Source organism: Prunus avium, chromosome 4, assembly GCF_965620075.1.
Source record: "Prunus avium chromosome 4, drPruAviu1.hap1.1, whole genome shotgun sequence".
In the NCBI taxonomy this organism is placed as follows: domain Eukaryota; kingdom Viridiplantae; phylum Streptophyta; class Magnoliopsida; order Rosales; family Rosaceae; genus Prunus; species Prunus avium.
The window spans coordinates 19,442,183-19,514,271 of NC_142287.1; the positions used below are offsets into that span (position 1 = coordinate 19,442,183).

General features: G+C 36.4%; 3 protein-coding genes and 3 pseudogenes across 3 annotated transcripts; all 6 read left to right on the top strand.

The window, feature by feature from the left end:
• The first annotated feature begins 14,404 nt into the window (after window positions 1-14,404).
• LOC110767875 (cytochrome P450 71AU50-like) lies at window positions 14,405-16,296 on the top strand. The gene is made up of 2 exons (XM_021971541.2): window positions 14,405-15,376; window positions 15,502-16,296. The coding sequence occupies exons 1-2, from the start codon at window positions 14,510-14,512 to the stop codon at window positions 16,114-16,116; spliced, it is 1,482 nt and encodes a 493-aa protein (XP_021827233.1). The 5' UTR covers window positions 14,405-14,509; the 3' UTR covers window positions 16,117-16,296.
• A 7,410-nt stretch (window positions 16,297-23,706) lies between these two features.
• Window positions 23,707-31,372, top strand: LOC110767878 (cytochrome P450 71AU50 pseudogene; annotated as a pseudogene).
• Window positions 31,373-34,074: 2,702 nt separating this feature from the next.
• On the top strand, window positions 34,075-35,963 carry LOC110767882 (cytochrome P450 71AU50-like). Its single transcript, XM_021971546.2, has 2 exons — window positions 34,075-34,976; window positions 35,279-35,963. Exons 1-2 carry the CDS (start codon window positions 34,101-34,103, stop codon window positions 35,891-35,893), a joined length of 1,491 nt encoding a protein of 496 aa, XP_021827238.1. The 5' UTR covers window positions 34,075-34,100; the 3' UTR covers window positions 35,894-35,963.
• Window positions 35,964-44,771: 8,808 nt separating this feature from the next.
• LOC110767873 (cytochrome P450 71AU50) lies at window positions 44,772-46,754 on the top strand. The gene is made up of 2 exons (XM_021971539.2): window positions 44,772-45,737; window positions 46,047-46,754. Exons 1-2 carry the CDS (start codon window positions 44,871-44,873, stop codon window positions 46,662-46,664), a joined length of 1,485 nt encoding a protein of 494 aa, XP_021827231.2. The 5' UTR covers window positions 44,772-44,870; the 3' UTR covers window positions 46,665-46,754.
• A 1,053-nt stretch (window positions 46,755-47,807) lies between these two features.
• On the top strand, window positions 47,808-48,461 carry LOC110767879 (cytochrome P450 71AU50 pseudogene; annotated as a pseudogene).
• A 9,480-nt stretch (window positions 48,462-57,941) lies between these two features.
• LOC148294979 (cytochrome P450 71AU50 pseudogene) lies at window positions 57,942-58,475 on the top strand (annotated as a pseudogene).
• The last annotated feature ends 13,614 nt before the right edge of the window (window positions 58,476-72,089 follow it).

Consider the following 72,089-nt stretch of genomic DNA (forward strand, 5'->3'; position numbering starts at 1 on the left):
AATTTTAGGTCGCGGTCAAAAATTTTAAAGTACCGCGTTTTTCAACGACAACGGTCAATACTTATATATGGACGTCTAATTCTTACTTAAGACGGCGGTTTCTACACAAGACCGACGTTGTAAACATAACGTACGTCGCTATTTAATAACCGATGTCGTAGACCGAATTCAATTAGTCTTGGTTTACGTAGTTGACCAAAAACAGCAGGAGAAAACCGGCGTCGTTTCAATAAACCCTAAACCCTAAATTTTACAATAATTTTAAAAAAATAGACAAGTATGAGAAAAATGAACCGAAAATTGCTATGGACTCCTTACAACAATGCCTTCTACAATAGTAGGCTAAAATATGGATTTCATAATTTTGAATTTATGGGCACCAATGGATCACATAAACTTTATGGTTATGTTATGTAAAGTATAAGGAGTACCGTGCTTTGTCTCTAAATTTGTTTGAATTTTGTTATCATTTGAACTTTGAAAACTAAAATTACATTTTTCAGGCCTTAACGGGCAAGATATTGTCTCAATGAGTGCATAGAATTTGTCGGTATATTTTTCGGATTTTGTTTTGAATATATTATTAATATTAGAAATTAAATACAATAAAAAAATATTTCTAAAATTATATTTTTTAAAGCTTTAGGGGAGAGACAATATTTCAATGAGTGCTTGGTAGTTTTGAGTTTAATTTTTGGATTTAGTTTTGAATTTAATATGGAATTAAATAAAATATAAAAGTCATTAAAAATTAAATGAAAAATGACCTAGCCGACGTTGTATCCTTTTACAACGACGTTAAACATCACAAATTGACGTCATATAATTTTTAGACGTCGAAACGAATAGAAAACGACATTAATTGTTTGGAGAACCGACGTGGGTTATTGTATTACCACGTCATCTTATTTTAGATCACCGACGTTGTTTATCTATACAACGTCAAATTTTTAATAATCACCGCCTTTGTATATTATTCAGACGTCGATATGGTTATACTAACCGACGTAGTATATTGGTACAAAATTCATCTGTACAAGATGAATTAATTATAAACCGTCGTGTTTATGTCTATTACATGTCGTTTTTAAGAATTACCGTCGATATTATATTTCCAGTTATAGCAAGACGACCATTGTGTACACATATGAGACGTGTAAATTGTAATCAGACGTCGGTTTTTGGGAACTAAACAAGTTTATAAAAAAAAAATTAATTTTTTTGGTGGTTGTTCGATTGATTACAACAAAAATATTTATGTACATTTTAAATAAACTAAAATAAACCTAAACATTGTTCATAAATATTTATGTACATCAATTATCCTTTGGTAATAACTTGTTCACGAATTCTGCCCATTCATGCCTAACTTCGTCAATATCCTCTTGTTTATACTAAACTTTATCTTTTTTCTTTTCAAACTGCAAAATAAACCAAAAAACCGACGTGTTATAAAGATACAAACGACGGTTTTAAACAAAAATTTGACGTAGTAAAATAAAGAAAGTATATCTAAAATTTTGCGTTTTACCTTCTTCTCGAAATTTAGGTCTGGATCATGAATTATATCTCTCATGAATCGCATCACGTAATAGCCACTCTGTACACTTGTTGGTTGTTCAGGAGTGCCGTGTAGATTTTTCCAAATGGCCTATTTACGTGAATTTTTGTTTATATGAATGTTAAACATTTTAATTGACCTGTTACAAGAAAACAAAGGGTGTTAATGACAAAACGAAAAATTTAAATACAAATAGTAACCATCGTGGTAAATCAGTCAAAATGACGGAGTTTTAAAAAAAATGACGTGATATTTTGTTTCAAACGGCGGTACAAAATTACCGTCGTTGTGTAACATTATAACGTCGATAAGAGGAAAACGTCGTATAACAAAAAATTGAACATAAAAAATTAAAACGTTCTTAAATAAAACCCAAACGATGTGGTAGTTAAATTAACATGACGTTTTTAAGACAATAATGATGTAATAAATTATTTAAAACATCGGTAATAACTTACCGTCGTTATATTGTCATTATAATGTCGGTATTATTAAAAGCCGTCGTATATTCAAATACTTTAAAGGAAAAAAAATCTTAGATCAGAAGAAATCAACTTACGTATTCACTATACTTTTCATGTCGTCGTCAACTAAGCGTTTTGGCAGTGAATTCATGTAATAGGCAGTCTCCGTTGCTGGTCTCACAATTACTATCACCCAATGACCCCTACACATAATGATCCATATAGGTTAAATAGTACTACAAAGAAAAATATTACAAGCTTAGGAAAATACTTTAAATGGTACTAACCCTGGATTATAAGGGACCAAGAAAAATTGATTCCCATATGCTGTTTTCAGGCGGTTTGACAGGTTTTTTGTTCGTTCTGATAGAGATCCAGATTGAGAGCTGACTAGCCCAGGGTCCACGAGGCCAACATGGTTTACCATATTTGCCATTTTTAAATAGTCAATAGGAACCTAAATATATGAAAGTCAATTAAATGAGATTTTAATTTAAAAGAAAGGGAAATGTAAAACAAAATGGGATTTCTAGAATTACCTCATGTATATTGATATCACTGTGGTTCCAATCTCAACCATGGAACCAAACTGCAAAATATCATCAAGTAAGAGGAAGGTATCATGCTCAAAGCCAAACACTTCCTCGGGCATGTGAACTGTCAGAGCCTCGTTAGTAGGCAACAACTTGGTCTGGACATGTTGGCATAAGGCTAACAGAGAAGGTGGCATGTCTAGCTTTGAGAGATCCTGCTAAAAGAAATAACTAAAGAAATAAAAGTTAGTTTGGGTGTGAACTATAATTGACGACTCTAACTAAACCTAAAAAACAGACGTGGTATATAATATAAACGACGGTTTCTAGTAAATACCGACGAAGGAAAGGTTATAGACGTCGGTAAATACATAACCATCGTTGTGTAAACTTTATAACGTCGCTACACTAAAGAAAGGTCGTCTAATTAAAATGCAGTTAATGCTATCATGAAATAGACGACAGTTTATAAAAGAATTAGACGACGGCAAAAAGCACAGTCGTTATTTTTAATGTCCAATAATTTGCAAAACAAGTAAAAGCGTCGTGGTATTTAACTCAACACGACGGTTCTTGGAAGAAACAGACGTATTTTTGTTTTCCAACGTCCGTACATATATACCATCGTTGTTTTAAATTTTAACGTCGGATATTAAAAAGAGCGACGTCTATTTAACATTCAAAAGGCAGAAATAGAAAATATCAGAGATTTTACCGTGTCCTCTTGCTGTTTTGCAGCAGTATCAACTTCAGGCTTTGGATCTTCTAATCCCAAAGCTAGGGGTCTGATACCAGTGGCCCCAGAGCAGCTAGCCTTATTAGACATTGGATTTTGGGCTTTGATCTTGAGGGGGTAAAGTAATTGGAGTAATTGGGGTTTTGAGCATCAGGTTGGGATCAAAATTAGGAACTAGTTGACGGAAATGTGCCAACATAGCCTCCCTCTCTGCTCTAACTGCTTCCATTATAGTTTCCCTTTACCTTGCCTCAATCCTCAAGGTCTCTTCTCTGACTGCCTCCCTTACACTTTCCTTCAATTTGTCACCAAATTTCACTCTCTGCTGTTTCGGCAAATTAAAGAACTGAGTTGGGGAAACGCCAGCACCAACTCCTCTGACTCTCCCACCATGCTCGGGGGTTCCCAAAGCAAGAGTCAAGACATTATTGGTCCCGGAGACAGTTAGAGTGCCTTCGGAGACTTGCTTTTGCAAATCATCCTAAAAGAGAGAAAGAGAGATTGTTACAAACTGAGCAGGGTGTAAAACAGATAAATAAACCGACGTTGTAAATTATAAACAACGACGGTTTTCTTAAATTACTGACGTAGTATTAATTTAACACGTCGTTGTTTATAATTACAACGTCAGGAGATAAAAACCCGTCGTATATTCAAAATAAAACATATTAAAACATAAATCAAAGACCGTCGTAGTATTTAAAGTAAGACGGTGGACTATTGAACAAACAGACGTAGGACTTAATTTCATACGGCAGCACAAAATTACCGTCGTTGTATAAACATTCTAACGTCTAGATGAGATAAAATCGTCGTAAATTTTAATGAAGAAGTGAAAAAACTCGATTGAAATATGCATTTTTTTCCAGAAATTGTGCACCACAAATTTCAGTGAAATAGACAGAGAGAGGGAGAGTGTGTGCGTGAGTAAACTTAAAACAAAAATGCAGTTCATAGAGGAATTTAAGCCGTCGTATTAATTCTATCTAGACGTCTACTTTATTTAAAAACCGACGTCCTATTCATTTTTAAACGGCGGTAAATAAAACTCGTAGTGGTGTTTATTTTATAACGTCGCTTATTTAAACGTGCGACGTCTATACCAAAATAAAACACTTTGTTTTTCAAATTTAGAACAGAGTTAGTGAGACTTACGATTATTTTTCCCTTCTCTGCAACCTTTGGATCAGGGATGTTTCCTGTTTTATCTTCTCTTGCCTTCTTCCATAGAAGAGCTTGATCGATTTCTTCATCGGGCATGGTTTCTACCAATTGGTCCTCCAAACCAACATACCCTTTTCTAGACAACCTATGGTTGTATTCCAATTTCTCCCTCCTCTGTTTCTGCTCAGTATGCACAGCCTCAAAATCTGGGGATAACCTTGACGCTACAAAGGCATCCCATTGCAATTTCTCTATGAACTTATAAAGCTCATGGGGTTCTTTTAACTTCTCCTTGTCATGTGCGAATGGAAGGATATACTGCCTAGTTACGTTATACTTGAAATCCTTCCATTTTTTGACGGCAGACGACAAGACCATGTTCTTGCACCCATCCCCAATAACATAGGCCATTTGAACAGCTTCCCAAATATGCTCCTTCACGTCCATGGGCAATTGAGTCCATTTCTTGTCCACAAGAGGGACTCTGGTGGGTGCCAAAACACCAATATAAGACTGCATCTCAATAGCAGCCTTGCCATGTGGTCTGCCACTTTTATTGAACTCAACCACAGGCTTAATCTTCTGAATTTTCCTCTTCACAACACGGCTCATTGTGCTGATACCGCGGCCGGATTTTGGCTCCTCAACAAATATGGCTGTGCTCGAGTCTTTCTCGGAGGTTGAGGAAAATCTCATCCTCTTCGAGGGTTTGCTTTGAATTGATTTTTCTCCTTCCACTTGAGCCTTTGAAACCGATTTGGCTTCATCCCCTTGTGCCTTTGAAACTGATTTGGCTTCAATTAGTTGAGCATTTGAAACAGATTTGGCCTCTGACGCTTGAGCTTTCTTGTTTTGAGATTTCTAAACCATTTTTAATTAATCTGCAAGGAAAACAACGTCAGTTATTAAAAAGAAACGACGTAATAATAAAGAAACAACGTCCTAAAAATACAGTCGTGATATCTCAGTAGGACGACGGTTGTAAAACAACACCGTCGTCGTAAATAAAACACCACGATGGTAATACAAAAACAGCGACGTCCTATTAAACAGTCTCTCAGACCATGTATGGAAATAAGACGACGGTTTTATATCATTCATGACGTAAATGTGTATATACCACGTCGGTTATTCATGCTAAGAACCGATGTGGTTTAAAATTTACAACATCAAAAACAAAACGACTGTTCTTCTCCCACCAGACGACGGTTTAATCTTGTTTCCGATGTATTAATTGTCACACCATGATGGTTATTAACCACCGTCGTGCAGTTTGCATTCGGTCGAATTTAACTACCGTCGTGGTGTGTCCATTCTATCGTCGCAAACAAGATAGAACTGTCGTCTTTTGGCATCGTGAGAGTATGGACTAATGAATTTAATCAAAACCAGTGAAAGATTTCCTCAATTTGATAGAATCTTGTTTCCAGACAACGACGGCTTTCAAATGAAATGTAAAAAAAGGGAAGAGAGTGAGAAAAAACCTTTGGCGTGCAAAGAAAGTTTCCTTCCGACGTAGGAAAATGGTGATTTGGAGATGAAGACGAAGACGATGACGATGACGAGATTCAGACGATGATGCTGCTTTTGGGAAATGAGAGGGAAACTGAGATATTTTATCGGTGAGAGAAAACTGTAGAACATTAGGTCAGGTGACGAAAAGTTTATATATTTTCCCAGAGTTCAATACAACGACGTTTTTATTAAAAACCGCCCTAGTATTTAGTTATAATGACGGTAAATAAGTCAGAACTGACGTGGTTATCACTATGGCCAAACAACTTTTGGAATTCCGATGTGGTTATGACGGCGCTTGTTTATCTAAACTGACGTTGTACTTCGAAATTCAACGACTATGTATTTTAATAAACTGACGTGGTTACTTTGGGTTTCTGAAAACGACGTCGTTCTCTTTTTAATACACGACAAAAGTTTGTAATATACGACGTCGTTCTCTTTGCATAAGTGAAAAGGACGACGTTGATTTGTTAAATATGATGTCGCTATTTGTAATAGAACCGACGTGGATATTTACGATAATTTGTTTAAATATGATTTTTTCACTCGTTTTTGAACTCTTAGTTTTCAACTAGGGTTCCAACTTCTTCTTGCCCTTTGCTCTTTCTGAAAGCAAATGTTTTTAGTTGCATTTTCTGCAGAATGATTCCTCACAAGACCAAGCATGGTGAATTTCTTTGTATAAATTGTCTTTGGTTTGCAGAATGATTCCTCGCAAGACCAAGATGGTCATTCCTATTGATTTTGATTATCAGTAGAGATTTGCCTTTTAAATATTGCTCCTATTAAATATTGATCTGCAGGAGCTTGAAAACAAGAGGAAGGAGAGGGCCCAGCTTGCATATGAGAGGAAGAAACAGTTGAACAAGCTGAGGGTGAAGGCAGAAAAGAAACCACGAAGAGATTTGCCTTTTAAGACGAAAATGTTGTTGAGGATTGAGAATTAAATTTTGTTTTGTGTTAAGAAAGATATTACCAAAATAAAAGAAAAATTAATTAATTTTAAAAAGCAATAAAAATAAGACGGCGGTTTATAGAGAAGGCAGACGTATAAATAGAAAAAATACGACTTTAATTTGAACTTAGGACGTGGTAAATAAATACGACAGTAGTGTTGTATGTACCGTCGTAGTACACTCCAAAATAATAAGTTGATAAATTAGGGAGTTTCACTAAAACATCCAAAATGGGGGCTGAAATTATAAAAAAAACTCAACACCCAAAACACTTTATAAACACACCCAAAACCCATCATTACACACACTCAAAACCCATTTATAAACACACACAAAAAATATACAATTGTTGATTTTGGGTGTGTTTCTATGTTTAAATAGTGTTTGGGTTTTTTTTATAAATACATGTCTAGGATTGGGTTTATTTATAAATTTGTAATAAATTAATCTATCGCGTCATGGTACATTGTTTAACACGTCGTTTTTTGTAATATACCGACGTGGATTCCATTATATTATACGACGTGGATTCCATTCAATTATACGACGTGGATTCCATTAAAGAATAACCGACGTGGTCTTGTACAATTAGACGGCGGTATGTGTATAAGGACCGCCGTGGGTTTTAAAGATTTATTGTATAAATTTGATGCTTTCTTTCAGTTTCAGTTTTCATTTAGGGTTCCAAGTTCTTCTTCTCTCATCACTCTCTCTCACATCTCAAAGACAATAATTTGGATGTTAATGATGTATGCGTTTTGGTGTATCTCAAAGACACAAAAACGCACACATCATTAACTTTTCAAAACATTGTCTTTCTCAAAGTTTGCCGTGGTCAGTTCAGTTCTGGTTTCTTTTTGAATTTTGTGTATTTCTCACTTTGGTGGTTCGATTATGATCAGGATCCAAAGATCTCAATGGTAAGACCTCTTGGGATCTCATTTTAATTTTCGTAGGCTAACAAAATTAAAAAATAATTAAATCTTAAAAAGAAATAAATATTAAGACGACGGTTTACAGAGAAGGCACCGTCGTAGTATACAGACGTGGATTCCATAATATTATACGACGCGGACAAAGAACAGTTGGTCGAGTTTAGTTAGGAGTTAACACGGCAGGTTTTTTGGTGAACTATCGTCTTTATTTTCTACGTCGGTGGATTCATACTTGCTGTCGTTGTTTTTTGGTCATATTTTAACTCTGAAGAAAACCTTTTTAATAAGACGACGCTTTTTTATTTGTGTGCGTTGTTTTTAAAAAATATTCAACAATACCTCCATTTTTTAGTTGTTTAAGGCACTTATACACGACGGTTTTTTTGTTACCGTCGTCTTTTTAAACACAACGACAGTTTTATATTCTGCTGTCGTCTTTTTCTGGTTGTCTTTTTCACTTTTTGTAGTAGTGTCTAAGCATAACTTGTACCATTGGCAACAAACTATCAAAAAATAATCTTCGTCGAAATTTTATTAATCTTAGTAATTCTCTTCTCTTTTAAAAGAATGAAAGTTTTTACTACACAATGGGAAAAACATGATTGAACCCATGAAATAGATTATCAAACATTCATCAATTAATTAAAAAGAAAACTACAAATTCCATTTGAACAAAAACTATAAATTCACATTAAAGCAAGTTTGGATCAAACTAACAAAGATTACACACTCATATTAAAAGTTTTCTCCCTAGCCTTAGCTAGGGAGTTAGTTTCCCATAAAATAAAACTAAAACAGAAATTTAGAACTAGAAGAATTGGAGGAAGGAGAGAGAGCTCAAGAGAAGATTGTGAGCTTGGTATGTTTTGAAGCTTGAAGACTTCTCTATTTATAGAGCTAAGAGGGAGGAACATCATGATGAATTCCAACACCACCTTTCCTATTTTAATACAATCCATAACTGCCACTTCATCTTGTCTATGTTGGTGAGGTTGCCATAATTCCATTGTTGAATTCTTTTCTATTCTTTTCCCTTTTCTTGTGGCTTTCATCATCTTTTTAGTCAAGTGACATTGAATTGGAGCATCTTTGGAGTGGATGACATCTCACAAGCATGTGAATTTAATTGATTCTTTCTTGCTTCCATCCCATTTGCATGTGTTAATTGCTTGGATGCTTCACTTTGTTGGTTGTACTCCATTTCTTCTTCATCTTTATTTATACAATTCATTCTTTTGAAGGGGACATTTCTAGTTATGCATGTGTTTTGAGTTTGGGAGTGAGAATATTAGAGATGGGTGTGAAGATATATGAATTGATTGATTATTGTAATGTATCACATTAGTTATGCATTTAATTGCATGACATTAATTAATAGCTCTGTATATCATTTTAATTCTGATCACATTTTCATTATGCAGGTTCTGGGCACGACAAATCAAAATTTTAAAATAATGGCTTAAAGGTGGGAAATACGATGGTCTAGTTAAAAAACTGGAAAAACAGACATCTAAAATAAAACCAACGTCGTATTTTTACAAACATTGTGGAAAGAAAATGCAATCGTACAGAAATAAACACTGCCATCTAAAAAGGAAAATACATCGGTTTATTAAAATAAATCATATCGGTAATAATAAACATCATCGACGGCCTACTAAACAACGCACGACGTATATTTCCATAAAATCCACAGCCTTTATTTTATATAAACCGACGTTCAAATTATAATCCATGTCGTTTCTTTTCCTGTCCACGACTTCAATATTATTTTTAACGTCATCCATTAAAAAAAGGTGTCGTGGATGGCATTTTTTACGGCAGTATTAAGTAAAATTGTGTCATTTTAAAATATCCAGATGTCTGCTTTTTAGAAAAAGCGACGTCTAACACTGTCAAAGAGACTTCTTTATACAATTTACATGACGAATATCGTAAGAGATGGACGTGGAATATGTTTAACAAGGCGTTTTTCTCTCCAGTCCGACGTGGATAATCATATAATCGACGTTTTTTTACCTATATGTCGTGGTTAATACATTTTACGTCAGTTTGTGTGTGATTAATGACATGTAATATGATTTAAACGGCTGTTCTTTTGTATATACGTTGTTTTTTAAAAGTTATACGTCGGTTTGTTTATTTAGTTAATGTAGTATATGTTAACCACGACAGTTTCTAGTTTATACAAATCTTTATTTCTCCAATTTGCGACGTGGATAATTATCTGTACGGTGGTTTCTTTGTGAATATTGACATTTAATATTCTTGAAACGTCTGTTCTTTTGTGTTTACATCGTCTTTCTTTAGTTACACGTCGGTTTGTTTATTTATTCAACGTAATATAAGTTAACCACGACGGTTTCTAAGTATTTCTTCAATTAGGGACGTGAATAATTATCTTTACGTCCATTCCTGTGTGATTATTGACATGTAATCCGCTTTAAAAGGGCGCTCTATTGTGTATGCGTCGTCGTTTATAATTTAGACGGCGGTTTTTTTTATTTATTTAACGTAGTATACGTTAACCATGACGGTTTCTAGGTTATACAAGTCGTATTCCTTCAATTAGGGATGTGGATAATTAGTTTTACGGCGGTTTGTGTTTTGTTCTTGACATATAATATTCTTTATACGTCTAATTTTTAATAAAACCGTCGTCTAATATTGTACAAGGTTTCATTTTACAATATAAATAATAGGGTTTAGACGTCGGTTGGTTATATTTTGTGATGTTGAAGGATTTAACGACGTTGGTTATTATCCGTCGTTGTTTTATATATCAAAAGATGGCAGTCAATTTCACGATGGTTTGAAAATTTTCTAGACGACGGGAATTTTCTAGACGACGATGAATTCCCGTCGTCTATTTCAATTTTTGTAGTAGTGAAAGACTTTGTTGGATGTCATGGTGGGCTCCATGGGATCCAAAGAATTTGAATATCTCGAATCGAACGCCCTCATATCAAAGCAGTAATAATGGTTAGTATACACAAAAACTTAAACATATTGGCATGGTGGTATTAAACACCAAATCCTTGCATCATTTTAATTATTTGTCCTTTTATTCTAGCATTGCTCGAAGTAAAACGAAACCGTTTCTTGTGAGAAAATTTAACATGTCGAGGTTTAAGATTTGTGAATATGAACCATTAATTAGGTGGAATTTTGTTTCAATTGATATGTTATACATGTCCCTTTTGTTATTTATCGTGCGTATATAGTTTTATCTGTGCCTGTTACACCACTTAATGTAAAAAATTGGCAAATTTCTTTGCAGGACATGTTGGTGGCCTCCATGGACACGTCATCAACAACGGTGGACTGGGCACTGTTCGAGCTCATGAGGCATCCAAAAGCAATGAAAAAAGTCCAAAAGGAGCTAGAAGATGTTGTTGGATTTGGAGAGAATGGTAGAGGAATCAGACTTGGAGAAATTGGACTACTTGAGCATGGTAGTGAAGGAAACCCTGAGGCTACACCCAGTTGAGCCATTGTTGGTTCCTCATGCAGCCACTGAAGACTGCACCGTCAATGGCTACCACATACCCAAAAAATCACGCGTTATCATAAACGCTTGGGCAATAGGGAGAGACCCGAGTGCTTGGACCGATGCAGAGGAGTTCATACCAGAAAGATTTGAGGGTAGCGACGTTGATGTTAGAGGAAATCACTTTCAGCTTATCCCATTTGGCTCTGGCTGAAGACGTTGCCCAGGAATTCAGTTAGGGCTCACTGTGGTCCAGTTAATGTTGGCACAACTTGTCCATTGTTTTGATTTGGAACTTCCAAATAACATGTTGCCAGAAGAATTGGACATGAGTGAGGCATTTGGCATTACGGTGGCAAGGGCCCAACATCTAACCGCTATTTTTTCTTATCGACTTCACAAATGATCATAATATGTCTGCAATGCCTCATTTTGTACTTTTAATATTTTGTTGTATGGTTTCTATTTTTCTACTATATACACTCTTGTAATGCGTTACATTTGTTTTCTTCACCTGAAGAAAATTATAAAACAAAATTGAATAAATTAATAAAATCGCGTTACGTACTTAAGTTGAGGGTCTCTTTCTCCTTTGGTTTACAACTTGGATAGATTTCTTGAAACAAGATACAAATAAGCAGACTATATTTTGTAAACATCAGGCACCCCATGTCCCAATCTTTATCTGTAGATATGACAAATTCCTGCAGTTGCTGTAGGCAAGCTGACTGAAAGAGCAACACAAATCACCATGTCTATTATACCAAGGCTTTATAGTTACTTGTCAAGCGCATGAGTGTTGGTCGAGGGACATGTGTTGATTTTGTAACTAATGTATAGTAAAAATGACTTGATATTAGCCATTTTCAATGCTGGCTTATCAAAGACTTGTTAGTTCCTGTTAGTTGAAGGGAGAAGAGAGGCTTAGAGAATAGTTGATTTATTTAGGACAATATTCTTTATGTGGAATAGAAAGCTTTTTTGAAAGGGTAACAAGATTATTTTATTTTATTGATTGAAATAAGAAGGGTACAAGGCTTTAGAATTGGTTGGATACAAGGGTTGGCTAAAGGGAGGAGTTAGGCAGCTATAGATTTCAAGTTTTCCTTGAATAAATACATATGTGCTGCTAATAGCTATATATAGGAGTGCTATGTCGGCAGCATACTTTGGAAAAGTTGGTTTGACTTTTCCAAAGTTGTTTTTAGCCACAATTTTTCACTAATAGCTATATATAGGAGGGAAAATGCTAGAGGCACCAATTTTGGGCACCAACTTGCTCACCAACTCTCTAATAGAGCGTGGGACCCGTTGTATTGGCGGGCTCCACCTCTATTAGAGAGTTGGTGAGCAAGTTGGTGCCCAAAGTTGGTGCCTCTAGCACCACCCATATAGGAGTGCTATGTCGGCAGCATACTTTGGAAAAGTTAGTTTGACTTTTCCAAAGTTGTTTTTAGCCACAATTTTTCACATGATTCTAGATTTATCTAGTTATAGTTAATAGATATTTCTAACTTCTACTTTCTCTCAATCTTGATTTTTCTAGATTATTCAAGACATTTCTATATTATTCTAGTACAAATGTGTATTACTTTTTAACAATTCCCTTTCTCTGTTTTGTTTTTTCTTTTTCTTTTTATGTTAGCTAGACCAGCTGTAGGTCGGCTGCATTAATGAGGTTGATTGAATTAAGGGGTCGTTTGGTTCATGGGAAAGGAGGCATAGGAATGGGAATTCAATTGCTTTCCCATGTTTAGTAAGTCCGGGAATGGGAAACGGATTCCTGGCACATGGGAAAGTAGGGGGGAAAATGATGCCCCCCTCTTAACTTGGGTTTTGCTTTCCCTCCTCATGGGAAAGTTTGGGAAAATGTGTCAACATTCAATGCACAATTTTCATGACTATTTTGTCCCTATGAACAATTTATAATTACAACGTATAATTAAATGCATTCTTTTTTTTATTTGATTTAATATGGGTATAATTGGAAAATTATACAAATTTTGTTTTTCATTCCTACTCAAAACAAACATGGGAAAGGAAACAAAGTGAAATCTCCCGATTACTTTCCCAACATTACCAAACGTGGGAAATGAATCTTTCATTCCCATTCCTTGGGAAATGACATGGGAATTGATTTCCCCTCAAATCCATTCCGTGAACCAAACGGGGCCTAATGAGTTTGGCTCTACTTTGGGAGGCTGCTGCAATCTCCAGGATTAGGGGCTCAAGGATTTGGAGCTCAAGACCAGCTGCAATCTACCTACTTGTAATTAATATTGAGCTTGGTTAGCAAGCCTACTTCTTGTATAAATTTTTGCTGTAATTAATATTGAGCTTGGTCTAGCAGTATACTGTATTGCTGAATGTAGTTACACAATGAACAAATCAAATGTCTTTATAGCAACTTTCCAGAAGAGAATTGAATTCATGAATAGGACCAGCTGAGGTCTGTGCTAGCTATTGCATGCTGGCATGTACGATTCAATTCTGATGCTTCATTTGAAATGGTGCCTTAGGATACTTTATGAATGGTTGTAGATCAAGAAGCTTGTGATTTTCCTACAAAAAGTATGGCCGATTTGAAGAGCCCACATACAATATTCTAGGTGTTGGATCTTAATTTCTCTATACACAAATCATAATTTAACAAGAAAGATGATTTTCTACACATATATATTTTTGGAAGCCTTCACTTGTAGGGAAGTTCCCCAACAAGAATCTTCACCGGCTAGCTATGGCCAACCCTAACATTTGAGTGGACCATGACCGAAAATTAAAATGAGGTTATTCTAATATAGTCGCTCTCCAATGGCCCACTCTTCGAAACTCAGAGGTGGTGACGTTTTCAATTGGACCTAAAAGGGAGGGAGAGTGATCAACAAGTAAAGAAAAAATAAATAAAAGAATTATACTCACTTCTGTGGAACAATAAATGCCGCTTACTCTTGCTGACATGAAAGAACGAAGAAAATCGTCTTACTTGCGCACCAAGAGACATGTGTCCATTCAGAGGATTAAGCTTTTACTATAAAGGGGAGAAAAGTAAGGAACACAAAGACACAAAAGTAAGACCTTTTCCAAAAGTTATAGAAGAGATCTCTCTCTCTCTCCTAGCTCAACCATTTGAGATCATCCCCAAGGAGCTAGCAATGGTTTGGATTTGGGCAACAATTGGGTTGCTTGCCCTTGTTCATATCCTGCAAGCATGGTGGAAGAACAAGAGGTTACCTCCTGGTCCAAGAGGGTTCCCCATTTTTGGAAGCCTTCACTTGCTAGGGGAGTTTCCTAACAAGGATCTTCATCGGCTAGCCCGAAAGTACGGCGACATCATGTACATGCGCTTAGGCCTTATGCCTACCATTGTTGTCTCATCTCCGAAAGCTGCCGAGCTGTTCCTCAAAACACACGACCTTGCGTTTGCTAGCAGGCCACCCCATGAAGGTGCAAAGCACATCAATTTTGGGCAGAGGAACTTGAGCTTTGCCGAATATGGTCCGTATTGGAAAGACATCCGAAAGATGTGCACCCTTGAGTTGCTCAGCAACCAAAAAATAAACTCCTTCAAGTCCATGCGGATAGAAGAGGTTGCTCTATGTGTTGAGGCTATTCGTACCGCTGCAAATAGTGGAAGTATTGCTGTTGATCTGAGTGACAAGGTCTTGTGTCTCAGCGCGGACATGAGCTGCCGGATGGTGTTTGGGAAGAAGTACATGGATGAGGAGTTTGATGCGAGGGGGTTGAAGGCTGTGGTCAAAGAGGGCTCACAACTATTGTCTGCCCCTAACTTGGGCAATTACATTCCTTTTATTGCTCCCCTTGACCTCCAAGGGTTTACAAAGCGCATGAAGTCTGTTAACAAGGCTTTTGATACCTTATTTGAGAAGATCATTGAGGAGCATCTTCAATCTAACGATGAAGAAAAAACTAAGGACTTCGTTGATGTCATGGTGAGCTTCATGGGATCTGAAGAATCTCAATACCATATCGAACGCCCCCATATCAAAGCCATAATATTGGTGAGTGCACATAAAAATTTAAAGCTTGTTTGGTGTTCTATTTGAATCCAAATTTTAAACTTTTAAACAGAATTTGAGTCCAAATTTTACACTACTTCATGTAAACAATGCGAATTTCTTTGCAGGACATGCTAGCGGCCTCCATGGACACATCATCAGCAACGATTGAGTGGGCACTCTCCGAACTCATGAGGCATCCGAAAGCGATGAATAAAGTCCAAAAAGAGCTAGAAAATGTTGTTGGATTGGACAGAATGGTGGAGGAATCAGACTTGGAGAAATTGGAGTACTTGAACATGGTATTGAAGGAAACCTTGAGGCTACATCCAGTGGCACCATTGTTGCTTCCTCATGCAGCCATTAAAGATTGCACTGTCAATGGCTACCACATACCCAAAAAATCGCATGTTATCATAAATGCGTGGGCAATCGGGAGAGACCCGAGTGCTTGGACAGATGCAGAGGAGTTCATACCAGAAAGATTTGAGGGTAGCAACATTGATGTTAGAGGAAATCACTTTGAGCTTATCCCATTCAGCTCCGGCCGAAGACGTTGCCCTGGAATGCATCTAGGGCTTACTGTGGTCCAGATAGTGTTGGCACAACTTGTGCATTGTTTTAATTGGGAGCTTCCAGATAGCATGTTGCCAGAAGAGTTGGACATGACTGAGATGTTTGGCCTTACGGTATCAAGGGCCAAGCATCTACTCGCTATTCCTTCCTATCGCCTTCACAAATGATCATAATCTGTCTGCAATGTCTCTACTCGTAATATTTTGTCGACTATACGTATTTTTTGTTTTTCTACAATGTATCACTCTTGTAGCGTGTCATTTGTCTGTGTACGCCTATATGTACGTATTTTCTATTTTGTACTTGTAATATTAAATAAAATGTGTTAATCATTTAAGTTGAGGGTCTCTTTCTCCTTTTGTTTACAACCTGGATAGATTCTTGAAACCAAAACGAAATTAGCAGACAATTTTTCGTTCTATATTTGCGTATGTGTGAACCAAGAGGCCCAAAAGCAAAAAATAACCCATCTCATGTCCAAGAAGACAGCTGGGGCCAGAAAAGATAAGCCCAGATTTTGTACACTTCAGGCATCCCATGTCCAATTCTTTCTATGTAGATAAGACAAATTCGTGCAATTGCTGTTCCTTTTGCTGCAGGCAAGCTGCCCTTCCAATGACTCAGAGGGTTGGCAACGGGTCGGTTTGGGGTCAAGTATGGCAATACCATCTCTATTCCCGACCTTATTCTCGGTGAAATTTTTTTGGGGAATCTCTGTCTCCATCGGGGGCAACCTCCCAAGCCCCGAATCCCCAATTTTTTTAAAATATATATATATTTATCCTACATCATAACACTTAAATTTCATCTTTCATTATCATTCAACTCAATTACATTCAATTGAATTATAAAATTCAACTCAACAACTCAAAATAATCTTAATTCAATTTGGTAAAACAAAATAAATATTATATTAAATCATAATCTTACATGGGTATATTATATTATATATTATATATACACGTTATTATCGTACAGATGTTATTGTAAATAGGCAGGAAAATAGGGAGGGGTAATACAAAATACATGGTGTCCGCACGATAATACGTTCGGATATCTGCATAGGAAAAAAATTTCTAATATATATATTGCTCATCGGAGGTATGGGGATTGGGATAACAATAACATCCCCGACCCATTCTCAACCGGGAATTTTTCAAATTTGGAGATCCCCGTACTTGCCTCTGAATTTCTCCCGAAATCTTCCCTCATTAGGGGTCCGAGACTTGATGAGGACCTAACCCGGTGGGGATTTATGCCATGGAAACTCAAAGAGCAACTCAAGTCGCCATGTCTATATAGTTAACCAAGGCAAGTAGGATATCCTTTTCTATCCATATGAAGAAATGTTCTTTTGTATTTATTTATTAATAAAGTATTGTTGGATAAGTTACGGGACTATTTTTTTTATATAATGGTTTTGTTATTACTCCGGATTAAGTGAATGTTCATTTTGTGACAAGTTTAATTTTAAAAATACATGAAACTTGATTTTTGGTTCTTAACTCAAAATACGCGTGAGTCAACCGAAACACGATATTTAAAAAAAAAAAAAAAACCAAAACATGATATACGGTTATAAATGAGTTGGAATAGGGTTAATTTCTTCAGTACTATGAATGAAAGGGGTTGGTACTGACACACTACTACAAAAAGGGCAAAAGACGACCAGAAAAAGACGACGGAAGAACAAAAAACCGTCGTTGTTTTTAAAAAGACGACGGTAACAAAAGACCGTCGTGGATAAGTGACTTAAACAACTAAAAAATGGAGATACTGTTGAGAATTTTTTTATAACGACGCACACAAATAAAAAAGCGTCGTCTTATTAAAAAGCTTTTCTTCATAGTTAAAATCGGACCAAAAAACAACGACAGCAGGTATGACAAGCGTCGTCTTTTAAAAATCAAGTGTCCTTTTTTTGGTAAAGACATGGTTGTTTTGAAAGAACTGGCGTCTATTATATGTAAAGACGATGGTTTTTTTATAAAAGGGTCGTCTATTATATGTAAAGACGACCCTTTTTATGAAAAGGGTCGTCTATTGTATGTAAAGACGACGTTTTTTTTATAAAAGGGTCGTCTATTATATGTAAAGACGACGGTTTTTTTTATAAAAAGGGTCGTCTATTATTAAGTAAAGACGACGGTTTTTTATAAAAAGGGTCGTCTATTATATGTAAAGACGACCCTTTTTATGAAAAGGGTCGTCTATTGTATGTAAAGACGACGGTTTTTTTTATAAAAGGGTCGTCTATTATATGTAAAGACGACGGTTTTTTTTATAAAAAGGGTCGTCTATTATTAAGTAAAGACGACGGTTTTTATAAAAAGGGTCGTCTATTATTAAGTAAAGACGACGGTTTTTTATAAAAAGGGTCGTCTATTATATGTAAAGACGACGGTTTTTTTATAAAGGGGTCGTCTATTATATGTAAAGACGACGGTTTTTTTTATAAAAAGGGTCTTCTATTATTAAGTAAAGACGACCCTTGTTATATGAAAATGGTCGTCTATTATGAATTAAAGACGACCCTTTTCATATAAAAAGGGTTGTCTATTATGTAAAGACGACGGTTTTTTTATAAAAAGGGTCGTCTATTATTAAGTAAAGACGACACTTTTTATATGAAAAAGGTCGTCTATTATGAAGTAAAGACGACACTTTTCATATAAAAGGGTCGTCTATTATATGTAAAGACGACGGTTTTTTATAAAAAGGGTCGTCTATTATTAAGTAAAGACGACCTTTTTTATATGAAAAGGGTCGTCTATTATGAAGTAAAGATGACGGTTTTTTAAAAAAGGGTCGTCTATTATATGTAAAGATGACGGTTTGTTTTTAAAAAGGGTCATCTATTGTGAAGTAAAGATAACGGTTTTTTAAAAACAAGATTTAACGGTTATTTCAACTCTAATTTTGATGATTTTTTACAGCTACACTCCTTGACCCTATATGAATACAATGACTACATTCGATCGTCAATTTAAAATATTTACACTAGTGGATACCACAAATTCTTATGTTATGTTTAATGAAAGTATAAATAAACTCTTAATTGTTAGTGAATATATTGTTTTGATGGCATACGCATTCTACGAAACTAGTTTCAACGATCCAACCGTCAAACTTGTTTGTTTACACATCGTGATCATATACGCCAAAAATCGGGAAAAAAAATAAAGCAAAGATCAAGTAACGGGACAAAACATTTCGACGGTTATAAACAAAAAATCAAGATTTAACGGTTATTTCAATTCTGATTTTGATAATTTTTTACAGCTACACTCCTTGACCCTATATGAATACAATGACTGCATTCGATCATCAATTTAAAATATTTACACTAGTGGATACCACAAAATCTTATGTTATATTTAATGAAAGTATAAATAAACTCTTAATTGTTAGTGAATATATTGTTTTGATGGCATACGCATTCTATGAAACTAGTTTCAACGATCCAACCGTCAAACTTGTTTGTTTACACATCGTGATCATATACGCCAAAAATCGGGCAAAAAAAATAAATCAGAGATCAAGTAATGGGACAAAACATTTCGACGGTTATAAACGAAAAATCAAGATTTAACGGTTATTTTAACTCCGATTTTGATGATTTTTTACAGCTACACTCCTTGACCCTATATGAATACAATGACTGCATTCGATCATCAATTTAAAATATTTACACTAGTGGAAACCACAAAATCTTATGTTATATTTAATGAAAGTATAAATAAACTCTTAATTGTTAGTGAATATATTGTTTTGATGGCATATGCATTCTACGAAACTAGTTTCAACGATCCAACCCTCAAACTTGTTTGTTTACACATCGTGATCATATACGCCAAAAATCGGGAAAAAAAATAAATCAGAGATCAAGTAACGGGACAAAACATTTCGACGGTTATAAACGAAAAATTAAGATTTAACGGTTATTTTAACTCCGATTTTGATGATTTTTTTACAGCTACACTCCTTGACCCTATATGAATACAATGACTCAATTTGATCTTCAATTTAAAATATTTACACTAGTGGATACCACAAAATCTTATGTTGTATTTAATGAAAGTATAAATAAAAAGGGTCGTCTATTATATGTAAAGACGACGGTTTTGTTATAAAAAGGGTCGTCTATTATATGTAAAGACGACGGTTTTTTTTATAAAAAGGGTCGTCTATTATATGTAAAGACGACGGTTTTTTTATGAAAGGGTCGTCTATTATATGTAAAGACGACGGTTTTTTTATGAAAGGGTCGTCTATTATATGTAAAGACGAAGGTTTTTTTTATGAAAGGGTCGTCTATTATATGTAAAGACGACGGTTTTTTTATAAAGGGGTCGTCTATTATATGTAAAGACGACGGTTTTTTTATAAAAAGGGTCGTCTATTATATGTAAAGACGACGGTTTTTTTTATAAAGGGGTCGTCTATTATATATAAAGACGACGGTTTTTTTATAAAAAGGGTCGTCTATTATTAAGTAAAGACGACGGTTTTTGATAAAAATGGTCGTCTTTTAAAACACGCGAAAAAATGGCCGCTTAAGTGAATTTGCGCTCGACAAATTTTCAAATTTTCACCCGTCTTTGAAAACCTTATCTCTCATTAACAAGCGTCGTCTTTTAAAACACGCTAAAAAAAGGCTACTTAAGTGAATTCGCGCTCGACAAATTTTCAGAATTTCCTCCGTGTCTGAAAACCTTATCTCTCCCTCCTTGAAACCCTCCTGCACTCTCTAAAACACCATCATGAAACTCTCTACAAAATCATCAAAAAATCGATATCAATGAAGGAGTTGAGAGATTGAGGTCTTCGCAGATCCATAAGATGTAGAGGGAGGTTCTGTATTTGAGAATCAAAGCTGGTTGAAAGGTTTGATTTGAAAGATCTCGACCTTCACTTTCTTCAAAGAAGATCTCGCTCTCAGGCACTCAACTCGCTCATCAAACTCAGCGACTAGATCTAGAAAGACTTATGGAAATCGATCTATATATATATATATATATATATGTTTGTTCATGTATTGTGCTAATTTCGTGGGATTTAAGTGAGTTTCTCATTTGGGTTTTTTATAAATATGCACAGCCGTCCCACAAGGCCTTCGTAATCAAGAAGAAGCTGACGAAGAAGATGAGGCAAAACATACCCATCCCTCACTAGATCCGTTTGTTTTTGGACCGACAACATCATCAGGTCCAAAATACTTTTTGTTTTTGTTGTTTACTTTAATTATTTTGGAATTTCATTGTTAATTTTCTGAATCTCTGATTTTTCATTTGTTATGGTGCCACCACATGAACAGGTTATGGTGCCACCACAAGAACAGGTACTTTGCCAATTATGCCAATTGTGTTCTGCTGTCATTCTAGAGCTGCATAGATCTTTTTGCTAAGGTTAGGTTACTGCTAAACAAGTTTATGTTTAAGAGTATTGGGGTCTCTTTCGTGCAGGTCTTTCCTTTTTCGACACCAACAACTTGGAAAATGTGCAAGAAGGCAGAGCTAAGTCAACCCAAGAACAAATTGATGAAGTTAAAATCAAATTAGTAGAATTTGTGAGCTCCGTTATTTCTAATTATAGGTAGGAAGTATGTATGTAATAGAATAAAGATTGGTTGACTATGTAATAACTATTGACTCTTCAAAAAACTAAAGATAATAAAACGATGGTTTTATTGGAAAAACCGTCATCTGTATATATTATCAATGACCTCTTTTAACACCATAACGTCTTTTTATATACAATCAACGACGGTTTTACTAAAAAATCGTTGTTTTAGAGTTAATAGACGACAATATTTCAAGAAATCGTCGTCTTCACATTTAATAGATGATGGCTTTTTAACAAAACCGACGTCTTTGGATATAATAAAACATAGTTCTTTACTTAATAATAGACGACCCTTTTTATAAAAAACCGTCGTCTTTACATATAATAGACGACCCTTTTTATATGAAAAGGGTCGTCTTTAATTCATAATATACGACCATTTTCATATAAAAACGGTCGTCTTTACATATAATAGACGACCCTTTTTATAAAAAAAACCGTCGTCTTTACATATAATAGATGACCCCTTTTAAAAAAAAAACCGTCGTCTTTACATATAATAGACGACCCCTTTTATAAAAAAACCGTCGTCTTTATATATTATAGACGACCCTTTTTATAAAAAAACCGTCGTCTTTACATATAATAGACGACCCCTTTTATAAAACAACCGTCGTCTTTACATATAATAGACGACCCTTTTTATAAAACAACCGTCGTCTTTACATATAATAGACGACCCTTTTTATAAAAAAAACCGTTGTCTTTACATATAATAGACGACCCTTTTTATAAAACAACCGTCGTCTTTACATATAATAGACGACCCTTTTTATAAAAAAACCGTCGTCTATACATATAATAGACGACTCCTTTTATAAAAAAACCGTCGTCTTTATATATTATAGACGACCCTTTTTATAAAAAAACCGTCGTCTTTATATATTATAGACGACCCTTTTTATAAAAAAACCGTCGTCTTTACTTAATAATAGATTACCCTTTTTATTAAAAAACCGTCGTTTTTAAAAATAATAGACGACGGGGATTTACCGTCGTGGTTATATGCATGAAAAGACGTCGCTTGATTTTACGACGGTTGAAAAACCGAATACACGACGGTGGATTACCGTCGTCTATTTCGATTTTTGTAGTAGTGACAATTTCTTGATACATGAACACAAAATGATACGACATGAATACGAATGAATCATTAAAAATGACTTGATAATATCCATTTTAAATGCTAGCTTATTGTTAACGAGTGAATTTGTACCTAACGAATTAAGAAATAATCGCATACGTAACACAAGTGTTGGAGTGGTTCACCCATAATGGGGCTACATCCACTACAGTTTATAGCTTTATATTTGTATTTGAATATGGAGATTACATTTTACATGAGAGAGAGATATGTGAAGAGAGGCTTAAGAGCTCTTGTAGAAGAGAAATAAAGGGCTTGGGAGAGCTCTTGGAGAAGTGGTAGTTGCTGGTCCCTTTGCTTGGAGTTGGTGAGCTCCCTTTTGTAGTCCAAGTAGTGGTAGAGTATACATTGCTCTCCTTGATTTGGGGCCTTGTGCATTGAGAAGGCATAGGAAGGGGCATGGCCAGCTACTCCTTGTTTGGTGGGATGTGAGTTATGACAAACTGTTTACCTGTTTTCTGTTCTACCTGTCCTAGTTGGGTAAAGTTCCCCATTGACCTGAAAACCATTGGTGGTCAAGAAGTCAACTTTCTTTATGTGCGAGCATACCACTTTTAGTAGTTAAAAACCTTAACAGACTTAATAGATGTAATAACTTGCGCCCCAAGCTATTGACTTGAACAAACAATTGTGAATTTGGGTAAGGAATATCTCCCAAGTAAGTTCTTTTCCTGCCTCAAACGGGTAAGGACTTTATAATTTCCTACAGTAAAAACTAGTAAGTTTAGTCGAAATACAAGTGTTTGAAAATGATAAAACAAACGAATTCATGGGGGAACTGTTTATTATACACTAAAGGAGAGGAACTGCCAAGTTTGGAAAGAATTCAGAACATTGGGCTTTAATTTATGCCTGGATTGCCGCCTGTGACTTAGGCTGGATTGGATGTATCTGTACTGGAATTGCACGTCAGCACCATCAACTAATAGAGATTAGCTGGAAATTGATACCAATGTTGAAATTGGCAGAGCTGTAATCAGTTTGAGCCATGGAGAGGCTTGACAAATGGGCAGAACTGAAAGTTCGTGTCTGCTCTGACTGTTCTAGAGGCCATCTATATGAGATTAAGACAGGCTGGTGTCTTTTCTGTGTTTGATCTGGGGTTTCTTTAACTTGGGCTTGATTGGAAGTGGCTGGATTGGCAGTTGTTGACTTGTGACTGCACTTCTGTACATGTTCTGCTTGGTTGGGGATCACTTGTGTACTATTCTGGTATGCTTAGGACATTAAGTGTCTCTGAGCATTTGTTGAGGTTTTCATATGATGAATAACCTGAGTTCTGCCTGGTTCACTTGTTTAGAACCAAATTTGTAACGGCAGAAAGCCGAGTTCTGCTTGATTCATGTGAGCTGAATGGCATTTGCAACGAGAGCCTTTTGAGCTGCTTGGCTGAGCTGAATTGGGCTCATAAATCTAAGTTATGCCTGTTTTGTTAGAAACTGGATGGCTTTTGTAAGCTAGATAGCTTGATTTCTTCTAAGTTTGAAGACTTTTGAGATCGTGTGATCTTTCTTGATTTTTGTCAGTTTGAGAGTTTTTGGTTTGATTTTCTTTTTTGGTTGTCCTCGCTCCAGTTCATGTACCCTTGTATTTATATATATAAAAGAATGACGGGAACTGAAGCACAATTGCTGGAAAGTGCTCAACCTTGACAGGACCCGTCCCAAAATTCCTCAGAATTCGTGACCAATTCCATGGTATTTCCAAGATCCAACTGATGCCGGGCCCACTTACTAACCATAGCCTCTTTTCCAAATCAAGGAAAAGAGGAGCGAGACTTTCTGCTGAAATTTCGTCCAAGTCTCCCTTGGAAAATGGACATTTTCCAAATTTTTCAACCTGTTAAAAACACAATCATATAGTTCCAACAGTAGCACGCACAAGGTAATAACATGCAATTTACATAAATGGCCTCCGGCCTTAAATTCAACCCTAACATAGGCGATAACAAAGCATATCTAAAGCAAATCCAGTTTACAAACGGAACGGAGTTCAACATAAACAAAATAGATAAAGATTGTCCTATACAAAGTCGGGGATTGGAAGTTCAGGGCTCCGCTCTACTGCTCAGCTCAGGTCTACTACTTTCTGGGGGGGGGGGGGGGGGGGGGGGGTGCAAAACAGGAAAATTGTAAGTTCACAAAAACAAAGTTTTGTTATATTTGAAAACCACATATAATAACCCCACTGTTTGGAAAACAATGCTAAAAACATGCAATTGAATCTATTCCTACGTAATCTAGGTGGAATCGAAGTACTCTCACATCCCCAATATCATATAATAATATCCAAGTCAAATCCTTTGACTCCACCCAAACTGTTCCCGAAACATAGACTTATATATATATATGGCAGTGTCACACTAGCAAGAGTACGAGGGAAACAATCTAACACGGGGATTGTTTGACAAGCCCGCAGGGTTTCAACTTTCTACCCTGCGTCTAGGGATAAGCTGTCCAACCGGGGGACTACCACTCTACAGCATACACGCCAGGAAATCCAATGCCACGTGTGGCCAAACCCAACCACTAAGTCCTACGTGCACAGACTGCTTTATCACACGCCGTGATAAAGTACAACATAACCAAATTTGCCCACAAGCCGGATAATCCAGCGCCACATGTGGGTACAGTAATCAGGGGAGGGTACTTAGCATGGTGAAATCACATATTCACATAACAATCAATAAAGTACCCCAACTCATTTTAATCTCTTGCCCAATTATTCAATCACAGAGTAAATAACAATTTCTCAAAACATATTGTTGGGGTCTTTTTCCTTTGGATGTAGATAATCTAATCAAGATTTAGCTTGGTTTGGCATGAGAATGGAATGAAGTTGAGTCATACAATTCCTTGGAATCAAGGTATAGCCTGGTATGACATGAGAAAATTTGAAGTTTCCTAAAATTTATGTGCTAGATGCTTGACTTGTCCTTGAGTTGGTTTTTTTTCATGCAAATTTGGCTTGATTGATTTGCTTGGCATGTTGTAATTTCCTTCTTGGCATGTTGCTGAGGTCATGTTTGCTCATTTACAGCACGGGGTTGCATGAGTCTGAATGGCAACATGTTTTAACATGGGTAAGCCCCTAAGAGGTTAAAGTCTCGAAAAGGCATAATGTTTGGGAGTGAATTGCAAAATTGATTTTTGACAAAGGCTAGGTGTGCTGATTACTAGTGGAAACTCATTACTGGTGGAAACTCAGAGGTAGATGGCTTGTTGTAATCAAAGAGATGATTTATATTGTATGGCAAAAAAGGTGGATGGGTTTTCTTGTTTGGATGGCATGGTGTCCTTCTTTGAATTTGCTTGGCATGAAGCCCCCAAGTCAGCTTGTTGGGGTCAACAATTGGTTGCAGAGTTGGGTACGTAGAGGCCTGCTTTTTTTTTTTGTTCTCCTACAACTTGCTTCAAAGAAGATCTTTGGAAGAAGCAAACTGAAGATGAGAAGGAAGAGGTGAAGCGAGTTGCTGGAAGAGATACATACAGCTTGTTTTCCTCCAAATAAGTAACAAACAGTTTACTTTCTTCCAGGAGGAAAACTGAAATTTACAGCAGCTTCTGGATTCTTGTCTCTCTCTTTTGCTTGGCATGAAGCCCCCAAGTCATTTGGAGTTTGCATGTGTAGTTTGCTATGATGGATTTGCCTAAGCCCTCATAGGCCTTTTGCAAGATGTTTTGTTAGAGAAGGTATATCTACAACATAAGAGAAAATATTAGAAATGTTTTTGCATCATTTTTTTTTTCAGAACAACTTAACAAAGCAAAATTGAAGAGAATGCTCTTATCTTCAAATTTTCTTGTAGTGTAGTTGCATGAATACTAATTTCAAAGCTTGTGATTTTCAGGAGCCACTACAAGACTAATGGCCTAGTCCCCAGCAGAGTCGCCATTTATGTTGGGGTCTTTTTCCGTCGGAAGGCTCCTTCAGGCTTGTTGATTCTCGGACCGCCATAGAGTGGTGGATCAAGCCTTCGTTGCCCCTTTTTCTGAGTTAGCGAGGACTAGGCCCAAAGCATCCCAAGGGAACAGCATGTCCCAGGGGAGTACTCTGTTCTTCTTCCAGTGGCTGCGTGTTTGGTTCTGACGTTTCCGGCAGCTTGACGAAGAGTTAAAGATGACTTGCTGATGTTGATATGAAATTATATGAGCTTGGAATAAGAGCTTGGAGTGTGGGAGCTAAAGATCCACAAGTTTAGCAAATGAGAATGCATGTGCTTGGCTTGGTGTTGGATATGCTTGAGTTTGGGTGTTGATAATTTGATGTTTGTGGCTATGGTGCTTATAGCTTGGAAGGAAGGGAAAGCTTGGAGTTATGCTTGGTGAGGCTTCATAGAAAAGAAGATGGATTTCAAGAGGAGGAGGTTATGGTTGTAATGCTTACAACAACCAAAGCAAGAAGTTGTTGTGTTGCTCCAGCAGCTAAAAGAAGCTGAAGAAGGGGATTGATGGCTGCTGGGATGCTTGCAGCAGCCAAAGCAAGAAGTTGTTGTGCTGCTGTTCGGTTCGTTTTTACACATGATTTATCATGTTATTCACCTAATATTTTGAGTTAGTTCTTGACATTTTATAGCTTTTTACTTCCTTTTTGTGTTTTCATAGGTTTTACCTTGGTTAGAATGAAAATGAGCTAATAGTGCATTATTGGTTATAAATTCTGATTTTGTTCATTTTCGTAGGTCCATTTCTTGGCCTTGGATCAGCATGCTCTGGTGCTCATATGAGGTGAAGATCTTTATGAAACCTGTTCCAATGGATGTTAACTACAACATATCCAAATTTGAGCTCCATTGGACAAGTATAGCCTATCCAACTGATCCTACATGTTACCATAGCTCCAGAGAATTATCTTGCTCCAGTTTTTACCTCCATAAGTGTCATCTTGATTCTTCTTGTTACCATAACACTTGGTAACAAGAAATTACTTTGGTTGAAATATATTTTCTGAAACAAAGAGCATCTTGGTGAAGACAAGAACAAAAGAACCCATCTTGGCAAGGAGACAAGGCAAAAGGCTTTGGCAAAAGAATGAGTTTTATATTAAAAGTGAGAGCTGGAAAGCAAGGTGAAGGATGCGCAAAGGAGCAAAGGGAGTGCAATAAGATTGGAAGTGATTCATTCTACATTTTGCAGAGATTTTGGAGTTGGAGATGAAGCTTGGAGCTAGGGAGCTCAAGGAGGAAGACAAGGGCAACAAAGCAAGAAGTGGAAGAGATTTCCACCATTGAAGACCTTGAGCTCCCATTTTCACAAAATCTTTATACTCTTTCTAGTTTTGTTTTGAGTTTGTATTTGAAATAAGTATGAGGAACTAAACTCCATAGCTAGGGCTTAGGTTGAAGCCCTAAACATGATTACTCTATTATTTTGATACTTGAGTGTATGAATTTCTAGATTTTGTTGATGAATTTCAATTCACTAAAATAATCTATCCTTGATGTATGTTCTTCTTTGATTGATCACCTTTGAAAGCATGCTTCTTGAGGTTGTTGGGATTGTGTGTATCTTCATATTTTCCTAAGAAACAAATGGATGGACTAAGAACCATCCATATGAATTGGTTTCTTGAATGCCTAATGTAAACACCATGCTATTAGGATTCTTGTGATGCTCATATTCTCTTTGAACTTAATGGGTTTTCCTTGTAATTGAATCGAAGTACGAACCATACCTAGGTTCGGTTATGGGGAGGGCACGAGTATTGTAGCACGAACCCTGCACTCTACTTATTTTAGAGAGTTTCATGCATCTTGAGCCACTAAACCCGATCTTGATTGCGAACATCTTCATCAACACGTTTAGAATTCATCATTTGAGTATTCACGAACTTGAGTAGGATTGTTTAGGGTGGATTCCGAAATCCTAGTGTTTGTTACTTTGTACTTTCACACTTTGATAACTCATCTCTGCCATTCTCTTTTAAATTTAAGTTTCATTTACTTTCATGCATTAGATCACATGAACCAAACCAACCCCCCCCCCCCCCAAATTGTGTTTGTGTGTTTACATTGTTTGAAATGTGGTGTGTTTTTGTCATCGCTTTTTGTCTGTGTTTGTACTTGGTTTTGGATTTTGATTCGCTTTGTGTTCTTCGTTTTTGTGTGCTGAATCCAACCGTATAAAGAACGTGAAATTTGGACAAACGGTTGGAAAGTTATAGGTCAACAATTGGACAGAGGTCGAAACTGAAAAACAGAGAAAACGAATCTGCCCAAAAACGACCGGTCGTTACTATTCAGGCGACCGGTCGCTAGCCAATCTGCCAAAAAATGACCGGTCGTCACTGTTCATGACCAGTCTCCATCACTATTCACATACTGTTCACAGGTGATAAACATGTGATAAAAGGGTGATAGAAAGTCCTGTTTGTGTTTTTCTTTGGTTTCTTGTTTTGTTTCTTTTCTTTTACCTTCTTTACTCATTTTTAGTTTCCAATTTGTTTTGTGCATGTGTGGTGTGTTAAATAAGTGTTCTTTATGTACTCAAATTAGAACTTGTAGGAAGCCGACAGTTCTTCTTGGGATCGACCCCGTACTTACATAATCTATACCTCAATAGATTCGTGCACTTGCGGGTATTTTTAATTGGTTGTTTGCACATTAATTTGTGTCCTTTTACGAATACAACAGCTACTCCAGCAGCTAAAGGAAGAGCCGATGGCTGAAGAAGGGGGTTGATGGTTGCTGGAACGCTTGCAACAGCTGAAGAAAGGTGAGTTCTCATGGTTGCTAGGAGGCTTGCAGCAACCAAGAGATGTTGATTTTGCTTGGGCAATGCCTCCCAATTTATAGAAGGGGAAGGCTCTCTTTGGTTTCCAATAGGTAAAAGGAAGTGTTGGAGCTAGTCTATTTCCTATGGGTAAAAGGGAGCATTGGGACATTCTTATTTCTAACAAGTAAAGCTAAGCATTGGAAAATGACTATTTCCAACGGGTAAAAGGAAGTGTCGGAATTGGCATGTTTCCAATGGGTAATAGGGAGTGCTGGAAAAGGCTTATTTCCAACGGATAAAGCTAGGCATTTGGAAAATGACTATTTCCTATGGATAAAAGGAAATGCTTGGAAAATATATCATTTACTTACCCACATTGGAGAACTCTAAGTAATGGGCTTGGACTTTGGTGCTCCCAAGTAGCTAGTCCAAAGTCTCCATTATCCAAAAGCTTCTGTGAGCCTTGTAGGCCTCCGTAACCTTCCACACCACAATCCCTTGTGCAAGCCCCGTAAATCACATGACTTGGGTTCATGTGAGCTTGATAGGTGATTGACATATGAAAAATGTATTATTGGCCTCACTTGGCATGGACACTATTATTTATTTAATGAATTAATTCACAAAATACAGCTTGGATCAACGCATGACCGACATTTTATGTTATATTGGGGTTTAAATGTCTTTGGGCTTCTCGTGACTTTTTTGGGCCTCAACACATATAATACATATTCAAAACAATTATAAACCTCAAATATCAAATTAAGGAACATCTTCAATCTAACAATGGAGAAAGGACTAAAGACTTTGTTGATGTCATTGTGGGCTTCATGGGATCCGAAGAATCTGAATACCGAATCGAACGCCCTCATATCAAAGCGATAATAATGGTTAGTATACACAAAAACATAAACATATTGGCATGGTGGTATTAAACACCAAATCCTTGCATCATTTTAATTATTTGTCCTTTTATTCTAGCATTGCTCGAAGTAAAACGAAACTCTTGTGAGAAAATTTAACATGTCGAGGTTTAAGATTTGTGAATCTGAACCATTAATTAGGTGGAATTTTGTTTCAATTGATATGTTATACATGTCCCTTTTGTTATTTATCGTGCGTATATAGTTTTGTCTGTGTCTGTTACACCACTTAATGTAAAAAAAAATTGGCAAATTTCTTTGCAGGACATGCTGGTGGCCTCCATGGACACGTCATCAACAACGGTGGACTGGGCACTGTCCGAGCTCATGAGGCATCCAAAAGCAATGAAAAAAGTCCAAAAGGAGCTAGAAGATGTTGTTGAATTAGAGAGAATGGTAGAGGAATCAGACTTGGAGAAATTGGACTACTTGAGCATGGTAGTGAAGGAAACCCTGAGGCTACACCCAGTTGCGCCATTGTTGGTTCCTCATGCAGCCACTGAAGACTGCACCGTCAATGGCTACCACATACCCAAAAAATCACGCGTCATCATAAACGCTTGGGCAATCAGGAGAGACCCGAGTGCTTGGACCGATGCAGAGGAGTTCATACCAGAAAGATTTGAGGGTAGCGACGTTCATGTTAGAGGAAATCACTTTCAACTTATCCCATTTGGCTCTGGCCGAAGACGTTGCCCAGGAATTCAGTTAGGGCTCACTGTGGTCCAGTTAATGTTGGCACAACTTGTCCATTGTTTTGATTGGGAACTTCCAAATAACATGTTCCCAGAAGAATTGGACATGAGTGAGGCGTTGGGCATTACGGTGGCAAGGGCCAAACATCTAATCGCTACTCCTTCTTATCGACTTCACAAATGATCATAATATGTCTGCAATGCCTCATTTTGTACTTTTAATATTTTGTTGTATCGTTTCTGTTTTTCTACCATATACATTCTTGTAATGCGTTACATTTGTTTTCTTCACCTGAAGAAAATTATAAAACAAAATTGAAGAAATTAAATAAAATCGCGTTACGTACTTAAGTTGAGGGTCTCTTTCTCCTTTGGTTTACAACTTGGATAGATTTCTTGAAACAAGATACAAATAAGCAGACTATATTAATTGTAAACATCAGGCACCCCATGTCCCATTCTTTATATGTAGATATGACAAATTCCTGCAGTTGCTGTAGGCAAGCTGACTGAAAGAGAGCAACACAAGTCACCATGTCTATTATACCAAGGCTTTATAGTTACTTGTCAAGCGCATGAGTAGTTACATATATGTGTTCATTTTGTAACTACTGTATATGTGAAATTTTAGAAATACAGGAAACTTGATTGTTCTTAGCTCAAAATATAGGTGAGTCAACGAGAACATGATACAGTTATATAGGTTGGATTAGGTTTAAGTTCTTGGGCACTATTAATGAAATGGGTTCGTGACATGAACGCGGAATGATACGACGTAGTAAAAATGACTTGATATTAGCCATTTTAAATGCTAGCTTATCAAAGACTTGATAGTACCCTTTCTCTGTTTTGTTTTGTTTTTTTTGCTTTTTATGTTAGCTAGACCAACTGTAGGTTGGCTTGACTTTGGGAGGCCAGGATTAGGGGCTCAAGGATTTGGAGCTCAAGACTAGCTGCAATCTACCTACTTGTAATTAATATTGAGCTTGGCTAGCAAGCCTACTTCTTGTATAAATTCCTGCGGTAAGTTATACCAAAAAAACAAAAAAAAAAAGTTGGAATAACCAGAAAATTCTGTCATTCTCATTCTCTCAAACACTTCATATTTCCAGATTTTATCATTTTATACAATCGATATTGGGAAAATCAAACCTAGAATTTTGGGAGCACAGATAAATGCTCTTAGCCACTTGAGCTACAAGTCCCTTGTTATTCCGTTTTGTTTTTATTCGCCTCTTTTTTTTATTTCCTTATGATTCATTTGAGTCCCACTACCATGTTCAAAATCAGTTATAAAACTGGCACTAAAGTTCTTTCTTCATTGTCAAATTTCACGTCCCCTTATCTCCGAATACACATTATAATTGTTTTTTTTTGTTGAGATATTTTCCAAAATGAAAGGAAAAGAAGGGATAATTTTTTTAATTTTCACACACACACATATATATATATTTCCTTTAAATTGTTAAAGGAAAAACAATGGCAAATTGAAAATGATATTTTAAAGAGACAGTAATTACATTGACGAGTTATCCATCATTTGACTTGGATATTATGTTTTCATCGTAGATTTTTTATTCTTGTTCTTCTTTAGGTGACATTGTCTCCCATAACAAAACCACAATACAATAATACTTGTTATTGGAAAGACAACAAACATGTTTTTACCAACTAGCTATTGGTGTATCGGTATTTCTCATCTCAATGTTGAAAGTGATTCCAAATTCAATTCCTCACTCTCCAGAGCAAACAATCATAGAATTGAACTAAAAACATATTTCAAAAAGTTCTGGTTAACTAAAGCGGGGTAACTGAATTAGCCAATCTTAGAATGAACTGGGTCGAGTGGGCCTAACCATCAGGTTAGGTCGGGCTTTGGCCCTAAACCCTTGGGCTACTCACTTCCACCCATGGGCCAAATGATAATCCCTAGTCTCACGTTCGAACTCTCATGACACCTTGATAGTGTGTTTTTGAGGAGAGAAACTCTCATGCAACGGGGATAACACTTTTTGCTATCCCCGGCCAATAACGCAATGACATGTAGGATCACTTTTCCACATGTCATTGTGTTATTGGCCGGGGATAGCAAAACAGTGCTATCCCAGTTTCATATAAGTTTTTTTGGTTTTTGAGAGACCCCCTTCCATTGTAGTTTAGAATATCACTTATATTCAAATGCTGGCTCTCTAGGTATTATATTTTTTTCCCATGTCATAACTTGATAACAAAAAGTTGATTAACATCATTGTTCAAGATGGTACTAACTTAATAGCATTTTCTAAAAAAGTTGAAACTAACTCTTGGTATTTGTCTTTTTTCAAATATTGACAGAAATCTCAAATTCAAATCCCTCATCTTTGTTGATTAAAAGATCGAGCGAATGTTAAATTTTTAAGAACATAATTTAAGTCATCTAATAATTTATGTCTTGATATTAATAGAGGTTTCTTGAATTCTAGATCACAAGTGACATGACAATATTCTGAAGAAAAAAAAAGCGCATGAGAATATTCTGACCAAAAAATTGACATGACAATATTGACTAAAGAGTTCTAGTCTTGATCTCTGTATGTCGGTATGAAACAAGACAAAATTTTCAATTGGAGATATAGATTTACTCTAATGGTAAGAAAAGATCAAGGGACTTGGAATGGCCCAATTGGACATATCCCAACAACTGTGCTATTGTATAGTAATAATTTTGCCGCCTACTTGTGCATCAAGAAACATTTATCTACGTCTCTTCATGTTCATACCCTTTATTTTTTCTTTAATCCAACTAATTATTAAAAAAAGAAAAAAACAACGACTTCCTTGAAGAGGTCTTAAAATGGAGTTTCCTCTCCTCTGATGATACATTTATTTTAGGCTTTATTTTATTCTCGACCTCTGACAAAGAATATAATCCTATTTGAAAAGCCCACATACAAATAGTCTAGGTGTTTGGAAGATCTAAACAAAGTATATAAATAGAAGAAGTATAGAGAGACATAAACACACTCAGCTAGATATAGCTCAACCATTTGAGATCATATCCCCAAAAGAGCAATGGTTTGGATTTGGGCAACAATTGGGTTGCTTGCACTTGTTCACATCCTGCAAGCATGGTGCAAGAACAAGAAGAAGAGGTTACCTCCTGGTCCAAGAGGTTTTCCCATTTTTGGAAGCCTTCACTTGCTATCAGGGGAGTTCCCTAACAAGGATCTTCATCGACTAGCCCAAAAATATGGCGACGTCATGTACATGCGCTTAGGCCTTATGCCCACCATTGTTATCTCATCTCCACAAGCTGCCAAGCTGTTCCTGAAAACACACGACCTTGTGTTTGCTAGCAGGCCACCTCATGAAGGTGCAAAGCACATCCTTTTTGGGCAAAGGAACTTGAGCTTCGCTGAATATGGCTCTTATTGGCGCAACATGCGGAAGATGTGCACCCTTGAGTTGCTCAGCAACCACAAAATCAACTCTTTTAAGTCCATGAGGCGAGAAGAGGTTACTCTCTGTGTTGAGTCTATTCGAGATGCTGCCTATAAGGGACGTGTTGCTGTTGATCTGAGTGACATTGTCTCATCTCTCAGCGTGGACATGAGCTGCCGGATGGTGCTTGGGAAGAAGTACAGGGATGAGGATTTTGATGCGAGGGGTTTCAGGTCTGTGATCAAAGAGGGCGTTCAATTGGCGGGCGCCCCTAACTTGGCTGATTACATTCCTTTTATAGCTCCCCTTGACCTCCAAGGGTTCACAAAGCGGATGAAGTCTGTTAACAAGGCGTTTGATGTCTTCTTTGAAAAGATCATTGAGGAACATATTCAATCTAACGACGGAGAAAGGACTAAAGACTTTGTTGATGTCATGGTGGGCTTCATGGGATCCAAAGAATCTGAATACCGAATTGAACGCCCTCATATCAAAGCGATAATAATGGTTAGTATACACAAAAACTTAAACATATAGGCATGGTGGTATTAAACACCAAATCCTTGCATATCATTTTAATTATTTGTCCTTTTATTCTAGAATTGCTCGAAGTAAAACGAAACAGTTTCTTGTGAGAAAATTTTACATGTCGAGGTTTAAGATTTGTGAATCTGAACCATTAATTAGGTGGAATTTTGTTTAAATTGATCTGTTATACATGTCCCTTTTGTTATTTATCATGTGTATATAGTTTTGTCTGTGTCTGTTACACCACTTAATGTTAAAAAAAATGGCAAATTTCTTTGCAGGACATGCTGGTGGCTTCCATGGAAACGTCATCAACAACGGTCGACTACGCACTGGCCGAGCTCATGAGGCATCCAAAAGCAATGAAAAAAGTCCAAAAGGAGCTAGAAGATGTTGTTGGATTGGAGAGAATGGTAGAGGAATCAGACTTGGAGAAATTGGACTACTTGGGCATGGTCGTGAAGGAAACCCTGAGGCTACACCCAGTTGCGCCATTGTTGGTTCCTCATGCAGCCACTGAAGACTGCACCGTCAATGGCTACCACATACCCAAAAAATCACGCGTCATCATAAACGCTTGGGCAATCGGGAGAGACCTGAGTGCTTGGACCGATGCAGAGGAGTTCATACCAGAAAGATTTGAGGGTAGCGACGTTGATGTTAGAGGAAATCACTTTCAGCTTATCCCATTTGGCTCTGGCCGAAGACGTTGCCCAGGAATTCAGTTAGGGATCACTGTGGTCCAGTTAATGTTGGCACAACTTGTCCATTGTTTTGATTGGGAACTTCCAAATAACATGTTGCCAGAAGAATTGGACATGAGTGAGGCATTTGGCATTACGGTGGCAAGGGCCAAACGTCTAATCGCTATTCCTTCTTATCGACTTCACAAATGATCATAATATGTCTGTAATGCCTCATTTTGTACTTTTAATATTTTGTAGTGTCGTTTCTGTTTTTCTATTATATACCACTCTTGTAACGCGTTACATTTGTTTTCTTCACCTGAAGAAAATTATAAAAAAAATTTGTACTTTTAATATTTTGTAGTGTCGTTTCTGTTTTTCTACTATATACCACTCTTGTAACGCGTTATATTTGTTTTCTTCACCTGAAGAAAATTATAAAAAAAAAATAGAATAAATTAAATAAAATTGCATTACGTACTTGTTTGTACCAAAAATCATATTTTTGCCTAAAATGGAAGATAATGTTCCATGAACATCAAAATGGCCAAAATATGGCTAGACATGCATTGCTGCAGTCAGATGGAGTGAGTCCAAAATTCAACTTCCAGCGCTCGGATCAAGTTTTGCTCTTCATGAAAGTTATTCATCTCTATGTCTACTGCAATATATCCAAATTTGGGTTTATTTGGACAAATGTGGAATCCTAAGAGCTGAAAATACCAGATGCGCAGCGCCAGCAAAAAGCTTATAGCAGCAATTCGGGCCTAATTCCAATGCTCTAATGAATTGTCTTTCTTCATGAAAGTTTTTCATTAGAATGTCTACTGCGACATATCCAAATTTGGGATCATTTGGATAAATGTGAAATCCTTGCAACATCAAAAATCATAAGCATACCAGCAACAGCGAAAGCAGAAAACATTGGCAATTTGAGCCTAATTATGGCCCAATTCGGGCCAGCTTCCAGTCCTCAAATTGTGAGAATCCGTATTCTTAAAAGTTTTTAAAGAAGATTAAACATTTATAAATAAATAAATATATATATATATATATATATATATATATATATACATATATGTGTGTATATTATTTTACGTTTACAAAACTACAGTCCTGATCTCTTGGACCACAGGAGTCCAAGAAATTGTGGTCACCTACCGTTGGATATTAATCCAATGGTTCAAAAAAGTTTCTTAAAAGGAGTGCAAGAGTGAGTGAACCGTTGAATTTACATCCAACGGTGAGTGACCACAAATCTCTTGGACCCCTGTGGTCCAAGAGATCGGGGCTGTACAAAACTATTCTAATAATTATTTGTATTTAGTATATATATATATATATCTTCATTTGAATAACTATAAATTATATATTTTATTTGTTTTTCTTTAAAATGGGTACCCTTAGATATTTTTGGGTATTTAATTGTATATATTTAGAATAATATTCAATTATTAGAATTGTGTTATTTATCTTCTATGTGTTAAGAAGCTAAGGTCTAATAATAGTTTTAATTCATGGACTTATTAGAATTGGGCTTAGGAAACTCAATCTTCATCTCTTGCATGCAACACCTCTTGACTTTGATTGTTGTAGTTGGCAACTTTACATTTCCTTGCCTACTAGTTAATCAACGTGGAAGAACACCTACTTGCAGCACACTAAGGCTTACAAGTGTCATTGTGACTAAGCAACATTACCATGAGTTGTTGTAATTGTAGAAATAGTTATCCATACTTGAAGCAAATCAACATGCAGCCAATGAAAGCATAGGACAGTTGCCACTTCTTCTTAGTATAAATAGGATCATCATTTCTTGTTTTCATGCATAGTTGTGCATGAGAAGAGAGAAAGAAATTGAAAGAGAAACAAGAAAGTGATAGAGAGAAGAAAGAAGATGAAAAATATTAGAAAGTGTTGGTAGAACAAGAAAGACTTTGGAGGAACTCAAAGTGTTGGATTGTAGAGTTATCTTATGTTGTAAAAACATTGGAATCAAGGTAGGGGTTTCTTGGGGGCATTTTTCAGAGATTGATTTAATTAAATTTTGTGAACACTATATTATGCGTGATATGATTATTTGATTAATATTTTTGTTACAATTGAATGTTTTTCCTGGAATGTTTATATGTTCTTGACTGGTTGAACAATGTTGGCATAATTGTATATACATTGGTGATGTTTTAAATGCTTACATTGTTGTGAGATACATGAGATATGTGAAATGCATAATTATATCATGTCATGGAAATTGGTTGGAATTGCTAGATTGAGAAAATAATGATGGGAAAGAGGGTAATGGAATAGTCGTTTGTGTAGTTGAGTCTAACTCTTGGCAAGTACCAGGTCTCAGGGATCCCACAGTGCACATGGTTTTTATTGGGTGATTCGGGACTAGCAACAGGGAGTTAGATAAGATGACTAACAAAAGGGGAATTTTGGGATGATTGAGATGGGTGTTAGTTCATATAAATGGGCATTCGGGACCAAGTGGTATAAGCATGGTATGGGACGTGCAGGTCTGCTTGTCCAGTTCTATGAACTAATGGGATTAGATGAAGAGCATTCATGCGTTATTATTATTAATGTGATATTTGACTGTGTGATTGTATGTCACTTAATTTAATTATATTAATTTCCTATAAAAAGGTTTATGTCTCTACTGAGCTGTGGTTTCGCTCACCCCCTAATAGATTTTGCAAGTACCGAACCTGAAATCTAGAGCTTGTGATGATTTTGGCATTATTTATAAGAGTGTACTGTGTACATAGCTTGTGGATAAATAATGAGCTACTCTTTTAGTGAACTCTTGAGTAGTTCTGACTTATAAAATAATGTAACAATTTCAAGATTTCAGATGTTGTCGTTTCCCTGAATATTCTATGTGAAATATTTACTTTATTTATTTAAATGTTTCTTCACATTTTAGTTATAGTTTTTATTAAATTCTGTAATTAAGGTGTGAATCACGTCTTAATCCAAGGTTATGTAAACCCGTGGGTTGGGGCATGACACAAATGAACATTCGTTCTTCATGAAAGTTGTTCATTTGGATGTCTACTACGACATATCCAAATTTGGCGTCATTTGCACAAGTATTGAATCTACATAGCACTAATCATGATTTCTGTTTGTGATAGCAGTCTGTGACGACCAGTCAGTAGCAATCATGCTAAATCAGATTTTCTATTGCTCAAATGGAATTAAGTTCTTCATGAATGTTGTTCCTACTTATGTGGACAACAACATATCTGAAATTGGTAGCAATTGGATCAACCTAGCATTCCCAGTTTATTATGCATCAAGGCATGTTCGGAGGAGAAACTCTGTGGCTGCAAATCAAGTTTCACTTTATCAATGGAGGGACTTCATCACCGGTGAGTTGATTCAGAGAAGAATAAAATGAAGATGTGGTAGATGGAAACAATTTAATATTCTCTGTGATATCTGAAGAATATTAAAACAAATCCAAAGCCCAACATACACGTTAAAAGTCTACACCAAGGTTGAAAGAAGAATAAAATAATATGCAAGTGGACTTAAAGAATTAATAAGGAAAGAAGTAAAGATGGTGGTCATTGTCTCTCCATTTCTTTTTGTCTTTTAGTCAGCTACTTTTAGTTGTCACTCACCAATCAATGACAAGTGGACTAATAGTTTGGATTTCTTTAAGTCTACTAGTGACAATTTCTGTCAAATCACATTAAAGCCTCTTATCAACTTTTTTGGGTTTACTTGTATTTTCAACAACCCACTCATCAAAACCAATGGCAAGTGGGTACTTCAAATTGGCTACTGGTCCACTCAACCGACCTCCATTCTCTATAAATTGAAGGAGAAATCATCAGCAAATGACACACACAACTCAACCAACAAAAACCAGACTCAACGTTTATAAACCCAGCTCAAAAGCTTGAAGCAACCTTCCTTTTTCATTCTCTGAATTTCCCAGTTGACAACTCCTGAGGAATTTTCTTTATTTTGTTATGCCAACTCTTGGCATGATTTATTCTTGTACAAGATTGAATAAAGAAATCTTCAATCTCCATTTTAATTTTGTACCAGGTCTAAATAGAGAAATCTTCAGGCTGTGTTGTTCCTTTTTCTTTCAAGTTGTCCAAATAGAGAAATATTCCAATAAACTTATGTCATTTCCACTACCGTTCAATTTTAGCTTCTGTCAGTTATAATTTTCGCACTAGATGAATATTGAAGTCCTCTTAATTGAGGCATAGAAAAGAACCTTGTATTGGGTCAATTCCCCACCCAATCCACAATCAATTGATTAAAGTCAATGTCGGTGTGCATTTTTCAGTCTTACCATTCTTAGTCTGTTGGAGTTTTTCACTGCCAACAGTGGCACGCGTTCGCAATCGCAACAAGAAAACTCCACGGTCAAACCCCACGAGAATGGCCGGCGGGTCCTTTTCGGGGTAAACAGTACTTAATTTGAGGGTCACTTTCTCCTTTGGTTTACAACTTGGATAGATTTCTTGAAACGAGATACAAATAAGCAGACTATATTTTGTAAACATCAGGGACCCCATGTCCCATTCTTTATCTGTAGATATGACAAATTCCTGCAGTTGCTGTAGGCAAGCTGACTGAAAGAGCAACACAAGTCACCATGTCTATTATACCAAGGCTTTATAGTTACTTGTCAAGCGCATGAGTGTTGGTCGAGGGACATGTGTTGATTTTGTAACTAATGTATATGTGAAACTTTAGAAATACAGGAAACTTGATTTTAGGTTGGTTTAGGTTTAAGTTCTTGGGCACTATTAATGAAACGGGTTCGTGACATGAACACGGAATGATACGACATAGTAAAAATGACTTGATATTAGCCATTTTCAATGCTGGCTTATCAAAGACTTGTTAGTTCCTGTTAGTTGAAGGGAGAAGAGAGGCTTAGAGAATAGTTGATTTATTTAGGACAATATTCTTTATGTGGAATAGAAAGCCTTTTTGAAAGGGTAACAAGATTATTTTATTTTATTGATTGAAATAAGAAGGGTACAAGGCTTTAGAATTGGTTGGATACAAGGGTTGGCTAAAGGGAGGAGTTAGGCAGCTGTAGATTTCAAGTTTTCCTTGAATAAATACATATGTGCTGCTAATAGCTATATATAGAAGTGCTATGTCGGCAGCATACTTTGGAAAAGTTGGTTTGACTTTTCCAAAGTTGTTTTTAGCCACAATTTTTCACTAATAGCTATATACAGGAGGGGTGCATTTTTGCTCACCACTTTAACTATAGGTGTATCCTCACCACTATCCTCAATGCTTGACACGTGTCCATAGACATAATCATAATTCCATAAATACAAAGCAAAAGTTAACTATGGTTATGTCTATGAACACGTGTCAAGCATTGAGGATGGTGGTGAGGGTACACCTATAGTTAAAGTGGTGAGCAAAAATGCTCCCTATACAGGAGTGCTATGTCGGCAGCATACTTTGGAAAAGTTGGTTTGACTTTTCCAAAGTTGTTTTTAGCCACAATTTTTCACATGATTCTAGATTTATCTAGTTATAGTTAATAGATATTTCTAACTTCTACTTTCTCTCAATCTTTCTTGATTTTTCTAGATTATTCAAGACATTTCTATATTATTCTAGTACAAATGTGTATTACTTTTTAATAGTTCCCTTTCTCTGTTTTCTTTTTTCTTTTTCTTTTTATGTTAGCTAGACCAGCTGTAGGTCGGCTGCATTAATGAGGTTGATTGAATTAATGAGTTTGGCTCTACTTTGGGAGGCTGCTGCAATCTCCAGGATTAGGGGCTCAAGGATTTGGAGCTCAAGACCAGCTGCAACCCACCTACTTGTGATTAATATTGAGCTTGGTTAGCAAGCCTACTTCTTGTATAAATTTTTGCTGTAATTAATATTGAGCTTGGTCTAGCAGTATACTGTATTGCTGAATGTAGTTACACAATGAACAAATCAAATGTCTTTATAGACAACTTTCCAGAAGAGAATTGAATTAATGAATAGGACCAGCTGAGGTCTGTGCTAGCTATTGCATGCTGGCATGTACGATTCAATTCTGATGCTTCATTTGAAATGGTGCCTTAGGATACTTTATGAATGGTTGTAGATCAAGAAGCTTGTGATTTTCCTACAAAAAGTATGGCCGATTTGAAGAGCCCACATACAATATTCTAGGTGTTGGATCTTAATTTCTCTATACACAAATCATAATTTAACAAGAAAGATGATTTTCTACACATATATTTTCTTTTTGGCTTAAATATAGTAGTTTAATCGAACTAAAACAAATGCAAACCATCATACGGTTGATAACAAAAAGAAATCATCAAACTAGAAGAATTAAACATTTTCTTGAAGGAAGTGTTTAATTAATTGCATATTTCTTATTCCACAGCCAATTAATAATTTTCAAATGTGGGCCCTTGTATCGTTAAAGATTTGAAGTGATATTCATTTGGGCCCTTATAATTTTGAACTTTCCAAAAATTATTTTTAGGGCTAATGTTAAAAAGACCCCCTAAAAGTTTGGGGTCGTTCTCAACATGTGCTCCTAAGTTTCAATTTTATCAATTTACACTTGATGGTTTTCAAATCTGACCAATTTAAGTCTTTCGTTAAGTTGACTGTTTAGTCAGACGTTAATTGATGACGTGCTTATTGTAGGACCCACTAATTTCTTAAAATATTTAATAAATCAATTATACAATATAATAAAATAACATTAAAAAAAATCTTTTTTGTTTTAAAAAAACCCCTCTCTAACGAATCCAGCCACTTGCACCTCCTCTCCAAAGCGCAACTTTGTCAACTACTACTCCTTCGAGCTCATCCATTAATTTTTTTTATAGGAATTGGTGGGTCCCACAGTGGACACGTAATCAATTAACGTCTAACCAAATGGTCAATTTAGCGGAAATTGGTCAGATTTGAAAACCATAAGGTGTAAATTGATGAAATTGAAACTCGAGGGCCCATATTGACAGTGATCCCGAACCTTCATGGGGTCTTTTGACCTTAGCCCTTTCATCAATTTACACTCTACAGTTTTCAAATTTGACCAATTTAAGCCTTCCCTTAAGTTGACCGTTTGGTCAGATGTTAACTGATGACGTGTCCATATATGCCCTAGAAGCCAATATAAAAATAGAATATTCTAAGTATATAATATAATTAATATAATCAAAGGGGCATGACTCTAAGATACATAATGTACATAAAGTAACAAGTACATGGATAAAGATATGAATGGAAAGCAGTCTAAAGAAGTTAGATTCACAAGACCTTTCCATCATAGTAATATCGAATCCTAAACTATTCCTGGTCATAGGATCACCAATTGGACAATGGTAATCCGCAAAGACTGGTATGAAAACCAAAAGGAGATACAAGAGCAGTCGAGGGGAGTTGGAAGTAACCAACGCCTGTATTGCTAGAGCTAGAAGAAGTATGACCACCAAAGGAGTATGAAGAGCTAAAATGCGCGATTCAACAGATTGTTCAGCAACTAAAAGCTGAGTATGAAACTCTTTGAAAGAAATGGAAGTATCTCGAGCAATGAGAAATGTCTTGATCATATCGTACTCAGAAGGTAATCCATTGAGGGCTACGATCATGAGATAATCATCCGAAATCGAAACTCCAGTAATGGACAACTGATCCTTGATATGTTTAAGATGCAGGAGAAATTTATCGATTGAATCAACACCTTTTTGAGCCGTCTACAACTCAGTCTTGAGATGATTGATCCCAGCACGAGACACTGTGGCATAGCTATCACAGAGGCTTAACCAAGCATCACGAGTCGTTTTACTGCCGATAACATTTCAATCATGTTGTCCGAGAGTGTTGCAATCAGAAAACTCAATAACGTTTTATCAGCCCAAAGCCACTCCTTATATGTTGCAATAACCTCCAAGGTGACTCCTTCATCCAAAATAGCAAATTTTAGGGGAGCAATGGTAGATCCATCGAATGGCCGAAAAGATCATAACCTTCCAGGACATATTCAATCTGATACTGCCATTTCAAGAAATTATCATCTATCAAACTCAGAGTGACCATTCCTAGCAATCCTTCAATTTTGAGAGACGAAGTTGCCATTGATGCAGAAAAATAGAATGTCAAAGAAACCTTGGAAGAGGAAATTGTCGAACAACTCAAAAGAAAGATGAGAGTTTTGGAATGGAAGAAGAAGACGTGAAATTGAGCGTGAAATCAAAAAAATTGATCCAACGAACAGTAAAGGAATTGAGCGTAAAATTGAAGAAGGGGAAAGAAAGAGAACAGGAAATCAGAGTTGAAAACAGTGGAAGCACATCAGGATTAGAGGGTACGAGCCACGTAGGGCTCTAATACCATGCTAACGATTGAGGAAGAATTGAGAAGAAGAAGAAGAAGAAGAATCGAGAAAGCAGAGAGAGAAAAATGAGAATAGTATCTGAGATTTCTTTTTTCAATTGTTGAATATTACAGTACCAAGAGACCTTTATACTTTGGGCTTTGCTTAGTAATTAAGCTAGCTCTCCGTAACTAACTGAAAGATACACGTCACTATTACAAAAGCTAATACAAACTAACACACATGGTTAACGCAACAGTCTTGACACACCAGCAACTTTGCCCCGTCAGCTATTTAGCCAAACAGTTGCTCATACAGGAGAGCTAACATTATTGACCTTTCAGAAAATTATCAAGATATAACAAGCATTGATGTTGAAATTCATCCTACACAAAAGATGTAAATAAAAATCACTATCTCTCAGCAGTGGGTGGGATAACATACGAAACAAGACAAAATTTTCAATTGGAGATCTAGATTTATTCTAATATAGTGGCTCTCCACTGGCCCACTCTTCGAAACTTAGAGGTGGTGACGTTTTCAATTGGACCTAAAAGGGACTAGGGAGGGTGATCAACAAGTAAAGAAAAAATAAAGAAAAGAATTATACTCACTGCCGTGGAACAATAAATGCCGCCTACTCTTGCTGACATGAAAGAACGAAGAAAATCGTCTTACTTGCGCACCAAGAGACATGTGTCCATTCAGAGGATTAAGCTTTTACTATAAAGGGGAGAAAAGTATAGGAACACAAAGAAACAAAAGTAAGACCTTTTCCAAAAGTTATAGAAGAGAGATCTCTCTCTCTCTCTCCTAGCTCAGCCATTTGAGATCATCCCCAAGGAGCTAGCAATGGTTTGGATTTGGGCAACAATTGGGTTGCTTGCCCTTGTTCATATCCTGCAAGCATGGTGGAAGAACAAGAGGTTACCTCCTGGTCCAAGAGGGTTCCCCATTTTTGGAAGCCTTCACTTGCTAGGGGAGTTTCCTAACAAGGATCTTCATCGGCTAGCCCGAAAGTACGGAGACATCATGTACATGCGCTTAGGCCTTATGCCTACCATTGTCATCTCATCTCCAGAAGCCGCCGAGCTGTTCCTCAAAACACACGACCTTGTTTTTGCTAGCAGGCCACCACATGAAGGTTCAAAGCACATCTCTTTCGGACAAAGGAACTTGAGCTTCTCTGAGTATGGCGTGTATTGGCGCGACACCCGGAAGATGTGCACAATTGAGTTGCTCAGCAACCACAAAATCAACTCCTTCAAGTCCATGAGGAGAGAAGAGGTTTCTCTCTGTGTCGAGTCTATTCGAGCGGCCTCGAATAATAGAGGTGTTGCTGTTGATCTGAGTGACAAGGTCTCGTCTCTCAGCGTGGACATGAGCTGCCGGATGGTGCTTGGGAAGAAGTACAGGGATGAGGAGTTTGATGAGAGGGGTTTCAAGGCTGTGGTCAGAGAGGGTATCCAATTGGCATCTGCTCCTAACTTGGGTGATTACATTCCTTTTATTGCTCCACTTGACCTCCAAGGGTTCACAAAACGCATGAAGTCTGTTAACAAGGCATTTGATAACTTGTTTGAGAAGATCATTGAGGAGCATCTTCAACCTAACGATGGAGAAAGAACTAAGGACTTTGTTGATGTTATGGTGGGCTTCATGGGGTCCGAAGAATCTGAATACCGAATCGAACGCCCCCATATCAAGGCTATAATATTGGTGAGTATACATATACACCAAATCCTAGCATCATTTTTTAAAATTATTTGTCCTTTTATTTTTGCATTGCTCAAAGTAAAAGGACATTGTTTCATGTTAGGTAATTTAACATGTCATTGTCTGAGATTGTGAATCTGAATCATTATTTAGGAGGATTTTTCTTTGAAATTGATATGTCATATATGATCTCTGGCTATTAAGTGAACATTACCTTCAAATATATTTAACATGTAAATCCTTTATGTAATTTATCATCTATGTCATGTGTGCTACACTATTTCATGTAAACTATGGTGAATTTTTTTGCAGGACATGCTGGTGGCCTCCATGGACACGTCATCGACAACGATTGAGTGGGCACTCTCTGAACTCATGAGGCATCCGAAAGCGATGAAGAAAGTCCAAAAAGAGCTAGAAAATGTTGTTGGATTGGACAAAATGGTGGAGGAATCAGACTTGGAGAAATTGGACTGCTTGAACATGGTAGTGAAGGAAACCTTGAGGCTACATCCAGTAGCACCATTACTGGTTCCTCATGCATCCATTGAAGATTGCACTGTCAATGGATACCACATACCCAAAAAATCTAGGGTCCTCATAAACGCATGGGCAATCGGGAGAGACCCGAATGCTTGGACAGATGCAGAGAAGTTCATACCAGAAAGATTTGAGGGTAGCAGCGTTGATGTTAGAGGAAATCACTTTCAGCTTATCCCATTCGGCTCTGGGCGAAGGCGTTGCCCTGGAATTCAGCTAGGCCTTACTGTGGTCCAGTTAGTGCTGGCACAACTTGTGCATTGTTTTGATTGGGAACTTCCGAATAACATGTTGCCAGATGAGTTGGACATGACTGAGGAGTTTGGCCTTACGGTTCCAAGGGCCAAGCACCTACTCGCTATCCCTTCCTATCGCCTTCGCACAGCATAAGGTGCATGTACCACTCTTGTAGCTCCATACATTTGTTTTCTTCACCTGAGGAAAATAAAAGATGATAAAGAAATAAATTGTGTTTGGTCACTTAAAGTGAGAGGGGCTGCACAACACGACCTGTTAAATTTGTGGGTCCGTTCTTTCAATTTTCATATTCTTTGTTTTCATTTGTAAAAAAATTAAAAACAGAAAACTTTCAAATGGAGATACAGAAACAAGACAAGATGGTCAAATCTAATTTGGTTGGCTCCAATGGCCCACCAAATTAGAGAAGTTTTGCTGAACAAGATAAGAGCTGATAACTCAGTCAGTGCCGTGGAATTTAGCCACCTACTCAAGTCTTGCTGACATGAATAAACCAAGAAAATTGTCTTACTCGAGTTGCCTCTCCTCACGTGAACTTGTCAACGAAGCATGGTTTATGCAATCACAGTATTAGAGATAATGAGAAGCAAACATGGTAGCATATATTAGTCAATCTGGGACATAATCAACTATTTTGTATTTGGTTTTGCAATTTTCCTCATTCTGTTTCTCATAAAGTTAGCTTGAATTTTTAGCTGTTTTATCCCCCGAATTATGACCCTAATCGAATTTAACTTCCAAAACTAACAAATCAATCAATTTAGCGTCGAACTCATTAAGACAACCAATTTAACCTTTATCAACAAAATTTTCAAATTTCATCTATTTTTCATCCAAGAAGTCACATATGTGGTACATGACTTCAAAGCAATTTCAATCTAGTTTATGTATATAGACATAACAACGTTGTAATTTCCATATATACGTCTTCCAGAATTTTTTTTATAGATAATGGATGACAGTCACACTCACGTCTCGACCTGTGACGTAAGCATTTACAAGGCCTGGATTGATAAGAGGCACTAGAATTTCAATGCTTTTCCTAAAAAAAGCAATCCCTTTGAAAATCCCACGTACAATAATATTTAAGTCACACTCAGCTACATTTTTTTAATCAAGCCCATTCTTTTTACACAAGGAAACAAAGTAAGACCTATTCAAAAGTGGCGTATAGCTCAACACACTCGGCTATAAATAGCTCAACCATTTGAGATCATCCCAAAGAGCATTCGACCCACACAAAAAAAACAAAAAACAAAAAAAATCCAAAGAACAATGGTTTGGATTTGGGTAACAATTGGGTTGCTTGCCCTTGCTATCCTGCAAGCATGGTGCAAGAACAAGAAGACGACGTTACCTCCTGGTCCAAGAGGGTTTCCCATTTTTGGAAGACTTCACTTGCTAAGGGAGTTCCCTAACAAGGACCTTCATCGACTAGCCCAAACATACGGCGACATCATGTACATGCGCTTAGGCCTTATGCCTACCATTGTTGTCTCATCTCCAAAAGCTGCCGAGCTGTTCCTCAAAACACACGACCTTGCGTTTGCTAGCAGGCCACCCCATGAAGGTGCAAAGCACATCTCTTTTGGGCAGAGGAGCTTGAGCTTTGCTGAATATGGTCCATATTGGCGCGACACCCGAAAGATGTGCACCCTTGAGTTGCTCAGTAACCAAAAAATCAACTCCTTCAAGTCCATGCGGATAGAAGAGGTTGCTCTATGTGTTGAGGCTATTCGTGCCGCTGCGAATAGTGGAAGTATTGCTGTTGATCTGAGTGACAAGGTCTCATCTCTCAGCGTAGGCATGAGCTGCCGGATGGTGTTTGGGAAGAAGTACATGGATTGTTGGATAATTTGTTTTATGGATGCTACTTTTCCTGCAAAACATTATATGAAATCATTATTAGAAAATTGTAATTTACATTGATAGAGTAGATTAAATAAAATCAATGAAAATTACAGTAAAATACTTATCTTTTGGGATGTAGAAGTTGGTCTCCATTGATACTTAATAGTTTTAGGTTGAGGCGTGTAGTCACTGTCCTTAAGAGTTGATTTCGCCCCTCGGAGACAATGTCTCGGTGTAGCAAGGTTGTATGGCGCTCTACACTCCAGGATACAACAACCTATGACCCTCATAAGCGTACACTCACAATACTTGGGTCAGATGAACACTTGAATCTTTCCCTTGATAAAAGAAAACAAATTGGAACACAAACTCAAGAACGCAGAGAAGAAAATAATGAAGAAATTTGTCAATCTGATTTCTCTTCTCATCTTTAACACATAGCTCGAATGGTTTATTATATTGGAGATTGCCAACTCCAAGTGAACGTTGGGTTTTTAACCAAGCAATTAAACCACATAAAACACTTGCACGTTAAGAACAAAATTTGATCCCAACTAAGCAATTAACTCACGCAATAAAGATTGGAATCAAAACTTTCACCAACTATTGTAAACCAAATACATTTAACTTATTTAAATGATAAAATAAATTGATATAAAAAGTAACGGTAATAACTCAATTAAAACCAAAGAGGAGATATCAAAACCGACAACGCTAACAATTAATATAAAAGTATCAGGTCATAGATTTTATAAATATAGAAAATAATTGCAGTTTTAAAGAAGTAATCAAACCACTCAAAAATCTGGAAATATAAGTTCAACATAAAATAAGTAATAAAATAATTGTTTGTATTTTGAAATACTTACACAAATTCCAACAATCCCCCACATATTTCAAAATACAAAAGATCTCAAGGGAAAGTGAAAATTCAACGCATCAGAACTGGTGTCTTTTGGACTATGAACCAGCCTTAGGGTGAGTTAGCCGTATCTCACAGAAATTTGGTGAAAATAAAATTTTCTATGAACCAAGATTTCTTTGTGTGAAACAGAGGACTGACCACCCACATTAAATTCTCTGATTCAAGTTTGTTCAAGCGGGTTGGCGCGAATAGGCCATGCGCCCACCTGGATGTTCATGAGTGCTCTAGAGAGCATGTCTAAACTCTCATAGGAAGCGGCCCCACTTCCACACTCATATAGGTGAATCCATCAAGTGTGCACTGCAATCAAGCACACCACCCATAAGGGCTATGGTATTCATTAAGAACATAAGTTCAACCTCAACGTTGCAGTATTGCACTATCTACACCATAGGGAGGGACTCTCAAGAATATAAATTGATAGTGCACGCCCAATCACCCAGTGACTTGTTCTTACCCATATGAACCTACTTCCTGGGATCTCCATTCACATAGGTTGGGTTACCATCACTGTTGACTGTTGATATAGACATAAGTCCCATCCCCCTCGATGTTTTCCATTTTCTTTGTCACTATGGTTTTGTCAAAGAATTGGCCAAAATAAACTTTGATATCTCACAATTTAGGGATATAACCTTGATCTCAAAAAGTTGCAACATAACATAATATCAAATGAATATATTCATAGCTCTGGCTCTCAAAACTAGATTCTCACAATAGACACTTGAAAGTTTGTCTCTTCCATCATGGGATATAGCCAAGAGGTTTTAAGCTGCTTGGCCTCAAATTCATCATGTATGTCTATTAGAAATATTTTATAGGACATTGACCACAAATGGTTAGTTGATTTCATCTCAATATAAATAGAGATTACATATGTATCGGTATACATTAAAGTATAACGAAAATCCATCATATATTAAATCTTATGATCAAGAGTACCTCTCAATGCTTTGGTACTCATATATGAGTCTCGATGGTCCATAAAGCTTTGAGTGCACCTGCAGAACCTCTCAAATGTTTTGGTACACAAACATGAGTCTGCAACAGTCTATGAAACCTGCTGAAGCTATGAACAACAGAATAATGCTTAATTCATTAAATAAATTTAATAAATACTGGGTATTTCACGATACTCTTACTCCCTTTTTGTGCACTCCAAATGGCTAAATCATAATTGCATATCCAAGTTGTCACTATCTTCTCGATTCTCAATAGGAACCTCTTTAAGACAGTAAGAAATCTCCATCAAAATTTTATACCAAGACCATCACAACTCGAACTCAATTTTATCATGTCAAAATGAAGATAAAATGAATTAGTCCTGATAATGATACATCAACATATATATTCCTTTATAAATGAATTGTGATCATATAAGCAAACTTCACACATATATCAACATGTTTGCCATTAGTACTCATTTACTAATTATTGACAGTAATATCAAGGTTATGAAAATAAAGAACCCCCACATTTTCAATTATTTCAATGTAGAACGCATTTCTTCTATGTTTCTAACATAGGCCACCAAGAAATAATTTTCTAAAGCAAAAGGATTGCAAAACAACAACCCCACAAGTTAATGAAATTCTCAAACCCCCACAAATTAGGGAAAGTCTCAAAATATATTGAGATAGTTGGCCTCAAAATATGGATCCGGATCCTCTGCTCTGATTTTCTCTGCCATGATCTGCTATACTTTTGTTCTCCATACGCCACATCATTAAAATTTAATCTAACGGATTTAAAAGTTGACACATCAAAAACTCAATTTACTCCTAATTAAAAAAGAATAAAAAAACCCTAACACCCAACTAACTGTAGTTAACGTCCTAAATCCTCTTTTTTTCTTTTTCTTTTTTCTCCTTCTTGCTTCGTTCTGTCCTCCAGCTTTTTTTTTTTTCTCTTCTCCTTATTCACGTTCTGTTCTTTTTTTTTTTTTCCTCCTTCTTATTCACTTTATGTTCTGTTTTTTTATTATTTATTTATCTCTTGTTGTCATTTTCTCCTTTTTTTCTCTCCTTGCATAAACCATCATGCCATCATCTAGCTAACTAGAGTGCTAAAGAGAAAAGAAAAGATGTAGGAAATAGAATCGAAGAAGTATTTATAATCTCCATTAAAAAGACAAGGTTTATAATCTTCCCATCAAATAAATGACAAACATAAATTACACATCAATAATAAAAGAAAGAACAGTTGTGTATCTTTGGCAAGTATTCCTATTGATATATTGACCTGTATAAAAAAACAAAGAAAAAACTAGTTAGTATTATACAAATAAATTTCATAATAAAGGTATTACTGAGAGCATAACATACCCATGATTCTAGATGCCATCTCCAGTTTGATCAACATTTGAAGCTGTATGTGGCTTATCGATCATCAAGTTCATAGCCTATATAAAGTAGTTATGAAAATTGATTATAATAAATAAAAAACTTACCATGACTTATAAAAAGGATATTATAAATCTTAATATACCTGACTCTGCACAATGTCATTTGAAACTTGCAAGTCTTGAAATTGTAAAGGGAAACTTGCAGGGTTATATGGTTGGAAAATATGTTGGGGTTCTTGGTAAGGCATCCATGATATTGTATTAGGTGCCTCGTGATCTTGTGCCTATGCAGTATTACAATAACATTTTAAACTAAAACATGATATGAAAACAAAAATTAAATAAATGATACTTACAAGGTGTGTAGCTGGATGACATATGTTATTATCTCTTATGTGTTGCATTTGGAGATGCACCTGTTCATAATATACAAATTTAAAACTAAATGAATTTAAAAAATTATTATATTGGAATTGAACTTTGAATGTAAAAGAAGAACATACCTGTGACGAACGAGAACTAGATGATTTTTTATTCTTAGCTATGTTTTTCTCCAAACAACTTTTTATTCTTTTTCTTCCTCGGGAGGCTTCCCTCTTCTTTAATCCCTTTGCTTGGATAACTTTTGCACTATCCAAGTAACATGCCTCATTAGCACCATCTGTCACTATGGTGGAAGGTGACCCTTGGGCATCCTTATCATGTACTTGACCATCCATTTTTGAACTTAACATGTCTTCAATGGTTTTGCTTAGTTGATTCAAATGACTAACAGAAAACTTATATGTTTCTTCGCTCTCAGCGGCTCGAGATGATATCTTGGTAAACATGGAAGAAAACGAACAGCATGCAAAGTAATCTTACTTACTTTATGGGATCAAGTTCCCGTCTTCACAGTAGCCTTGCTAATATATTCACACTAACCAATCCTAAGTTCACGTCTTCATATGATTATGACAATTAATCAGTAATGCAGACAAATTACTCTTACAAAGGTTGATATTCCAACCTTTATGGCCCCTTGTTGAAGCAGCCTAATTGTCTCAGAGGCTTCTTCAGGTCTCTACAAAAACAAAAAGAATCAAATTACACACATATTTGCATTGAGGCCTTGCCAATATATTCACACTAACCAAAACTAAGTAATATGAATATGAACATAAATAAAGAGAAGAGGACAAAACCTAAAGCAAGAAGGAGAAGAGGACAGAACCTGAAGCAAGAAGGAGGAAAAAAAAAAAAGAGGACAGAACAAAGAAGAAGAAGAAGAAAAAAAAAAGAGCTTTGGACGTTAACTATTGAATAAAGAGAAGAGGATAAAACCTGAAGCAAGAAGGAGAGGAGCACAGAACCTGAAGCAAGAAGGAGAAAAAAAAGAAAAAAAAAAAGAGGAGGACAGAACGAAGAAGAAGAAGAAAAAAAAAAAAAAAGAGGGTTTAGGACGTTAACTACAGTTAGTTGGGTGTTAGGGTTTTTGTTAGCAATAGTCAATTAATGAGGATTAGTTTGGCACCTACAATGTTTAGTCAATTAATGTGTTAATTATGTAGTAAATTAATGTGTTAATTATGTAGTCAATTAATGTTTGGCACCTACAATATTTGGGGGGCTTGACTAGTTTGGTTGCCTAATTAGTTTGGTTGCCTAACTTGGTTGGTTGCCTAACTTGGGGTCTTGACTAATGTCTTAGGAACTTGTATATATATGTGTTGATTATAAGTAATGAAACATAAGTGAAAAATCAGAAAATATTCTACAACTCTCATTCTCTCTACACTTTCCACTTCTACTCTCAATATTCTCTATGTTTTGGCATGGTATCAGAGCCTAATGGCTAATCCTTAAGATCCTCTATCAAATTGAGAGTCGTTGGCGTTTTTTCATGTTGCTGTAAATTCTCTTGTTTCCATTAAATTTCCTCTCTTTTATCTGTATGGGCAATAAGTCCCTTGGCCACGATGGCCTAATTTGTTTCCTATGGGCAGTACGTTCCTTGATCACCATGATCTCTTTCCTCCGTGAGCCTCGTCATCGCTCACCGAGCCATTTCCTTTCCTCCGCGAGCCTCGTCACCGCTCGCTGAGCCTTTTCCTACTCGGCCTTGTCTCTGTCATGCCGAGCTACACTACTGCTGCTGTTCCCTTTGCATAGCCACTCTGGTGTTTGCATCATCTCTTAAGCTCTAACGAGCTCTCTTATATATATATATATGAAAATCTTTTCTTTGCTACCTCTTCTCTTTCCCGCCAATAACTTGGCTTCCTTTTCCCTTTATTTTATTGGACTTGTTTTGCACCATATGCCTCTTCCGTTTCAACACCTCTTACACTTGTCAACATCACCTACCCTATCTATACAATATTTGTCCCTTTCTCTCTATGTGTGCATACACATGTCATCCACCTTCATTCATTTTTATTTCTTCTTTCTTTTTGGGTTGTTGCAGACTCCTCTCTATCTTTTATTCCTTTTCTCCAGTTGTCGGCTGCCCATCTCCATTCCACCTATCCTTGCATTTGTTTCTGCCACGAGACTGACATGTTTGAGTCTCTTTACTATTATTTCATTTTCTCTTCTTCCAAATCTCGACCCTCTACCAGTGTCAGATTTGAGGGGGAGATAGATGCAACTTTATTTGGGTGCTGCAACCTTATTGTCATTACCGGTGTTGCTTTCTCCAAATCTCGACTCTCATACGTCGTCGGATTTGAGGGGGAGTGACACTGCTGCTCATCTATTCCGCTGCAATTCTGTTACCTATCTCCCATGACTGATTCTTCTACATCTGAGCTTCAGTCAGCTTCTGTTTCTCAAGTGCCACTGCTTTTATGGTTCTGACAACCCCTTCTCTTCAGGGGGAGAGGAGGAGTGAAGAGAAGTTGTGTCTGCAATAATGGAAGTATTTGTGACGCTGCTAGTATTGTTGTTGCTTACACCATCCTTTGATGGTGCCAGCTCCTGCCTTTTGTGTCCCTTTGCTGTTAACAGTGTTGTTGCTCCTACCTGTTATGAGAGTTGTTGGGGACAGTGTTGCTGGGGATAGTTATATTGCTCTTGCTGGTGCCAGTGTCTTAGATTTCTCTCACTTGTGCCAGTACCACTGATCATATGGCTTCATCGACCCCTTCTCTTCAGGGGGAGATGGGGAGTGAAGAGAAGTTGCCTCTGCTGTTGCTACTGCCACAGTTGTCTGCCCTGCCTTGTCTTGCTGGTGCCAGTGCCTTATATTGCTCTTGCTGGTACCATTGTTGCTCTTGCTGCTGCCAGTGTTGTTGTCTCTTGTTGAGGACAGTGTTGTTGTTGCTTCTACCATGTTCTTGCCTTTACCGGTGTGTTTCCGATGTGGTTATGCCCGTTGACCTTACCTTTGCCGTGTTCACAGGGTTTCTGTGTCCTTTACCTTACCTTTGCCGTGTTCACAGGGTTTCTGTGTCCTTTACCTTACCTTGCCGTGTTCACAGGGTTTCTGTGTCCTTGCCGTGTTCACAGGGTTTCTGTGTTCTTTGCTTTGCCTTTGCCTTGTTCGCATGGTTTATGTGATCTACCGACCAACTGGCTGCACTTGGATTTGGTGTTGCCACCGATAGACCGAAATGATTAACTTCGATGTGGCCTTTGCTCCACGTGTGGCCCACCATGTAGTGGTCCCACGTGAGGGGGCATGTTGAAGTGGATCGACATTCTATTAAGAAGAAGCTTGATGCGGAAATATTAATAACGACAGTCTCTCTTTTGGCAAGTTGGTCATTGATGATATCTATGCACCAACTTGAGGGGGAGTGTTAGCAATAGTCAATTAATGAGGATTAGTTTGGCACCTACAATGTTTAGTCAATTAATGTGTTAATTATGTAGTAAATTAATGTGTTAATTATGTAGTCAATTAATGTTTGGCACCTACAATATTTGGGGGGCTTGACTAGTTTGGTTGCCTAATTAGTTTGGTTGCCTAACTTGGTTGGTTGCCTAACTTGGGGTCTTGACTAATGTCTTAGGAACTTGTATATATATGTGTTGATTATAAGTAATGAAACATAAGTGAAAAATCAGAAAATATTCTACAACTCTCATTCTCTCTACACTTTCCACTTCTACTCTCAATATTCTCTATGTTTTGGCAGTTTTTTTATTCTTTTTTAATTAGGAGTAAATTGAGTTTTTGATGTGTCAACTTTTAAATCCGTTAGATTAAATTTTAATGATGTGGCGTATGGAGAACAAAAGTATAGCAGATCATGGCAGAGAAAATCAGAGCAGAGGATCCGGATCCCCACAAATTAATGAAATTCTCAAACCCCCACAAATTAGGGAAAGTCTCAAAATATATTGAGACAGTTGGCCTCAAAATATGCCCATTCAGTCATCTTAATAAACATTATAAATATGATAGTGAAACCACTGAATGACTCACATAAATAAAAATTACATCATTCACGTACCTGATAGGTCAATAAGCCTCAAAGGATTTAAGGCCAAAATCCTTACACCAAAACTCAAAATTAAATGCCACTTACAGTGATATAAATTTATCATTTTATTTGAGTCTTTCCAATGTACACTTCATGGCAATTGACTCAATGTGACTACTGTCAAGACTTCGCTATAGTTTTCTCTCTATCAAAACAAGTCCACTACCAAACATTAGTGTTTAATGGGTCGAAATGCATTGATCAAAAGGCATTTAGTAAAACCCATTAATTTCTTGTAAAACCAAAGTAAATAATATGAACAATTGAAGAGATCTCAACGTCATATTCCAATGACATGAAATAAATATGCTTTAAAACAAATATGGTGAGATACAAATTGACAATAAGCAGTAACATATATTATTAAAGCCTTAAATTCTATATGCAAATTAAAGTAATGTACTGCTGGAAACTAAATTCATAAATCAGTAATGTATATGCGATTTTATCACTAGATGAGTCAACAAAATAATACTATGCATGAGACAAGCTTCCCTGAAAACCCAGTTCTCAAACCAAACACATGAAAGCACTTATCTAGCAATGCCAATATTATTCTTGTGACACCCCTCTGAAAGGTTCTATTGGTTAAAGTCTGAGACTCTTAAGCCTCCACTACAATTTTATAAAACTCAGTAGGTTCTCAGATGGAATTCTAGTTATATAAATAAATTGAGTAGCATCCGAAAATCTACTCTTAAGATTGTTGGATAATTTGTTTTATGGATGCTACTTTTCCTGCAAAACATTATATGAAATCATTATTAGAAAATTGTAATTTACATTGATAGAGTAGATTAAATAAAATCAATGAAAATTACAGTAAAATACTTATCTTTTGGGATGTAGAAGTTGGTCTCCATTGATACTTAATAGTTTTAGGTTGAGGCGTGTAGTCACTGTCCTTAAGAGTAGATTTCGCCCCTCGGAGACAATGTCTCGGTGTAGCAAGGTTGTATGGCGCTCTACACTCCAGGATACAACAACCTATGACCCTCATAAGCGTACACTCACAATACTTGGGTCAGATGAACACTTGAATCTTTCCCTTGATAAAAGAAAACAAATTGGAACACAAACTCAAGAACGCAGAGAAGAAAATAATGAAGAAATTTGTCAATCTGATTTCTCTTCTCATCTTTAACACATAGCTCGAATGGTTTATTATATTGGAGATTGCCAACTCCAAGTGAACGTTGGGTTTTTAACCAAGCAATTAAACCACATAAAACACTTGCACGTTAAGAACAAAATTTGATCCCAACTAAGCAATTAACTCACGCAATAAAGATTGGAATCAAAACTTTCACCAACTATTGTAAACCAAATACATTTAACTTATTTAAATGATAAAATAAATTGATATAAAAAGTAACGGTAATAACTCAATTAAAACCAAAGAGGAGATATCAAAACCGACAACGCTAACAATTAATATAAAAGTATCAGGTCATAGATTTTATAAATATAGAAAATAATTGCAGTTTTAAAGAAGTAATCAAACCACTCAAAAATCTGGAAATATAAGTTCAACATAAAATAAGTAATAAAATAATTGTTTGTATTTTGAAATACTTACACAAATTCCAACAATCCCCCACATATTTCAAAATACAAAAGATCTCAAGGGAAAGTGAAAATTCAACGCATCTGGTGTCTTTTGGACTATGAACCAGCCTTAGGGTGATTTAGCCGTATCTCACAGAAATTTGGTGAAAATAAAATTTTCTATGAACCAAGATTTCTTTGTGTGAAACAGAGGACTGACCACCCACATTAAATTCTCTGATTCAAGTTTGTTCATGAGGCATCCGAAGGCGATGAATAAAGTCCAAAAAGAGCTAGAAAATGTTGTTGGATTGGACAGAATGGTGGAGGAATCAGACTTGGAGAAATTGGAGTACTTGAACATGGTATTGAAGGAAACCTTGAGGCTACATCCAGTGGTACCATTGTTGCTTCCTCATGCAGCCATTAAAGATTGCACTGTCAATGGCTACCACATACCCAAAAAATCGCATGTTATCATAAACGTGTGGGCAATCGGGAGAGACCCGAGTGCTTGGACAGATGCAGAGGAGTTCATACCAGAAAGATTTGAGGGTAGCAACATTGATGTTAGAGGAAATCACTTTGAGCTTATCCCATTCGGCTCTGGCCGAAGACGTTGCCCTGGAATGCATCTAGGCCTTACTGTGGTCCAGATAGTGTTGGCACAACTTGTGCATTGTTTTGATTGGGAGCTTCCAGATAGCATGTTGCCAGAAGAGTTGGACATGACTGAGGTGTTTGGTCTTACGATATCAAGGGCCAAGCATCTACTCGCTATTCCTTCCTATCGCCTTCATAAATGATCATAATCTGTACTTGTAATATTTTGTGGACTATGCGTATTTTCTGTTTTTCTACAATGTATCACTCTTGTAGCGTGTCATTCGTCTATGTACGCCTATATGTACGTATTTTCTATTTTGTACTCGTCATATTAAATAAAATGTGTTAATCACGTAAGTTGAGGGTCTCTTTCTCCTTTTGTTTACAACTTGGATAGATTCTTGAAACCAGAACGAAATTAGCAGACAATTTTTCGTTCTATATTTGCGTATGTATGCAGTGGCGGATCCACATAGAGGCAAGAGGGGTCAATTGACCCCTGCAAACCCAGAATCTACCATAGGAGGCCAAGAACTTGACCCCTGAAAATTGCCCAGAAGGTGTTTGATGAAATGCCACAAAGAGGAAGCAGCCACAGCACCACAGGCAGCAAGCAGCACGCAGAGCTCAACAGCGTCGTCTTTTTTTTCTCCCTACGTCAAAACGACATCGTTCCACTTAAGAGTTTTTTTATTAAAAAAAAAAACCCTTGCCAAAACGACGTCGTTTTGGCTAAGGTGTTTTAAAAAAAAATTAAACTGCTGCCCGATAAAACCTACGAGTGCAGCTTGGAGAGGTACATGTTTCTCTCTCCTCCCTCTCTTTCTTTTTTATTGTTTTTCCTTCTCTCTTTTTATTTTTTCTTTTCTTTCTCTCTTCTCCCTTCTCCTCTTTGATGAAAAACCCTTTTTTATAATATTCATAATATTTTTCTTTATTTTCCTTATTTTATAATTAATACTCACAAATTCCTCAAATCCTGAGTGACAACTTCGTCTATAAAAGAAAATAAGAGGAAAACACAAAATAACAACTCAGGGGGAAAAAAAAACTTGAAGAAAAATCCACCAATTTTCTTGCAATGACTTATTTCAATCTAAAAAAAAATCAATGAAGCTCCCTTCGATTCTTGAAAGCTCATCAGATTTGAATTTATCTCTTGCTCCTCCTTTTTAACCCAGGAAACATCACTCGTAGGGTATCACATATTTTTGTCCTACAACCGCAATATTTATAAATTTTCTTAGTGTCGTAATAAATTTAAAGTTGCTTACTCTATGCGTTGAATCTTTGTAAGATTATTTAATAATAATATGGTCTTAAATTTTTGTAGATTGGTTAATAATAATATGGTGCATTCTAGATTTGTCTAAAAAAATTTGTGAGCTTTTATACGTTGACCCCCAAAGAGGAAATTCCTGGATCCGCCACTGTATGTATGTGTGAACTTGGCCCAAAAGCAAAAGATAACCCATATGATGTCCAAGAGGACAGCTGGGGATAGAAAAGATAAGCCCAGATTTTGTAAACATCAGTTACCGCATGTCCCATTCTTTCTCTGTAGATATGACAAATTCGTGCAGTTTCTGTTTCTGTTGCTGCAGGCAAGCTGCCCTTCCACCGACTCAAAGAGGGTTGGCAACGGGTCGGTTGGGGGATGAGTATGGCAATACCATACCCGTTCCTGGCCCTATTCTCGGTAATAAAAATTCTGGAAATCCCCATCTCCGTTGGGGTCAACCTCCCAAACCCGTCCTAAATTCCCGATTTTTTATTTTAAAAAATATTTATCCTACCTCATAACACTTCAATTTCATCTGAAATTATCATTCAACTCAATTTCATTCAATTGAATTATAAAATTCAACTCAACAACTCAAAATAATCTTAATTCAATTTGACAAAACAAAATTAATATTATATTAAATCATAATTTTACATGGTATATATATATATAAAGGCCCAGACTAAGAGAAGAGAATAGAAAGAATAACTAAATAATTGGCTTGGAAGACAGCTTGAGCAACTAAAAAATAAAAAATAGAGAAATAATGAATAAAATAAATTATTGAAAAAACATAAATTGAAACTAATAGATGAATCATTTAATGCTTAAAATTAGAATTTGAAAGACTATGAATAACTTAGATAGTTTTAACTAGAAAATAATTTAACTTTATTAACTAGTGAGGCTTGAAAAACAATGTAAAAACTTACAGAAATCTTAGTTCCTAGCGAAAGTAATGCCACGCAGGACACTCACACTCTCACTCTTACAACACTCGAGCAATGCCACTAAGGACACTCACGCTCCTAAACTAAGTGTTGTCTCAGGTCTACAACTCTGAGAGAACTTTGAAAACCGAAAGAAGATACAATGCTTACTAAACCAAGTTACAACAGAGCCCCTACTGCCCCTCCTGAATTTATTCAACCAGAGTCACCTACTAGGTCAGATATGATGGATGGTTCCACCTTTGTCTGTGATGCCCAGCTAAGAGTTCTCAGTAAACCATTTAAAATTCATTGGTCAAAACTAGATGCCCATTTCCAAGCCCCTGAAAATGAGTCACGAAAAACCAAGTATCATGATTCTTTCCCCAAAGCTCAAAGAAAAGAAATTTTCAAAGAGTGGAAAGAATATCTAAAAACAACTAGGTCAGAGTCACCTTATCTAGATTACGTAGAAAGCAAATATATGAGTCAAAAGGTAGTTACTTTAACCCAGGAAAAATGGGAAAAAGCCGATAATACCAAAGTTACCAGTACTCACCCCCCTGTTGAGTCAATAATAGTTAACCACAAGAACGCCAAAGTTATAGCCAGTCCTTACAAAGTTACTGAGTCAAAAGATGATCAGGTTAAGAAAGTCATAGAACAAAATAATTACACCAACACAAGTCTAATAGTCATAGGAAAACAGTTAGATAAAATAGAGACAAAAGTTGATAAGTTAATTCCACAGGAAGTAACCCTTAAGGCTAAGAAAGAAAAACCCTTAGTTCACTTCGAGTTAAAGCCTGAGTCTGCACTTAAAGTTAACCCAACAATGAGAAAAATTGAAGAAATGTTTCAAGAATTAACCCCAGTTAAATCTAAGCCAAATAAAGATAAAGACAAAGGTAAAGAAGAAGAAACCTCAGTTAAAGTTTTACAATTAGAAGTTAATTCTGACAGTGAGTCAATTATGTCTTTAGAATCAACATCTAGTCAAGAGTCAGAAACTAGCAATATTTCTAAAATTGAGCAAGCCTTTAGTAATCTGCAAGTTAACCAAGATGCCCAGAGTCTCAAAGTAAGTCGTTTAACAGGCAAAGTTAACCACACAAGTCTTAGCAAAAATTGGTACCCTAAGCTTACGCCTCCAGACGTCTAGTTCGAAGAAAGAACCCATAGTCAGTTCTCAGTGTCTTCTGATAAGCTATACGAGTGAAATATCGATGGCTTGTCCGAACAGGAGGTACTTAACAAGTTACAACATATGTCTGTGGTAGCCAATAGTTATGCCACTAATCATCAGTTAAGACAGTCAGAAATAGTTAGCCTTTTAGAAACAGGTTTCACAGGAACACTTTGTTTCTGGTGGGATAAACATCTCACAGAAGATGCCAAGCTAAGAATAATCCATGCCTTTAAGAAAAATGAAGAAGGTTACCCTATTTTAGATGAATGTATAGGAACAAGTATAGAAGACGGAGTCAATGTTATTTTATATACTATAATTGAGCATTTTATTGGTACACCTAGTAGTACAACAGCCAGAATCCATGACCAGTTAAGTAATTTAAGATGTCCTAAGCTAAGCGATTTTAGATGGTATAAAGATGTTTTTATTTCCAGAGTCATGCTAAGAGATGATAGCAATCAAGCCTTTTGGAAAGAAAAGTTTATTCATGGTCTCACTAATTTGTTTGCCCATAAAATTAGAACGGTCTTAAGCAACGAATCAGGTCAAATTAATTATGATGAGTTAACCTACGGTAATATAATTAGTACAATGAACTAGGTCGGTATGAAAATGTGTGTAGATTTAAAAATAGGTAAATCAATCCAAGCCGATAGTAAAAATGCCAAGTATGAGTTAGGTAATTTCTGCGAACAGTATGGTCTAGCACCGGTCCCACCGTCTAGACAGGTCAAAAGAAATAATGATAGATGCTTTAGTAAAAGTCGCCATTATTCTCGTAAGAAAAATTCTTTCAAGAATAATTATGAGTTTTATAGTAAAAAGAAGTTTACCCCTAGGAAAAGCAATTGGTCAAAAGGATATTCAAAAGGTTACCGACAGAGTAAAAAGAGTCAGTTTAAGAAAAAGACAAATAAAAGCAAAGTTAAATGTTTTAAATGCAAAAAACAAGGTCATTACGCTAATGAGTGCAAAGTTAAAGATACAATTAAGCAATTAAAGTTAGCATCCGATGACGAAGCTAAGCTAATTAAAGTCCTTGAGTTAGCCAGCACTGAGTCAGATCCCATGTCCTCAGCCAGTTCACATGGTTACAGTTCAGACAGTTCCCAGTCTAGTTCACCTAAAGTCCAATTAGGTTGTAAAGAAAAATGCTGTAGAATTCTAAGTAAATCAATTTGTGTCCTCACTACGCAAGAAGAACAAGAAGAGCTACTAATTGAGTTAATTAGTAAAGTCCAGGATCCCGAGTTAAAATCTGAATACCTTAGAAAGCTTAGGCCATCCCCAATGGGGACTCTATATGGGGCTCAACCACCACAAGGCTCCAATATATACAAACCCTCTTTAAAAAGGCATCCCCAATGGTGCAAATTTGGGGCTCTAAAACTTAAAGCCCAGCCGGAGTAGTAGCTAAATGTATGACCTTGGTTGAAGCCCCTGAAACCGAGTGGGACCCACCAATTGAAAAAGCTGCAGCCCACTTTTGTGTTATTTCTCACTTGCCTGCGACTGTACAAGGCATACTTGCCTTCAATTTGATTGTTGATTTGCTACTGGCCCACGTTCTTTGCATGTTGGCCCATATAAAACAAATTTGCAAAGTTGATTGTTGATTTGCATGCTGGCCCACGTTCTTTGCACGTTCTTTGCAAGGGATCCATATCCAACTTTGGGATGACCATTGTATCTATGAAATAAATGTTGATTTCCAAATTTTGTCCAAATTTTGATTTTTTTTGGTTGAAATGTTCACAAAAAAAAACTAACATAACATGAATAAACATTAAAGTAAAATAGTTAACAAAAAAAAAAAAAAAAACCATGTAAATCAAATTACATCATAAAAAAAATATAGAGCCCGCCATGAATATAGAGCCCCCCATTGTGGGAGAGATTCCTTTAGAGCCCCAAAGATTCCATCGGAGCTCTAAATGGGGCTCTATAAACCCTTTTTAGAGCCCCAACCATTGGGGATGGCCTTAGGAAGGTCATAAGCCAAGAAGAGTCCAGTTCTCCTACGCCACCTAAGATAAGCCTTAACGCCACTTTAGAAAGGTTTAATAAAAAGAAAGAAGTCACCCTCCAGGATCTTCAGTTAGAAGTCAAAACAATTAAAAAAGAAATTTTAGAATTAAAACAGATTAGTCAGAAGTTACAAACTGAGAATTATGAAATTAAGCAAGGTCTAGTTAAACTAATGGAATCTAGAGCAGAGTCTAATAATCCCTTTGGAAAATCTAGTTCTGAGTCAGAACCTGAGTTGTTCGACAAAGAAGATAAAGTTATTAATTTAATTAAGCAAATTAATTTTAGGAAATGGTACTCACGAGTTAGTATTTTTATTAATGAATTTGAGTTAAACACAATTGCCTTATTTGATTCAGGAGCCAATTTAAATTGTATACAGGAGGGCCTAGTTCCGACCCAGTTTTACAAGAAGTCAAAAGAAGTTTTAGGAACAGCGTCTGGTAAAGCCTTAAAATTAAAATATGAGTTACCAAAGCCCACGTTTGCCAGAATAAGATATGCTTTAAGACGTCCTTCGTCCTGATCCAGAATATCACGGATGAAGTAATTTTAGGTTTACCTTTTATTTCACTACTTTACCCTTTCCAGGTAGAATACGATGGAGTTACCTCAAGTCAATTAGGAGAAAGAGTTAAATTTGAGTTTTTAACTAAACCAGAGCTACACAGTCTTAAGTTACTTCAAAAGTCTTCTGTGTCTAAGTTAGTTAATTTAATTCATAATAAAAGCAAACAAGTTAATTTTCTTAAGGAAGAAATTAAGTTTAAAAGAGTAGAACAACAATTAGCCAACAAGTCAATTCAGTCACAAATTAGTAAATTTGAAGAAAAGTTAAAAATTGAAGTCTGTTCTAATATGCCCAATGCTTTTTGGCACCGAAAGCAGCATGTCGTTTCCATACCATATGTTAAGTCCTTTAGTGAAAAGAACATTCCTACCAAAGCCCGTCCAATTCAAATGAGCCAAGAGTTAATGGAATTATGCAAAGCCGAAGTCACGGATCTGGTTAACAAAGGAATAGTTAGAAAAAGTAAATCTTCCTGGTCTTGTCTAGCTTTTTATGTTCAGAAAAATGCCGAGTTAGAAAGAGGAGCTCCACCCCTAGTTATCAATAATAAGCCCCTTAATTCAGTTTTAGAATGGATTAGATACCCAATTCCCAATAAAAGAGACCTAGTTAACAGATTAGAAAAGGCAGTTTATTTTAGTAAATTTGATATGAAGAGCGGTTTTTCGCAAATTCAAATTAAGAGTCAGATAGATATAAAACTGCATTTGTTACCCCTTTTGGTCATTATGAGTGGAATGTTATGCCTTTTGGATTAAAAAATTCGCCTAGTGAATTCCAGAACATAATGAATGAAATTTTTAATCAATACAATCAATTTTCCATAGTTTATATAGATGATGTTCTCATATTTTCTGAGTCAATTGAGCAACACTGGAAGCATTTGCATAAGTTTTTACAGATAGTTAAAACTAATGGTCTAGTCATTTCAGCCAAGAAGATCAAGTTATTCCAAGTCAACGTCAGGTTTTTAGGATTCAACATAAGCCACAGTCAAATAAGCCCGATTAATCTAGTTATCCAATTTGTAGATAAGTTTCCAGACCAAATTCTTGAGAAAAGTCAACTTCAGAGATTTTTAGGATCCTTGAATTATGTTTCCGATTTTTATCAAAATCTAAGAAAGTTATGTAAGCCCCTGTTTGATCGTCTCCAGAGCAATCCTCCTGCTTGGACTCCGAGTCATACAGAAATAGTTAAGCAAATCAAAGTTCATGTCAAATCACTTCCATGTCTAGGCATTCCTTCAATTAATTCTTTTAAAATTGTTGAAACTGATGCCTCTGACACAGGTTATGGTGGTATTCTAAAGCAAAGAGTTAATCCCAAGTCTCCTGAACAAATTGTCCGTTTCCATTCCGGAGTTTGGAGTCAATCTCAAGTAAATTATAGTACTATTAAAAAAGAGATTTTATCTATTGCATTATGCATAAGTAAATTCCAAGATGATTTATTAAATCAAAAGTTTTTAGTCAGAGTTGATTGTAAGTCAGCAAAACATGTTTTAGAAAAAGATGTCAAAAATATAGCTAGTAAACAGATTTTTGCAAGATGGCAAGCCATTCTGAGTGTTTTTTATTTTGAATTAGAATATTTGAGAGGTAGTGAAAACAGTATTCCTGACTTTCTTACAAGAGAATTCTTACGGGACAAACAAGCAGAATCATGTCCAGTAAAGAAAAAGACAAGCAAAAAATGCAATACAGTCAACCAAGCCCAGGCCAGAGTCAACCTAGAATCCTCCCAGCCTCAATATGCCAGTTAAACAAGAGTCATCCTCCCAACTTGTGCCATTCCCAGGTTATGCCCCAATTCCAGTTAATAATAGGTTTAATCCATTGAGCCAACCTTCTTTACGCCCTAATTATCAGTCAGCTTTAGTTTCAAATTATGATCCTTTCATAGTTAATTATCCTGCTTCAGTTCCTTCTCAGAGTCAAAGCCCAGTCAGAAGATCTAATTATGCCGCCAGAATCCACACCCATTTGTTTGTTGTAGAGTCTTATCTTGAAGAACTATGCGACCCAGTTAAAATAGCTAAGAAGTTCTTCCCTCCTAATCTTCATTACTTTCCGAGTCATCCTTCAAAGTCAATTAAGATTTACAGGGATATCCTCTATGAAACTCAGTCAGTAGATATTAGGCCAATCAAAGACAAAGAAACAAATGCCACAATTTTCCATTCTCTTTACATACGCCAAATTCTTATGCCTCAAAATTGGAGCCGAAATCCCTATGACTAGTTACCTCTCCAGCCGCACCCAGGCCTTACTTATAATTATGGTGATTATATTGATGCCTGGTATACAATTTTCTATGATCAGCACCCAGATTTTAGTCATTCATGGTTTCTTAATTTTGATGCCAAGTTCGAAGCCCAGTTTCCTTTATGGTTTCTCCAATGGTGGAATATCCATGGCCCCATTTGGGAAATCATTCCAGTTGAACTCCAAAATTCAGTTAATTATTTTAGCCAAAAGCATAAGTTAACTAAGCCAGAAAAGTTTTTCCCTATGCTCCTTCATTTCATGGCCAAATACAAAGTGCCTTGGATCTTAAAGTGGAATTATCAAGTTAATTGGGAAACAAGAGTTTTAAGTCGTCATTTTGCAGTTAAATGGTGGGATAAAGTTACCATCAACAAAATTATTTACCAAGTCAATGCAGAGTTTCCACCTCTCCAGGAGCCAGATAAGCAAGTTAAAGATGCCTCTCCTACCGATTCTAATGCCTCTCTAAAAGGAAAATCCAAAAAAGAGTTAACAGAGTTAGCTGAGCAAATTCTTGCCCAAGTCACTCAAATGAAAGATGAAGATGATGACGATGCCAATCCAAAGTCTGAATCTTCCTCCAGTCAGATGCCAAGTCAGCCTTTTAGTCAAAAGCCTAAGCCCAGATGGTCAGATTATGTCCCCAATAGTCAAGATCCTTATGATCTGAATGAAGACTAAGCATTTCAGTTAATGCTGCCCAAAGTAGCCGAAAGCGGAGTTAAAGCAAGTTACCTGAGTTAAAGCAAAAGATGCCCAAGTTAAAGCAAAGATGCCCCGACAAGTTAAAGTTCAATGTTTTTCACCCAAATTAAAGTAGAAGTAATTTCAAAAGTTATTTTGTCTCTACTCATATGCCAAGTTTTTAAATAGAAGCCTCGAGTCATTTGTAATCCTCAGGCTTGATTTAGTAAGCATTGTATCTTCTTTCAGATTTCAAAGTTCTCTCAGAGTTGTAGACCTGAGACAACACTTGTTTAGGAGCGTGAGTGTCCTTCGTGGCATTGCTCGAGTGTTGTAAGAGTGAGAGTGTGAGTGTCCTGCGTGGCATTGCTTTCGCTAGGAAATAAGATTTCTGTAAGTTTTTACATTGTTTTTCAAGCCTCACTAGTTAATAAAGTTAAATTATTTTCTAGTTAAAACTATCTGAGTTATTCATAGTCCTTCAAATTCTAATTTTAAGCATTAAATGATTCATCTATTAGTTTCAATTTATGTTTTTTCAATAATTTATTTTATTCATTATTTCTCTATTTTTTATTTTTTAGTTGCTCAAGCTGTCTTCCAAGCCAATTATTTAGTTATTCTTTCTATTCTCTTCTCTTAGTCTGGGCCTTTCTGGTTCTCTTCCTTTCTGGTTATATATATACACACGTAATTATCGTGTAGATACTATTGTAAATAGGCAGAAAAATAAAGAGAAGTAGTACAAAATACATAGTGTCCGCACGAAATAACATTCGGATGTCCAAATAGGAGAATTTCTAATATATATTTATATTGCTCATCAGAGGTATGGGGATTAGGATAACAATAACATCCCCCGACTCTTCCTCAATCAGGAATTTTTAAAATTTGGGAATCCCCCAACCTGCCCCTGATTTTCCCTCGAAATCTCCCCCCGTTAGGGTCCGAGACCTGATGACGACCCGAACCAGTAGGGATTTATGCCATCGAAACTCAAAGAGCAACTCAAGTCGCCATGTCTATGTAGTTAACCAAGGCAAGTAGCATGTCCTTTTCTATCCATATGAAGAATGTTCCTTTTTATTTATTTATTAATAAAGTATTGTTGGATAAGTTGTATAAGTTATAGACTATATGTTTTTAATAATGGTTTTGTTATTACTTGAATGTTCATTTTGTGACAAGTTTAATTTTAGAAATACATGAAACTTGATTTTAGGATTGATTTCTTAGGTACTATGAATGAAAGGAGTCGGTACTGACAATTTATTGACGAGTGCCGCTATTTCCACCCACCTGTCTTATTTTACCACCCACTATATAAATTTGAAAAAACATAATCCTATTTTTCCACCCACCATTATTCCTAAAATACCCTTTATCGTGCATCCAACCATTGTTTTTGTAAATCATCCATAATCAATGTATGAATTTAAATGCATAACACAAGTCTGGGAGTTGTCTGTGTAGATAGAAACTGAGGAATTGAAACTAACTTCAAATTTGGGAAGAGTTGAAAACCATAAACATTGCATCACAAATCCAATGGCGGGTAACAAATTTGTTTCCTTATTGTATTTCAATTTCTTTGTACTTTAGTTTTACTTTTTTTTGTGGGTGTTGTGCTCGCGTGGTTTTCCTTTCTGGAAGCCTAGCTTTGTACGATATGTTTGTCCTCTTCGTTAATGAAAGACTACTTTGATCAAAACAAAAAATCCAATAGCGGGTAACAAGAACTTGCACAGAGAGAGAGAGAGAGAGAGAGAGAGAGAGAGAGAGGCTGGGGTTGGGTTAGTAAGGAGAGGGTGGGGGTGGGTGGCAGTGAGGAGATGGTGGGGTGCTAGGGTTTGGAGAAGGCTGTTAGGGATGAGTGGGTTCATTCAAAGAGAGAGAAAGAAGGAGATGGATTAGGGAAGAAGGTGAGGTCTGGGGATGATTTTTTATTTGGCTAAAAGTCACTTTTGGTCCCTGTAGTTTGGCACTTCAACCACTTTTGACCCTATAGTTTCAATTTCGTCAATTTTGACCTTGTAGTTTCGTATTTGTAGCAATTCAAGGACAAGTTAGTATTCCTGTCAATTTCTTTGACGGTGCAAGGGGCAATTTCGTCAACCCAAAATCATTGAGCATAAAAGCTCGTCTGAAACTCCCCTAATTTCATATTATGGCTTGAAATTGGTCATTTGGGTTTAGGGTTCTTCAAAAATTGGGATTAGTGGTTGAATTTCGAGCCCTAATATGAAATGGAGAGAATTTCAGACAAGCTTTTACGCTCAAGGGTTTTGGGTTGACGAAATTTCCCCTTGCATCATTAAAGAAATTGACAAGAATACTAACATGTCCTTGAATTGCTACAAATACGAAACTACAATGGAAAAATTGACGGAATTGGAACTACAGGGTCAAAAGTGATTGAAGTGCCAAACTACAAGGTCCAAAAGTGACTTTTGGCCTTTTTATTTTTATGAAAAGCTGAAGATGAATTTTTAATTTTAAAACTTTTCCCTTTGTTAAAGTTTTTTTTAAAATATTTAAATTTTACATTTTACATTTCAGTTCGTTATTTTTAACTTCATATTAAATATTAAATAGTTTTTTCATAAGTCCTTAGAAGTTATATTATAAAGGGGTAAATTTGTCTTTAAAATTTTGAAAATTAAGTGAGTGGGAAGACAGAATAGGGGGAGGAAATAACAGTACTCTTTATTGACATATGAACACATTACCCATTTTAAATGCTAGCTTATCAAAGACTTGATTTACCCTTTCTACTTCGTTTTGTTTTTATTTGTCTATTTTTTATTTCTTTATGGTTCTTTTTTTTTTTTTTTTATCAAAGATTTCTTTATGATTCATTTGCATCCAACTAGCATGTTTGATTATATTTTGCGTTTCTTTATATCCTATTCCTTTCTTCTCAATGGTGAGTGAGTTCGATGGCTTTATCGAGAAAAAAAGGTTATGTTAGCTTATCTTCTCTTTTTCTGTAATGCGCATATATAGAGTTAAATTTATTCTCTTCCCGTGGCTCTGATTATTTCCAAAGTCCACACAGTTGGACTCAATATCCAAGGAGTATCCATTTGTCACAAGGGCTCCCTTTTTTTTGTCAGACGCAATACAATAATAATTTTTTTTTTAAATAAGTGATATTCTATTTTAATCTAATTTAAATTATATGAGGGGGATCAAACTCGGGTGCAGAGCGAGGAGAACATTCACTCTAGCCAATTTGGTACGCATGTCTGCATATAATAATTATTATTCCAACCCTTCCAACCTTAGCCACTCTATCTTGTTTAGTAGCAATATTCCAACCCTACCCCTACAATGAGAAGGCCTAAATATTTCTTGGGTTTGATATTTGTTTGTCAGCAGTGATAGGCAAATTCAAAGTTTTTCTCTTGGTTCAAGGCTATATTGTGCGTGGTAAGTTTTGGCCAAAAGTTCTCTTGTCAATCCTACCGTTTGTAGTTTATATATGTTATCAATTTTGGTCAACTTATATATTTCATTAATCTAACAGAACAACGGGTTAATTTAAAATTATAATTAATTAAAAATCTAATTGCCTTTACTTTTTCTTATAATTCAGTTTAACATTACAAAGTGAGATTTAAAAAAAAAAATTTGTTGGATCTCTTTTCCTGTCAAGTATTCTTTTCGCCCAATGTCGTAGTAGGCGTGCTCGAAAGAATACAGGAGCTGTTAGACCTACACCAATGCCCCGATTGTTTCCTTTTTGGCCCACGTAGATGTTATTTCAATATTCAACGAAATTGAAAGTTGAATCAGGTTGATAAGAAATCCAGTCTAGCCCTGTCTTGGGCCTAACCTCTGAAATTCTTCTGATTCATTGGTTCTGCTTTATAGGCGTGCCACTGTTGGATATATGACCAGTCCAACAGACCTGGTATGAGCGAGCGTGGTTAATATTTTGTGGAGTCTGCGCCTTCTTCCTGAACCTCTATTCAAGCCATTGTACACCAGGTGGGGTACTGGCCTGGTTTGGTTCTTTTCTATGCCCCAGTTAAGAGGACTTCACAATTCTTTCCCTCGTGTATATGTCGGCTATGGTTGGTGCGAGCAACACCTATCCAAGCAAGGGAAAAAGACAAAGTTATTGGTCAGCAAACACCTCACGCGGGTTTACGAACCTAAGTCTGAATTTAAATTTATATACATAATTTAACCACAATTTCGGGCCCAACTATATGACTTTCGGGCCCAACTGGTTTGTATCCCTCAAGCCTATGCGGCCCGATTCGGGCTAAAAACCTTTCGTGATGTTATAGTTTAAATAAAAGAAAAGCGGGAAATGGCTTAAATATTACAGATATGGAAATGGAAGCAAACATAAGCAGAACAAAGCTCTTTAGATATGGGTTCCATCATTCTCATTTACTTAGTTCTTAAATTAATGACAGAAACAACAGAGATCCATGCTTATTAATTCCAAACTAAGAAGTACATTATCATGGTGATCTAAGGTTCATAGCCGACTAAATTATACAAATTCAAATTGAACATTTTCAGAAGTTAATCATACCATGGAAATGGCAGAGAAATAAAAAGATGGACACAGAGATCGTCTGGCTATCTGAAGTCTGAACGAGATGACTGGAATGCCTTGAGTGCTTTTTTTAAGATGTTGCGTCTGGTTTTTGGAGAGAGAGTCCCCTTCTTCTGTGCTGGAAGCTCTCTATTTATAGGAGCAGAAGAGGTCTTAAGTGATGATGACTGAGCAAGGATATTTGGTTGTTGTCCAAAGTCAGTTTGTTGATTTGACGTTCTGAACTGGTCCATAGAGGGGGAGATCGATCTTTCTAACGAGAACCGCCGGTCCTTCGAA

Bases quoted from the DNA above. Each gene is read 5' to 3' on its own strand.
- LOC110767875 (XM_021971541.2), top strand. From the start codon at position 14,510: ATGGTTTGGATTTGGGCAACAATTGGGTTGCTTGCCCTTGTTCATATC. The intron at 15,377-15,501 runs GTGAGTGCACAT...ATTTCTTTGCAG, and splicing joins ATATCAAAGCCATAATATTG to GACATGCTAGCGGCCTCCAT.
- LOC110767882 (XM_021971546.2), top strand. From the start codon at position 34,101: ATGGTTTGGATTTGGGCAACAATTGGGTTGCTTGCACTTGTTCACATC. The intron at 34,977-35,278 runs GTTAGTATACAC...ATTTCTTTGCAG, and splicing joins ATATCAAAGCGATAATAATG to GACATGCTGGTGGCTTCCAT.
- LOC110767873 (XM_021971539.2), top strand. From the start codon at position 44,871: ATGGTTTGGATTTGGGCAACAATTGGGTTGCTTGCCCTTGTTCATATC. The intron at 45,738-46,046 runs GTGAGTATACAT...ATTTTTTTGCAG, and splicing joins ATATCAAGGCTATAATATTG to GACATGCTGGTGGCCTCCAT.